General features: G+C 57.4%; 5 protein-coding genes and 1 non-coding gene across 9 annotated transcripts; 1 reads left to right on the plus strand and 5 right to left on the minus strand.

Annotated features, from left to right (window-relative positions):
- Positions 1-2,920: 2,920 nt before the first annotated feature.
- Positions 2,921-10,623, minus strand: RIN1 (Ras and Rab interactor 1). Its single transcript, XM_067544108.1, has 11 exons — positions 10,586-10,623; positions 9,638-9,736; positions 9,257-9,440; positions 8,769-8,883; positions 8,495-8,567; positions 8,163-8,254; positions 6,895-7,698; positions 6,240-6,545; positions 5,451-5,582; positions 4,488-4,639; positions 2,921-4,209 (listed from the first exon to the last, which is right to left on the minus strand). Exons 2-11 carry the CDS (start codon positions 9,682-9,684, stop codon positions 3,961-3,963), a joined length of 2,154 nt encoding a protein of 717 aa, XP_067400209.1. The 5' UTR covers positions 9,685-9,736; positions 10,586-10,623; the 3' UTR covers positions 2,921-3,960.
- Positions 10,624-12,389: 1,766 nt separating this feature from the next.
- BRMS1 (BRMS1 transcriptional repressor and anoikis regulator) lies at positions 12,390-22,567 on the minus strand. 2 transcript variants are annotated; one of them, XM_067544139.1, is made up of 11 exons: positions 20,644-22,567; positions 18,275-18,420; positions 17,451-17,541; positions 17,061-17,188; positions 16,220-16,299; positions 15,601-15,697; positions 14,911-15,003; positions 14,346-14,410; positions 13,710-13,749; positions 13,157-13,286; positions 12,390-12,907 (listed from the first exon to the last, which is right to left on the minus strand). In XM_067544139.1, exons 2-11 carry the CDS (start codon positions 18,411-18,413, stop codon positions 12,790-12,792), a joined length of 981 nt encoding a protein of 326 aa, XP_067400240.1. In that variant the 5' UTR covers positions 18,414-18,420; positions 20,644-22,567; the 3' UTR covers positions 12,390-12,789. The 2 variants fall into 2 exon arrangements, with proteins under 2 accessions (XP_067400240.1, XP_067400241.1); XM_067544140.1 differs by lacking the exon at positions 12,390-12,907 and having other exon boundaries at positions 13,189-13,286; positions 14,346-14,484; positions 14,897-15,003; positions 20,906-20,961.
- On the minus strand, positions 21,021-24,965 carry B4GAT1 (beta-1,4-glucuronyltransferase 1). Of its 2 annotated transcripts, XM_067544120.1 has the most exons (3): positions 23,752-24,965; positions 23,141-23,230; positions 21,021-22,790 (listed from the first exon to the last, which is right to left on the minus strand). In XM_067544120.1, exons 1-3 carry the CDS (start codon positions 24,832-24,834, stop codon positions 22,599-22,601), a joined length of 1,365 nt encoding a protein of 454 aa, XP_067400221.1. In that variant the 5' UTR covers positions 24,835-24,965; the 3' UTR covers positions 21,021-22,598. The 2 variants fall into 2 exon arrangements, with proteins under 2 accessions (XP_067400221.1, XP_067400222.1); XM_067544121.1 differs by lacking the exon at positions 23,141-23,230.
- A 369-nt stretch (positions 24,966-25,334) lies between these two features.
- Positions 25,335-25,416, plus strand: TRNAS-GCU (transfer RNA serine (anticodon GCU)). The gene has a single exon. It is a non-coding gene; the product is annotated as a tRNA-Ser (tRNA).
- A 7,857-nt stretch (positions 25,417-33,273) lies between these two features.
- On the minus strand, positions 33,274-43,755 carry SLC29A2 (solute carrier family 29 member 2). Of its 2 annotated transcripts, none has more exons than XM_067544116.1 (14): positions 43,471-43,755; positions 42,647-42,718; positions 38,937-39,044; positions 37,926-38,007; positions 37,402-37,577; positions 36,979-37,118; positions 36,322-36,456; positions 36,022-36,119; positions 35,578-35,662; positions 35,059-35,279; positions 34,727-34,832; positions 34,259-34,344; positions 33,829-34,028; positions 33,274-33,517 (listed from the first exon to the last, which is right to left on the minus strand). In XM_067544116.1, exons 3-14 carry the CDS (start codon positions 38,963-38,965, stop codon positions 33,406-33,408), a joined length of 1,470 nt encoding a protein of 489 aa, XP_067400217.1. In that variant the 5' UTR covers positions 38,966-39,044; positions 42,647-42,718; positions 43,471-43,755; the 3' UTR covers positions 33,274-33,405. The 2 variants fall into 2 exon arrangements, with proteins under 2 accessions (XP_067400217.1, XP_067400218.1); XM_067544117.1 differs by lacking the exon at positions 43,471-43,755 and adding an exon at positions 43,284-43,422 and having other exon boundaries at positions 42,649-42,718.
- A 5,800-nt stretch (positions 43,756-49,555) lies between these two features.
- NPAS4 (neuronal PAS domain protein 4) lies at positions 49,556-55,344 on the minus strand. The gene is made up of 8 exons (XM_067544109.1): positions 55,170-55,344; positions 54,633-54,781; positions 54,043-54,145; positions 53,357-53,606; positions 52,709-52,818; positions 52,461-52,599; positions 50,664-51,943; positions 49,556-49,584 (listed from the first exon to the last, which is right to left on the minus strand). The coding sequence occupies exons 1-8, from the start codon at positions 55,342-55,344 to the stop codon at positions 49,556-49,558; spliced, it is 2,235 nt and encodes a 744-aa protein (XP_067400210.1).
- Positions 55,345-63,116: the final 7,772 nt, after the last annotated feature.

A 63,116-nucleotide genomic window follows, 5' to 3' on the forward strand; every position in this document is an offset into this window, starting at 1 on the left:
GGTATGGTGGGGGAATACCCACGAAATGTCTACATGGGGTGGGAGGCATTGATGACTGCCCAGGGCACCCTGAGAGGGCAGGACAAGCGACCTGAGTTCTTCAGCAGTAGTATAGAGTCCAGGCTGTTAGCTAGTTGAGATGGCCACAGTACAAACTCCAGTTGGTCACGCCAATCACAAATCCTTTCCACTTGGAGCTGCACACTTTCCCCGTGGTGTTAACCTGTGGAATTTGTTGCCGGGGGATGTTGTGAAGGCCAAAAGAATACCTGGGTTAAAAAAAGAAATAGGTAAGTTCATGGAGGACAGGCCCATCAATGGCTATTAGCCAAGATGGTCAGGGATGCAACCCCATGACATGGGTGTCCCTGGCCTCTGACTGCCAGAAGCTGGGACTAGCAGACAGGGGATGGATCACTGCCCCATTCGCTTCATTCCCGCTGACACATCTGGCACTGGTCCCTATCAGAGACAGGATACTGGGCTAGATGGACCATTGGTCTGACCCCATGTGGTCTGTTCTTATGTAGTCCTTTCTACTGCTGAGTAAGAGAGTTTGTATCCCTGTTTGTGCACTGCCTAGTCTTTCTCGCTCCAACATCTGTTCAAGAACCAAGTGGTCAGGTGCAGGGAGGACAGCTTGGGGCAATGAGCCCTTCTTTTGGTCTGTGATAGGAGCCCGGGCAGCAGAGGGAATGGGATGGGAGGACAAACCAAGAAGATCTAGGAAGCATTATTGTCTTGGTCACGTGGGTGCCACTAGGAGAACTAGTGCATTGTCCTGTTTGCTGTGTGTAGTACTCTGGGAAGTTGGTGGATCAATGACTATCCTCAGATGTGACCAAGGAGACAGGAAGGAGAGGACCTCACGCCCCCTGCTCTTTTGAACTGTAGTCATATTGTCTGTCATGCTGGGAATGGACTGGTTGGAATGGTCGGTTGGAGAACGTGCCCGCGTTGTGCACCACTGTGAGTTCCAGCAGACTGATGTGTCAGAGCAGCATTTCTGGAGTCCATGTGCCCTGACCTACATGATGGCCAGGTGGGCTCCTCAACCCACCAAAGACACCTCCAGCAATACAGTTCCTGTCGGAAAGGCTGGGGCGAAGGGAGGCCCCTACCTAAACTGCATCCGGGTCCTTCCCCAGTTGGGAGCGGAGAGAACCCCTGCTGGGAGTGCTTCAGTCCAGCCCAGACTCTTTGGCTGGGCTGGTTGCTCTCCCCAGCTGAGCATGCATGCAGCGTCGATGCAGTTGGGCAGGTGGCGTCGCAAAAGTGCACGAGGCCACGTGGCCCAGCAGGCGGAGGCAGGACCTTACTGTCGTTTGTGGAGCATGGCTTGGAATTGGCCGGGAGCTAAGTCCACGCCGGCAGCCCTAGGATCCATCTGGTACGGCTTGACAGGGGCTGAGGCCTCCAGCCAGCCTCGTGTCCTGGCAGTAACCCTTTAGCGTGCCAGGCGCCAACAGCCTGCAGGAGCTCACGAGAGGCTCCTCATCTAGGCGGTAGAAGCTGCTCAAATGCAGCCCAGAGGGAAAGGATTTGTCTCCAAATATTTACTTATCCTAAGAAGGAGGCAGGGGGAGGCCTGGCCTAGCCCTCAGAAAGCTCAGCTCCCAAGGAGGTGTCCCCTATATGGGCCCCAGGGGTCCCAGCAGGCCACTGTGGGGCACTGTTGGATAAGAAGAAGGGCCCTGTGGGTGGTGAACCAGGGCACACAGGGAGCTTCCGTTCCAGGAAGGCTGGAAGCCCTGAGGGATCCTCTCTGAACTCATGTCTGGGGAGGAGCCCTAGGACAGCAGAGTGATGACTCAGGGCCATTCGGGGAGCAGTCAGCCGATGAATCATGACACCGCTGTCTCCAAAGGGGGGGGCAGTGTTCAAGCCAGGGGGACCCGGCTCGACAGCCTGTGCCAGCTCTCTACAGTCAGTGGGGCCCATCCCTTCAGTCCTGGCTGCTTCCCACACCCCGTTCTCCTCCTCGCCCCCCAAAAGCCCTTCCCCTAAAGCTCTCACACTGGGCTAGGCTCCAGGCTAGTTCCCCATTCAGGGTAGGCAGCTGCTGCCTATGATGGGTGTAAACAGCAGCTGGGGACACCGTGAGAGTCCTCTGCCTGCTCCACTAACGGGGCTTGATTTCCTCTGGAGGCCAGGTTTCCAGTTCTCCCCAGTCCACCGGATTGTGCTCCCAGGTGCCCGGCACGTCCCTGATGCTGTGGCAGCGCTGGAAGGCCATCACCCCACAGGCAGGCTGCGACACGCCAGGGAGCTCAGGCAGGCTGCGACACGCCAGGGAGCTGGGCGCGGAGCCTCGGTTTCCAGCTGCAGGCAGAGCCGGGCGAGGTGCCTTGGGGGAAACCACGGTGAAACCTGCCGGGGCACCTGCTTCACAGCTGGTGTCGGCCAAGTTCATTGCCCCCCCCAGGGCTCTTGGCATCCCCCATCCTCCTCCCCTCAGCTTCCTGGGTGCCCCCCTCTAGTTCAGGGGCTCCTTGCACCTCCTCCAATCTTCTCCCTGCCAGGGGCTGTGTGCCCCCCAGTCTCCCCTCTCCCCACAATAGGCTCTGTCAGATCCCCGTTCCCCCATACCACAGCCCCCCATTTTCTCCCTCTGCCATGGGCTCCATCAGGTCCCCCATCCTTCCATGCCAGTCCCATTCTCCCCACTGCCATGGGCTCCTTCAGCTCCCCCTTCCCCTCCTACCAGGGCCCCCCATTCTCCCCTGCCCCTGCAATGGGCTCTATCAGATCCCCTTTGCCCCCATACCAGGGCCCACATACCAGGGGCTCTGTCTGTCTCCCCTCCTCTCACACCATTCTCATTTCTTTTCTGTCTGTGTAGGTAGGAGATCAGTCACACAGGGAGTCAATGTTGCAAACTCCATCTGGACAACGGGCAGAGCTGAGATGATGGGGATGTTATGCTGGTGCTGTTACTCATTGCCATCCACAGAGGGGCTTGAGGCTGTGGCTCTGCTAATCAGATGCCCAGGCCACCGTGGGTCTCTCATTTGCCCCTTTTCGTTTCTCTGATTTTCACCAAAATCCATAGGTTGATGTGCCCACTGAGGTCTAGAACGTTCCTGGAAATTGTGGAATTGATTGTGTGCAGTGTTCAAAAGTTATCTTTTTGCAGGCAGAGATAGCAAACAGACCTCACTCTGTTTGGCCAATAAAGTAGACCCTACAATAATATCAACAGGAGAGAGTTGTGTTCCAGAACATTATATTTATCAAAACATATATTTAGAGCTTCAGGGGGAAAAAAAAAGACGAATTAAAAACAAAGAATGCCACCCTTTGAACAAAGTAGATTTTTTTTTTTATAAATAGTAAATAAAGTAGGCCCTACAATAATATCAACACAAGAGGATTTGGTTGCAGAAATCTTTTTTTTTCTTTTAATATATAAACAAATCCTAAATTTGAGGCCTCAGACAAAGCAGGTCATGTTGCTTTTGGGAGAAGAAAAAAGAAAATCCACTCTTCTTCCCCGCAAAAAATGTAACTGAGTAGGCATTACAGGAATAACATCAGCAGAAGAGGTTTTTGTGCCAGCAAATCCCCCGGTGTATGTACATTGTTCCTCTGTGTCACTAGAGAGTCTCTCAGCATTTAACTAACTATTATTCAAGTCAGAAGTCAGAGATTGTCACAAGCTGAAATACTCCCCTTACCATTCCCCGGAGAGGGGAAAAGGCTCCCTCAGCACAGACTACACCCCTCTCTCTCACCCTCCCCCCCTGAAAAATGGAACAGGGAGGGGCTACCTGGGACAGACACTCTGCCCGAACGCTGTGGGGCTTTTTCACTCTGTTTTACAGATGGGGGAAACTGAGGCATCGCCATTGCTGTCATAAAGCCAATCACAGCAAAACTGGGACTAGACCCCAGGAGTCCTCACTCCCAGCCCCCCCTCCACTTCCGTCCTAAGGCTGGGACAGAACCAGGCATCCTGGGTCAGAGGGATTCATCCAGGTCGACAGCCCCTTCGCGGAGTAGCCTGCGTGGGGGTCCCGGCCCGGGGCCTGTCTCCACGGGGTGGTGGCACTGGACTGGGTGCTCTGGGGGCTGGCACTGTCCGTCAGAGTGCAGGGGGAGGCTGTTTGTGGGGTGCCCCCCTAGCTGCTCCGTCTCCTGGGCTCCTAGCGCAGGTGTGGTGGAGTGGTGCCCGCTGCAGGGGGCCTGGGTTTTCTCCGGTGGTTGGTCCTGGAAGGCAGAGCAAGTCAGGGACTGAGCGGGCATGGAGGTGGGGGACTGAGCAGGCACCAAGAGGAGCAGGGACAGGGCAACCTGGGGGAGCAGAGACTGAGTGGGCACTGAGGGGATGGAGGGGCAAAGATGGGGTGACATAGGGGATACGGACTGAGCAGGCACCAGAGGTGATGTGGGGACTGTGTCGGCAGTGGGGAGGGGAGGAGGCAGGGACTGGTGGGCAGCAGGGAGGCCTCCTCAGTGACTTCCCCCCAAAGCGCGTCCCCATGTACCTGGCACAGGCTGTCAGGGCGCCATCCTGGGGGATGCTGGTGCCGCCAGCTCAGGGCTCTCCGGACATCGGGGCACAGGTCCCTCGGCTCCTCCTCATGGAAACGCCCCAGCAGGGCCAGGCTGGCCTGGAGAGTGGTCAGGTAATAGCCACCTGAGGGAGGGAAGGAGGGACGTAGATTGTCAGGCCAGAAGGGCCCACTTGGACCCTCTAGGCTGCCCTCCCGTCTGCACAGGCCCCAGGGCTGCCCTGAACTGATTCCCACAGGAACTAGAGTGGATCTCTCTGAAAAATATCCCACCCCGGTTTAAACATTGCCAGCGATGGCGAAGCCACCCCAGCCCTCGGCTCCCAGTTCCCATGGTTACTTCCCCTCAGTTACAAATGTGCACCAGTCTGAATTCGTCCAGCTTCAACTTCCAGCACTGGTTCCTGTTAGGCCTTTGGCTGCAGTGCTGAAGAGCTCTCTGCTGTCCCGTGAATGTTCCCCACCTAGGCACTTCTGGACTGGGCTCAATCCTAGCCTTTTCCCTGTTACACTAAATAGATCGAGCCCCTGGAGTCTCTCACGGAGCCTCTCAACGTTTTCCAGCCCTTTAATCGTTCCTGTGGCTCATCTCTGAGCCCTCTCCAATTCATCAACCTCCTTCTTGCCTTGTGGGCACCAGTCCCGGACGCAGGATCCCAGCAGCGGCAACACACACAGAGTAACGGAACCCCCTACTCCTTCTGGAGCTTCCCGTTTACACATCCCAGGATCGCCTTCACCCTTTTGGCCACAGCATTGCACTGGGAGCTCACGTTCAGCTAATTCCTTGGGTCCCCCCCATTCAGGGAAGCAAAGGTGCACAGGGATTCTCCCCTCTAGGAGGCGCCCTCTCTGATCTGGCCCCAGGGTGAGGGGACTGGCTGGCTTAGAGGGGCAAGGAAAAGGGGTGGTGGAGGGCATAGGGGTCTCCCTTACCTTCCCCCAGGAGCTGGCTGGGTTCCATCAGCTCCATCATGTACTCAGCCTCCATGAGCAGCTGAGGCAGGTCGCACTGAGCCAGGATGAAGCTCAGAACTGGCAGGAACTCATCCGCCCCATAGCTCCCATCTAGGGCGAGAGGGGACATGTGGGGGTGCTGGCAGGGACGTAGGGGGAACATGGGGGGATCAGGGCGGGATGCTGGCAGTAGGGGAGGGCAGGTAGCATTGGAAGCAGCGCTGGGGGAGGACAGGAGGGCTCCTGGCAGTGGAGGAGGTTGGGCAGGGATGTGGGAGGGATCCTGGAAGTGGGGGAGGCGTGAGTTGTGGGGTGCGCAGATGGGGGGAGGGGATTGGGGAAGGAGGTACAGGGGGGATGATTCAGGGGGGATGTGTAAGGTGGGGGAGAGGCATGGGGGTCAGTCAGAGGGGTGGGCAGGTATGGGGCTGGCGGGGAGGTCAGGAGGGTGTAGAGATTGGAGGGGAAGGGGGCCCAGGCTGGGTGATATGGGGGTGGGGCAAAGGCTGGTGCTGGGGAACCGGGGGCTGTATGGGTGCTGTCTGTACCTGGGGACAGACCTCCCAGGCCTGGGTACTGGGGGAGGAAGAGTGGGGGCTGGGAGTTGTGGGGGGGCCATGCAGGCTAGGGAGGTCGAGGGGCTGTACGGGGGGGTCCCAAAAGCTCTGCAGACACCTTTGCAGACCTGCAGGAGCAGCATCCTGTGGGCAGGGGGGCAGGGGGATGGGTGGGGGAAAGGGTGGGGGGTTGGGATGAAGGGATCCGTACCCAGGGCTGCCCCCATGGCTCTGTAGACGCCCTTGCATGCTTGCAGCAGCAGTTTCACCTGGGTGCCAGGTGAATAGGCCCGCAGCAGCTGCAGCAGTTTGCGCTGTGCCCGCTGGGCGTCAGGGGGGCCGGGCAGTGTCGCCCGAGCCGGGAAGGCACCGGGGCCCTGCTCCCGCACCAGCCGCAGGTTCTCCCGGAGCCGGCCCAGGGACCCATCCGCCACGTGTAGCCCGCGCAGCCGTGATACCAGCACCGGCTTGAGGGGCTTCAGCACACAACGATGCAGGGCCCGTTCCAGCACAGCATCTGCGGGGTAGGCGTGGGTTACATGGGCTAGCGACAGAGCCCAGCACTGCTCGAAGCCACTAGGACCCACTCGCCTCCCAGAGCTGGGGGCAGAGCCCAGGAGTCCTGGCTCCCCCCATCACTCTAACCCACTAGACCCCCACCTCTCTCTTAGAACCCAGAAACCAGCCAGGTAGCTCCTAGCCACTCCTGCTCTAACCACTAGACCCCACTTGACTCTGAGAGCTGGGGGCAGAACCCAGGAGTCCTGACTCCCAGCCCCGCTGCTCTAACCCAGTTGACCCCACATCCCCCCAGAGCTGGGAAGAGAACCCAGGCATCCTGGCTCCTTCTCTCAGGCCCCACTCACCCAGCCTGTGGTCAGGCAGCAGCGTGGGGCTGGGCAGCTCCAGGGCTGGGCTCTGCAGCAGTTGGGCCTTGGTGTGGGTCAGGAAGGCCCGGATGGGGCTCAGCAGCTCGTGGCTGGACTGCCCCTCTCCCCAGCCACCCCGCACAAGGGTCAGGAAATCCTGGACGCTGGCTCCCAGCCTGGTGCTCCGGTCCTGCGCCAGCCCCTGCACAGCCCGCACCAGCCGTTTTTCGGGGGCCAGCACTGCCAGGACGGCATCGCTCATGGAGCGCAGAGGAGTCCGGGGGCGGTGCTGGGCAGGAGGGGATGGAGCCCGCGGACCCCCACCCCCCTCACTCTCTGAGCCACTGGGGGACCCGCTGTCCAGTTCCTGCAGGGACGGGAGGCTGCCCCTGGTTGGCTCAGGATTAAGGAGCAACCCAGCCCGCTGGGGCACCCGATACCCTGACGTGCTGAGCAGTGAGCACAGGCCCGCTTCCCGGCGTGGGGTGGGGGGTGTCCCCGTCTGGCTGGCAGGGATGGGGGGTGGTGGCTTGGGAGGGGGCGAGAGGGGGCTGGAGGTCTCAGTGGACACCCGCACTTTAATGCTGCGCTTGAAGTCATCCCGCCGTGAGCCCCCGTCCCTGCCCTGGAAGAGGGGGTTGAGGAAACCCAGCGCCCCATTGCCCAGGCCGCAGTCCAGCTCCCTTGGGCTCCGCGTGGCGATCGCACCCAGCTGGCCGGCTGCAGGGGCAGCATCCTCACGGAGCGAGGGCTGAGGCGACTCTAGCGGGTCCTTGGCGTTGAGGGACGAGCTCCAGAACTCTGAGGGAGAGGAAAGGAGGGGTCAGCCCTGAGAAGAGGATGTGGGGCCTTTCCCCTCTAGGGGGTGCCAGCTCTGATCCCACCCTGAGGTGGGGCGTCTGGCTGGCCAAGGGGGTGGGAATGGGACATGGGCCTTTCCCCTCCAGGGAATCCAATTTGGTCCCAGGCTGGGGGAAGGGAAGGGAGGGATTTCCCAGGCTCCCTGGGGGGTGCAGGAGGAATGGCTGGGGGTGCGGGGAGGGTGCTGGGTGATGGGGGAAGGGGAAGGGTAGTGGCTATGGGGATGGAGGTGCAGGGGTGACGGGGAGGAAATAGGGCACAGAGAGAGGATGGGGAGGGCGGGACGAGGGGGATTGAAGGGAGAGGAAGGAACGGGAGTGTCAGGAGGATGGGGGGACTGGGGAGATGTGGGGAGGGGAGGGGGTCTGAGAGAAGGGTCCGGGGGGAAAAGCAGGATCACTCACCAAGCCCCAGGTGGGAAATGGCCTCCAGTTCCTTGTGCGACACCGCCTGCTGGATGGGCTGAGGCAGGCGCAGGGCGATCGGGAGAACCTCCCTAGGGGGACAGTGCATCAGGCTCCAACTGCAGCCTCAGGGCTCCCTCCTGCCCCAGGGGCTCTCCCCCAATCCCCTCCTGCCCATCCCTCCCTGCCCCAGGACTCCCCCCAATTCCCTCTCTCCTATAACCCCTTGCCCCATCCCCCCTAGGGCGCTACAGGATCTCAGGCCACTGGGAGGGGGAGGAGCTGGTGCTCGGGGGCTCAGATCTTGGGGTGCCCCCCATCCTCCCACTCACCGGCTCTGGCAATAGGAGGCCACCAGATGCAGCAGGTCTGGGAAGCTCTGGGATGAGCCCTCCAGGGAGACGCCTGAAAAGAGAAGGACCCTCAGCTCCTGTGGCGCTAGGAGGCGCTCTCCTCTGGCGGTCAGTACTTGCCGACTGGCCCAGTGCAGCACTAGGGGGCCCCGCGCTGCAGGGAGCTGGGGGGCTCAGTAAGGCCCCAGGCGCAGGGCCGTGTGGAGGCGTGGCGCTCCCTGAGGGGGGCATGGCAGTGCAGGCGCGTCCCTACCAGCTGGTCCCTCCTGCAAGCAGTAGCTGGCGATGAAGGTCGGGGCCAAGTCATCTAGGAGGCGCAAGCAGAGCACCCGGCGTCGGCGTGTGTTCGAGCGGCGCACCAGGAACGTCTGGGGCGAGAAGGGGGCACCTGTCAGCAGTGGCTACATGGGGGCTGGGGACTCAGAACATTGCCTGATAGCCACCCCCTTTCCTGTTCAGACCCATGGACCCATCTGGCATGGGTTCCCCCCCACCAATCAGACTCATGGATCCATCCAACGTGGGTTCCCCCCCCCGCACCAATCAGACCCATGGACCCATCCAGCGTGGGATCCCCCAACCCCCAATCAGGCAATGGACCCATCCAGCATGGGATTCCCCACACCCCCAATCAGACTCATGGACCCATCCAGTGTGGGATCCCCATCTCCCATCAGACCCACTGAACCCATCTACCCCAGCATCCAGCCTGGCAGAGTGGAGGTAATCCTGAGCCCTCACCCCGGGGGGCTCACGCTGCAGGATGTGCAGAGCCGTGGCAGAGTTGAGGCTCAGCTGCAGCCAGACGGATTGGGTGAGGAGCAGACGATCCAGGAGGCTGACGTTGTTCAGAGACCCCCGTGCTCTCCTGGGCTGGGGGAAGACATGTGGGTCTGGGACGTCGTACACAGGGTCACGCCCCAGCCTGAGGAGGGAGACAGAGCCGTGAGGAGGGCAGGATGTGGGGAGCTCCTAACGCTGCGGGACAGAGCCTGGAACCCAGGAGTCTTGGCTCCCAGCCCCAGCTGCTTTAACCCACTAGATCCTACTCCCCTCCCAGAGCTGGGACAGAGTCCAGGAGTCCTGCCCCACCTCCCAGTCCCCAAGCCCCGTATGCCATACCTGTCTGGCTGGGGCAGCGCCGTGCCAGGCTGGTCCAGGGGCTCCATGGCGAGATGACCACACTGTGGAGGCAGGGAGCACAGCTCAGCCAGGCTCCCTCTACAACCAGAAAGAGGAACTGCTGTTAACCCTTAGGGGCTGACCACCACCTTCCCCTGGTACCAACTCCTCTGGGACCCCCGAGGGGCAGCTGAGTCTGGGGCAGCGCAGCCCAGCTGACGCCAGCCCTGAAATGCTACAGAGAGGCAGCAGGAGCAGGAAGGGGCACGACTCATACCCACGTGGCTGCTGAGAATCTGCTCCTCCTCCCCAGGGCAGGGAGACTTCTCCGGGCGCTGAGATGCAGCCACCTCTGGAGTGGGGCATGGGGGCTGTTTACACAGGGATCTCAGAACCGAAAGAAGGACTGCTCTACAAAGAGCTCGGCCCCCCACCCCAGGGCAGGCTGTGTGTCCGTGGCTGCCCACTGTCATGGCTGCGCGTCGGGCCGGGGGAGCTGGCTGTGTTAGCCAAGCCTGGCCCAGAGCCATGGAATGTGTGCAAAGGCTGTGACTCACCCCGGCACACCCAGCCATGGCACAGGGCTGAGCCGAGCTGAGCCTGAGGCAGGGAGAGATGGGCTGCCCGCCCCTCCAGTGTGAGCAGTCACGTTCCCAAGGCAAAGCTCTCTGTGCTGGCACAGCCCGTGTGGGGGTGTAGAGCTAATCAACAACTCAGCCCCAGGGGCAGGGAGAGCGGGGGGGGTGGCAGCACCTCAGACACCAACCTCCCAGCTTGCCCATTTGGTAAGGGGGTAAACCGAGGCATCGAGTGGGGCTCCACCCAAGTGACTGTGAATTGAACCCAGGAGCACTGGTTGTCAGCCCATCTGCTCTAACCCACTAGACCCCAATCCCCGAGCTAAGAAGAGAACCCAGCCATCCTGGCTCCTAGCCCCCCTGCTCTTACCCACTAGGCCTCACTCCCCTCCCAGGGTTGGGATAGAACCCAGGAGTCCTAGTTCCCAGCAGCCCCGCTCTAATCACTAGACACCACTCTTCTCCCAGGTGGGAAAGCTCAAGCCTAGGGTTTCAGGCCAGGTGTGTAATTATGTGGGTATAATCATAGGGAAATGGACAGCCGGCAGGGGGGTGGGCAGGGCAGGGCAGTAGATGGAGGAGCGCACGGGGCAGAGATAATGAGCAAGAGATGGAAAATCTAGCAGATCCAAGACAGATCCCAGCTCCCTCCCTTATCTCAGCTCCCTCCCAGATCCCAGCCCCCCCATCCCAGCTCCCTCCCAGATCCCAGCCCCACCATTTCAGCTCCCTCCCCAAGTCCTGAGATATATATAGCTGCTCCCTCCCACTCAGTGAAGTCTTGATGTGAATGGAGCTGACATCGCAGCTCGTCCCTGGGGGAGTCCCATGCCCCCTTCCGCTCCCCCAGTGCCCCATGAAGCCTCATGCCACCCTCCTCCGGTGCAGGCCCTTACCTGGCAGTGCCCTCTTCCCATCAGCCCTTCGCTGCCTGCAGCGTTGTTATTAATTCATTATTCCCTTCACTCCTACGTTAGACTCAGATGTGTTGGGCTCTGAACATGTCTGGGCTGGCAGCCAAAACCCAGCAGCTGCCTGGCCACCCCCAGACACTGGGGGTCCTGGGCACCAGTCCCCAGGGCACTGCTTTATCCTGGGGTTTGTATCTGTCCCCAGCCCACACCCCAAAGCCCTGCCAAGATGCCTTGTCCTCTCACCCCCATCCTAGGGAGGCCTTAGTGGTCTCCAATATCTGGAAGGGAAACTGAGGCATAGATAGGGGAATGGACTCAGACAGTCCTGGGTCCCAGCCCTCCACCCCCCCCTCTACCCCAGTGGACCCCACAGACCTCCCAAAACTGAGATCAGGGCTCTGCCCAATTCATGGGGCACCAGACTAAAGCCCCAATGTGGGGAGGGGCCAGTGGAGAGCCCCTGTGGGCAGTTGGCGGGAGGGTTTGTAGGTCCAGCATGGGGCAGAAACAAGGAGATCAGGACAGGATTCCCAGTTCCATGCCAGATCCCCCCAGGAGCCACTGACTCTGTGACCCAGTCCCACCCACCCCAGGGCCCTGTAGCCTCTCCAGGGGTGCACCTCCGGCTGGGCTCATGCAGAGGGGCCTGGAAGGGGTCTCCCATTTGTGCTTGCCCTTGCTCTGCTGAGGAGCGGTGCAGGTAACTGTGCTTCTTGCAGTGCTGGGGGAGGTCCAGCTGAGAATGGGCATGGCACAGACACAAGGCCGTCAGCCATGTCGCCCACGCAGGTGGTCTCAGCGGGATGGTCTGGCCTGACATATTGGGGGGGCTCTGTCTTTCCCAAGGGGTAGGAAGGCTGGAGAAGGGGTGACAGTGTGGGCTGGGAGGGGGATCCCAGAGTGTCACCACTTGGGGGAAGGAAGCCAGGGTGTGTGTCCCTGAATCAGTACAAGGTGGAGTCAGGGGTTGCCCCTGATGCTGCAGTGAACCCCCCCAACCCCAAGGGGTTGTGGCCGGCTGGTCTGGGGGGGCTCATAGACAAGGGGTTGTGCACACAGCGGGGAGGCGGACAATGCTGGCTTGGAGCTGGGAATTCTTTGAGGCCCAGCAAGGGGACACAGGAGACACCCCACTCACCCCCATTCCCAGCCACAGCCCACCCTGGGGCCAGCTTGGAGCCAGCATCCCCCAGAGGAGGAAGGCCCCATGTCCCACTCCCCATCCCGCAGCATACACTGAAATGAATCAAAAGGCCAAGGTTTTGCATGGTTCACTTGGTTTTTAATGTGACCACTTCCAGGGGGCTGGCCAGGGCCCAAAAACTTTTCCTGCTGAAGCCCCTGGAACCAGCACCCCTATTTTCCTGGGGGGCCACAACAGCCCCAGACGCCAGGGCTTCCGTGCAGCCCCCCAAGATTTCTACAAACCCCAGAGTGCTAGTGAGGGAAGCAAGCGGTGAAGCCTCGTGCTGGGATCTGTGGCGGGAGCGCTGGCCAGAGGAACACCCCGCCAGGCGGCCCCAGAGTCCTCTCCATCTGAGTCCTAGTGCAAGGAGAGAGCAAGTCCAACCACTCGCTGCGCCGGGGAGGGTCCATGGGCCGTTGGTTTCCAGGAAGAGGCCTGTGCCGAGCCGCAGGGCTGAGCTACGAGAGAGCCCGCTCAGGCCTTGCGCACCAAGTACTTGCCCTTCTGCAGCTGCGAGATGTAGATTTTGGTCTTGGTGCCATCCTCCCGGCGCAGCCAGACTTCCCCAGTGCTGACAGCAGTGATCACCGCCCTGCGGTGGAGAGCAGGGGTCACACCAGCCCCACAAAGACAGTCAGGCCCCCGCCCTGGGGCTGGATAAGAGCTAGCACCCACCTAGAGAGAACAGTCCCTTATCCCATTCCCCCCTGAGACAGACAGACCCTCTGCCCCAGCCAGGCCCCCTATCCCGGGGCTGGATCAAAAGCTGGCGCCTCCTAGGGGGGAAAGACCCCATGCCCCAATCCTTCCCTCTCCAGCCAGCCATTCCCTGGCCACTCACTGCGCGGGGGCCTCTTCCCCGACCTCCAGGATGACGCTTTGCCCCTTGCTGTAGATCTCGCCCTCGTAATGCAGCCGCCCGTCCTCACAGCGGGCTGAGAAGTGCCCTGGTTTCTCCACCTTCACCAGCACTGGGGGGAGGGAGGGGGTCAGTGCTGGGGGGGTGGGCACATGCCTACATATGGGGAGGGCGCCTTGCCCTGAGGAAGGGCCCAGCTGGCAGCAGGGGACAGCTCCAGGGCCAGGTTAGCTCCTGTCCTGGCTGAGACACTGAAGGGGACCCAGAGGTGGCGGGGGTGGGAGGCGGGGTCCGTGCAGGGTGGTGGAGGGCAGCAAGATGGCAGGTGAGGAGCTTTGAAGGGGCAGTAGGGGCACGGCTGCTGGCTGGGATTGGGGGATGAGGGGCAGATTAGAGCCAGTGCCCCTAGCTGGAAAGGCCTCGTACCCCATTCTCCGAGCCCCTGAGCCAGCCAGTTCCCTGGCCTGGGGCCAGATTGGATCTGGCACCCCTAGAGAGGAAAGGCCCCATCTCTCATCCTTTCCCCAGCTCTTACCATCTGATTTTCTTTTCTGCGGGGAGACGGCTGCTTTAGCCTGTACGGAGAGAGAAGATGATTAAAGGGGCATACACAAGGAGCATGCACCAACCCTTGCCGCTGCTCAGAGCTATGCAGACCCAACCATGTTGGGCCCCCAGGATGGACAGCAGCATTAGCCTGTGTGACAGAGGGGGAAACTGAGGCACAAGGTAAGAGGCTCACTCAGTGCCAGTGAACAGACCCTTTTTAAAGGGCATATTAAGAATAAATATGAAAATAATCCTAAATGGCAGAGCCAGGAGGGTGGATTATAAAGGGACACCCCAGGGATTCTGCAGAACTAAAAGGGTGTGTGTGTGTGTGGTGGGGGGGGGGGGGGGGGAGTAATTAAGGGACCCAGGCATCCTGTGTGATAAACGGGTGACGAGTGTGTGTGGGGGGAGGGGTTAAGGGACCCAAGGATTGTGTGGGCTGGCTGGGGTGTGTGAGGGAGTGGGAGTTATTAAGGGACCCAGGTGTCCTGCAGGGTGGCTGGGGAACGAATATGTTGGGGAGTTAAGGGAGGGACCCAGGCATTGTGTGGGGTGGCTGGGGCTGCAAGAGGGAGTGGGGGTGATTAAAGGACCCAGGCGTCCTGCGGGTCAGCCTCACCTTTTTGATGGCCGTCCAGTCTTCCAGGATGTCGATGTCCCGCAGCATGTAGACAATGTAGGGGCGTGAGGGGCACGTTAAGGGCATGTAGCCAGACATAGCCACGGGGAATATTTAGCCCCGCTCCCTCCTGCATTGACTGTGGGGGGAAGGAGCAGCATCAGGACGCTAGGATGGGGAGACACCGGCGACAGCGGCAGTCAGCCAGGAGCCAGCAGGAACTCCCTGCCGCAGGGCACTGCGGAGATGGGAGCCCCTGGGCCAGGCATCCCAGTCTCCCCTTCTCCCAGACCAGACCACCACTGGGATTGGGAGGGTCGGGGCCATGAGGGATGGGACACCTGGTGGGATAGGCCCATGTCTGTTCTGGAGGAAGAGGCGTCAGCCTAGCCGTTGGGGGAGGGGAGCACCAACAGGGCCATTGCCCTGGCCCCAGCGGGGTATGGGGTTGGGGAGGAGATACCAGGATGGCCAGCAGGGGGGATACCAGCCCAGTGGAGGGGGGGACGGGGTCCCTGCCCCGAGCCCAGCAGGGGGAGGAAGGGCGATACCAGCGTAAGGATATCGGACACAAGCGGCGCTTTCTTCCTCTTGGCGGGCCGGAAGGGATCCCACTTCTTGAGGCTGTTCTTGGGACGCAGCTTGTCGTCCCACCACTCTAAGCCAGGAGGGGAGGACAAAGGTCAGAGCACAGCCCCCCCCACCGGGCTGTGGGAGGGGCCTGCTTGGCAACAACCCCCTCTCTCCCTCCCCCTGCCCCACAGAGACCCTCTGGGGGGCAAAGAGGACTTGGTCCCTGGGGCTGGTTCAGTTCCCTCCCCCCTGAGGCTAGTGTAGGAGGAAGTTAGCACCCACTTGGGACAGGGATGGGGGGTTGTGCCAGGAGTTGGGGGGACAGTGATCCTTCCCCTTGAGGGACTGGGCTGGGAATCACCAAACTCGCCTCACACATGCAGCAAAGAAACAGCTAGAAATTTGGAACACCACTAGGACAGTGGGCAGGATGGCCCCGTTGGTCTGCTCCATGGGGTGCAGGGACCCTGGACACAGCTGCCTTTGCATTGAGGATGCAGGGGAGGAGGGGGGTGACGCTGGGGGATGGTGGGAGGGGCCCCATGGGGGGGCTCAGGAGTGAGAGAAGGTTAGAGGCAGCCTGGATGATCAGGGGGCAGAGACACCAGGAGAATGGCAGTGGGGGCAGGGGCCCTGGGGTGGCAGTAGCGGGAGTCAGGGGGCGGCTCCGGGGCTCACTGACCTGAGGTGATATCGATGCTCTGCCGATCATCCTCCAGGCGCTGGATGCGCTCCAGCAGCTCGCTCTGCATGTTGTCGTAGAGCAGCAACTTCTCACTCTGTGGGGACAGGACGAGGTCAGGGGCAGCAGCCAGGAGGAACCCACATCCATGGCACAGGCCGTGGGCAGAGAGGACACTGGGGCGGTCCTGGGGACGCAGCCAGACCTGATCCCACTCCCAGGCTGTGGGCTCCCAGCCTCCCACCTGCTAGGGTCTCCCTGGCTCATTTGGTCCCATTCCTGGACCCCCCCGAATGGCTGATGTCACTCACAGGGGCTCCCCGGGAGTGCTAGGGGTGCAGAAGTCAGCCACAGGGTTCAAATAGGATGTGGCATATGGGGCTGGGGGACTGGGAACTCGGGCCTTGTGGGGCAGTATGCGTGGGTCCCCCAGGCTGCTGGGTGGAGGGCAGTATGTGGAGTACTGCAGGGGCAAGATCAGGGGTTTACACAGGAGGCCCCTCCTAGGTGAGGCTGGAAGGGATAGATGGGGCTTGTAGAGGATCTCAGCAATGGGATCGAGGATCCAGGGGGCCCCTATGGGGCTGGGAGGGGCAGAGGGGATCCACAGGGCCCTCACCTCCAGGTGCTGGCGTGCTCCCTGCAGCTCACACTCGTGCTTGTTCCTGACCACCTCCAGGCACAGCCCCTTGTAGATGCCTGCAGAAAGGGGGGACCAGTCACACCTGCTCGCCCACCAGTCCCTGCACCCCCCTGCCAACCACCGCCCAACCTCCCTGCCCAGAGTCTCTGTGAGATCCCCACCCTGGCTAACCCCAAACCTCCCATGAGGCCCCCAGTCCAGGTCCCTGCCCTCCTACCAGCCCCCCTCCACCATTCCCCCTGCCCTGCGAATCTCCTGCCCTCTGGGCCCCACCCCTTCCTTCCACAGAGCTGGACCTCCTCCTGGGCCCAGCCATCCACCCCCACCCACCTGAACCGCTCCACCTCTGCGCCCCCCACCCCCCAGAGCCTGCTAGCATCCTCCCCCTCTGAAGTCCCACCCCACCCCACAAGCCTGAGTCCCCCTATGCCTCTCCTGAACCCCCTTCCCCTGCTTCCTCTCCCACAGGCCCCCCACCCTGCTATCCAACCTCCCTTCTCCTGAACCTTTCCCTCCCCCCACCTCTGTGCCCACACTGGTTCTGGGCCCTGTCATTCCCCCCCACCTATCTCTCCACCCCTAAGCCCTACTGCCCCCAGCTCCTGAGCCTCCAAGCCCGGCTGCTCCCATAGAGCTGGTCACTGCGCCCTGAGGTGCGCCTGGACCCAGGGCAGCCCAGGGGGACACAGCCACTCTCCCCACACACCCTGGCATTGAGCCTGGGCACCCCAACTCCTCACGGTAGGCAGAGTGGTGGGACCAGTCCCCTGTGGGGAAGCAGGGGGTAGCTAACACATGGACAGGGCCATGAGCTCACCAGCCACCTCGATGCGGATCTTCATGTTGTTCTGCAGGACCCCCAGGGGGTCCAGGTACTCGACTGCCCGCCCCGACGCCACGTCCTCCAGCTTGGCCTTCACTTGGCTCAGCCGCTCCTTGAATAGCCTGCAGGGTGCACCAGCACGGCCTGAGCACAGCCTGCACCAGGACCCCTGCTCCCACCCCAACCAGTCCCACCCAGCACAGCACAGGCCTGCCCAGCCCACTCAGCACTGCCCAGATCCATCCAGCCCACCACGTCAGCCAGCACTGAGATGCAACCATCTCTGGAGGGGAGCGCAGGGGCAGTTTATACCAGGATCCCTCGCCTGGCACTGATACAGGCATCTCCGGGGTGGGGAGGCGAGGAAGCCGACAGGGGACTCACTTTTCCTTGAGCTCAGAGAACTGCTTCTCCAGATCACACATCTCATCCAAGCACTCGCTGCGGCGCCGCTCACAGTCCTCCTCGTCCATCTCTGTGGGGCACAGCACATGGTACCTTCCAGCCCAAGCTCACCCATGGGCACAGCGCCACTCACAGACCACCCAGGGAACTGAGGCACACAGAGCCAGGACATTCACCCAGGGGCTAGGGTGACATCAGAGAACAGAACCCAGGAGTCCTGGTTCACAGCCCCATCCCCCCAGTGGCGTACCAAGGGTCTCCGGTGCCCGGGGGCCAAGCCTACATTTGTGCCCCCACCCCAGGACTCACTCGCCCTCCCCTGTGCAGGGCAGGAGGGGTCCCGGCACCGCCCCCCAGCTGCCCCAAGGAGGAGGGGTCTGTACCTGTGTGAGGCTCGGGGGGGTGGGGGGGAGCGGTGCAAATGCAGACTTGGCTCCACCCCCCGCACTTACCCACCACGCAGCACCCACTTCTCCCGCTCCAGCCCCGCAGCCTGGTGCCGGCTCAGATGGGGCAGCCTCACCCTCCAGTCGGGGGGTGGGGCGCTGGCCTGGCCCTTCATGACGCGTAGAGGGCCCCTGCCTCCTGTGCCCTCTGCCTCATGAAGGGCTGGCCCGGTGCCTCCCCCTCAGGCCCCCCACCGTGGTACGCCACTGCATCCCCCGCTAACCCACTAGACCCCACTCTCCTCGCACAGCTGAGAACAGAACCTGGGACTCTGGGAAGAGACACTGGCCTAGCTGGGCCACGGCTCTTCCCCAGGAAGCAAGGCCATCCCCATGTTCCCTTCCACACCCCAATACCTGAGCTTTCTTCCTCCGACTCAGAAGGGCTGGCACTATGCTCCTCCTCGCTCTCCTCCTCTTTGCCATTCAGCTCAGGTGCCGAGTCCCCGTCCCCCTCCATCTCCTCGGCCTCCTTGGGCACCGGGTGCACCGGCATGGGCACGCTGGGTGATCAAAGGCAGGGGTTAGAGCCAGGTGATCCAGAAGGATCCTACTCCACTGCACCTCCCACGGCCCTACCCCAGCACACACAGAGCAGGGAGCCCTGGACAGGGACAGCTGTCCCCCAACTCATGGGATCCCTGTGTGCCCAGAGCGTGGGTTTGGGCAGAGGCAGCTCCACCCCCAAACACCATCCCCTACCAACGTGCATCCCCCTTGCCCCACGGCAACCTCATCTAGTGGGCCCCAATCTCCACAGCCCATTGAGCCCCCAAGGAAGTAGCTGCCTTCTCCACTGAGATGTAGCCAGTGACTTTAGATTTTATCATTCATTTATGGTGTGTTGGGATTATAGAAGTATAAGATTGATCAGTAGTTAGAAGGGATAAATATGTATTAGGTAGCTAAGTAAGTGGGGCTGAAACACAAAGCCTACAGGCTAAGGCCTGTAAGATTTTAGCTTGAGGCCTTAGAGTTAAGAAATGCTGACATAAGTAAGTAACCGAAGAATAACCCGTAAGATTACAGGAAACGATGTGGCAAGGGGTGGTCTTGCGAAAAATTAGCTGTAAGATTAATTTTAGATCACAAAATGTTCTAGAGGCTCATTTTTTTCTAGCACGTGCTTTAATCACAGGATACAGGCTGTTCATCAATGCTGAGAATAAAAGGAACTACACAACCTATGGAAAAGAGGGTACCCCAGTGTTCGTGGGGGACACAATACGAAGAAGGAAAAAGAGGGCTGACACTTTCACACACGTGTGGGGTCTAAGCTATGGTCAGAAGCACATTATAAAGGGAGGGTGCTCAGTCTGGGAAAACTGAGCTCCTTACAGGAACACTCCAGCAGGAACCATTCCTCTACTGATGATCACTCCATGAGAGACCCATCAGACCTAACCCTATCTAGGAGGATGGGAGTTTGACTGCAGCTATAATTTGTGCATGGACATATTTAGGATTTATCTAAAGTGGGCTATTCATAACTTTGTTGGTAACTTTAATAAAACTGATAAAAGAGATCAGACATTGTTCTTGTGACTGTATGTTTTACTTTCCTTGGTCTTCATGTGTTCCGAGATGCTCCAGATTTGAAACAGGTGGCAGAGGCAACTCTGTTGAGCTTGAGACTGTAGCTACCAGAGCCTTACCCACAGTGTTGTAATACAAGATCACTAAACTCACGTTAAAGAAAAATAAAAGGCTACAGGGAACAACACTGAGACAACAACTTGTTCCACATGCGGGCCCTGAACATGCATCACAAGGAGCTGGATTGGAGCCAGTACCTCCTAGAGGAGAAAGGCCCTGTGTATTATTCCCCTCCCCAGCCAGCCAGCCAGCCAGTCCTCCTGCCAGGGGCCTGGACCAGTGGCAGTGCCTCCTAAAGGAGAAAGGCTCTTTGCTGTTCTCACTGAATCATGATGTGCAGTCACACTGGGAGGAGCCCCACGAAGCCACCCAGTCGCTCTGTCTGGGAGCGAGGAGCTATCAGGCTGGTAGATGCTATTGCAAGGGTGTCGTGACGTGTGATGGGACTCTGCAGAGGTGTGTGCTGGCCTCAGCAGAGCTGGCACAGTGACCTCAGTGCTCTGCTGCCCTGAGCCCATCCTGGGGGCAGAAGCTGGAGGTCCTGCCTTGCCAACATAGCATACTTCCAACAGCAGGCCCCAATCCAGGCCCAGGGGGCACCTGAGCCCCACACAGAGGTAGCAGGGAGCAGGAATCTAAGGCTGGGGATGCAGGCAGAGACAGTAACAGAACCCAGGAGTCCTGGCCGACTCCCAGCCCCCTGCTCGCTCTCAGTCTAGAGCTATGGTCTGACCCCGTTCCTTGGTGGGTTTATTGGTGCATGTGCAATGGGGGAAACGTCGTCCCCCCACTCCATGGAAATGGTATATCCCATCCCCTGCTCTCTTGGGCACATTGAGGAACATACCAATGCTCTACAGAGGAATAACTTCCCCAGTTGACATAGGCTACTCCATTCTCGTGTTGGGGAAGGTACCACTGAACGCCCTCCCCACAGCAGGAGGACACAATTCACCTCCTCCCCATGAAATGTGTTGGTCTCTACCAGTTCCATTGAGTTTGCTTTGGAAGGTGCTATTCAGGGTCCCAGGATGGGGGGAGGGATTACGGCACTACAATGGTCTGCCCCTCCCGCCGGATACGTTTCACGGAATGGAACATCGAGCATTCAGAATACAGGGACCACCTACCCTTCCCCTGAGTTGCAATGGTCTGCGCCGGCCGCCACCGTAAGCAGTGCCCCTGGGTTTGCAATGGTCCAGCCTGCCCCCCCTTGATCTTAATGGGGATGGAACCAACAAGGTCCAGGAGCAGGGGAGGAAACGAATCCCCCCCTTGGGCTGCACTGCTCTGGCCCGGCTTCCATTGATCTCAGTGGGGAATGCACCACCCAGCACCCCATGAAGGGGGGCTAGGACGAGTCCATCTCCCGCTGCTCTGAGCCCCACATACCTCGGGGAGCCCAGGCCGGCGGCCTCCCTCCCGTAGCCGCTTCTCTTCTCCGTACCCGGAAGCCCCACACTTACTGGCCCCGCCCCAACCCCTTCCAGCCAATCAGGGAGACCAGTTAGCTAGAGCGCCGTCGCCTCTATGGTTCCCAGCTCCCACAGCGCTGGGTTTTATGGGATGCTGGAGGATGGGGCAAGTTCCCATGACAACAGGAGGCCCACCCCAGAGCCTAGGATGGGGTGGGCGACCTTCACACTAAGTTGGGCCAAGGAGGATCCCCTGAACAGGTGTTGCCATGGCACCAAGTCTTGTGGTTGTTATGGCCCCTGCTTGTGACACATCACCAGGGCACCAGTTGTGTTGTTGCCATGGTGCCAGGTCATGACATCACCAGGGGACCCAATCATAGCATTGTCTGTGGCTCCTGGGCAGTTTCATCACACCCTGGTGCAGCATCACTACAGCACTGCCATGGGCCTGGCACCCCGTCACAACACTGCCATGACACCTGGCACCCAGGCCCAGTGCTGTCTTAGCACAGTGCCTGTGCCTCCTTGCCCAACTGCGGTGCTGCCATGGCACCCAAGTGCAGTGTTGCCATGAGACCGCCCCCATCAGCCAGGAGCCTGCAGAGAGGCCAGGGCTGGGTGGCTCTCAGCTCCCCTCTCCCCATCATGAGCAGGACGGGGTTTCCTGCTTTGGCACACTGAGGAGTCATCACCACCCACCAGTGCCACATTCAGTGAGCAGGACAGGTAAGTTTCAGCCGCCTCCCCCTGCACCACAGAAAGGACCCACGGCAGGACGCAGCCATGAGGAGACAACAACCCTGGCCTCCATAGTACTTTATTGTTCTAACCCAAGACTTGAACTCAGAAGGACTGAATTCCAGGCCATTTACCACAGTGCTATGGGGCAAGAACACACTCTGCCAGCCCATCCAAGCAGCATTGAGCATCTTCATAAATTAAGCCTCATGCCCCCTGCCCTCAGGAGGTAGGTCAGTGCATTTATTCCCATTTTACAGAGAGGAAAAATGAGGTGCAGTAGGGGAAGGGGCCCCAGTGAAGAGCCAACAGAGAATCAGTGACAAAGCTGGGAACAGAACCCAGGAGTCCTGACTCCCAGTCCCTCATTCTTTAACCACTAGACCCTACTCTCCACTCAGAGCTAGGGAAAGACCCAGCAATCCTGACTCCCAACCCCCTTCTCTAATCCCTATATTAGGCTCCCACCTCACAGCCACCTACAGAAGGGATGAGGGGACTGCCAACTCCAGGACAGCCCCTTTCTCCCTACTCAAGGAGGGAAAGAATCGTAAGGGAGCTGCAGAGGCAGGAAACAGCTGACCTCTGCCCACACAGGGAGCTGGCCTTGGGGGGAGGTCCTCTGTTCTTACAGGCTGTTCAATGGGAAATTAGGGGAGAAAAATGCTGAAATATACCCAGGGGACTGGAATACAGGAATCCATGACCCCAGTAACAGGCAAGAGCAGGTGAGGAATCTGGGGTGATGTGGCTGGAAAGATTCCCCCCTACCTATAAACCTCTGTCCGATGTGGGGGTTAATGACTCGATGGAAAGAAGGGGGGTTACAGGCCCAAACTGAGCAGTGGGCCCCCCCAAAACACTTATGACACGAAAGCTAGAGACAAAGGGTCATGGGGAAAGCAGATCTGAGGAGCTGTGCCAAATCATCAGCACCGGCGGAGTGAGCCAGGATACTTCAGCTTCAGCTCCTGCTTGAACTGGCGGAAGAGCACCTTGTTGCGCTGGTTCTCAGCATCCTTCTGTGCATGAAACTCACTCGGCACCTTGAATCCCTTGTGTACCAGGAAAGCATTGTTCAGCACTGAGAAAATGTACCCAGCCATGTGGAGCTCACATGCCTGTGAAAGGAAACAGGAGATCTGTACAGAGACAGACCAGGGTAAACCCCACCCCCACAGACCCTGAAGTGTCCCCCATTCTGTTACATCGAGGGCTGAGATGCAGCCACCTCTAGAGTGGGGTGTGGGGGCTGTTCATACAGGAATTCCTAGCCAAATGTTAAAATGAAGTTGCCTCTGGGGTGGGGTACAGGGGCTGTGTACACAGGGATCCTTCATCCAGCACTGAGATGCAACCACCTCTGGGATGGGATGCAGGGGCTGTTTATACAGGGGTCCATCCCCTGGCATTGAGATGCAGCTGTCTCTGAGGTGGGGCACTGGAGCAGTTTTATACAGGGATCCCTCACCCAGTGCTCAGATGCAGCATGGGATGTAGAGGCTGTTTCACAGAACACTACTGTTAGCATAAGAAGTGGAAATTCTCCACTGGATAGAAGCTGTAGGAAAAGGGACAAATGGTCTTTAGTGAGCACAAGGGGCCAAGGCCCATTTTACATCTCATCCAACAGATGCCACTTCAGAGTGTACAGCACCCCCTAGTGCAGCCCTGAGCACTGAGGCCAGCACTGACTGCAAGGTGAGAGTACATCTTTCTGAGGCCCCACTCAGTTCCCTGCAGCACTGTGTCACCTCTCATTGTGCTGTCTCTCCCGCCCAGCCAACAAATCCCCTTGACCCAGGGCTGGATCAGAGCCAGAGACCCTTGAGGGGAAGAAAATATTCACTCCTCACACCCTGCCCATGTGTCTCACTGGGCCATGCTGGGGTGCCCTCTGAGGTGCAGTGATCATAGCCTGAGTCTGCTCAGTAATCAGGAGATCACCTGGGCTGAGACTACCCAGACTTGTTTCACCCACTGGTCAAGGACACCCTACTCCATCTCTTTGGGTGGCTGGGCGTGTTTCTGGGTGTGGTTCCCATGGCACAAATGCCTCCCCATGCCCAGTGAGGCAGGTACCTGGCTGATACGGTTGAACCCATACTGCTTGAATCTTTCATCATAGGGTGGCACAGAATTGGCACTGATGTAGAAGGGCTCCCAGGGGTCCCTCCACTCCACAGTGTAGGCGATGTTCAGGGCAGTGTCCGGAGGCAGGTTCAGCCAGCGTGAGTAGTTGGTGGGGGCCTGGCAGCGCGGGCAGAGCTCCTCGTAGAACGGCCGGATCTCCCCCACCTGATACAGCTGCAGCAACTCAGCCTTGGCACCCGGGAGGCGCCGGGTATGCCGGATCTCAAAGGCGGGCACCACGAAGATGCCCGATGGCCCCTCGGCATCCAAGGTCGCTACCAGTGCCAGGAAGGCCTCACGCAGCCCCTCGCTGGGCAGCATGTCCACATCCAGCATGAGGGTGTAGTGCCCGCTGGCCGCCCCCCGCGCCACATTGCGCAGCAGGTTGTTGGGGTACGAGGCGTTGGCACCCAGGGCGTAGTTACGCCGGCCCGATCCGGCCCGTGCCAACTTGGCGAAGACATCCCCGCAGGCCTTGAGCCTGGCAAACTCCGCCCGGTCCTCTAGCTCGGGGAAGGCGGCCAGGTCCCCCGAGTGGCACACCAGGTGGGCACTCACCAGCTGCCGCACCGGCCCGCACAGCGCCCCCAGGGCGTAGAGCATCAGCGTGGCCAGCCTCACCTCGGCGGGGCCCGGCGCAAAGAGCGCCACGGAGACCGGGCCTTGCCAGCGCCCCACCAGCTCCTGCAGCTGGTGCAGGTTGCTCAGGCTGGTGTGGGTGGCGAGCACCAAGTCGGGCGCCCGCCCGGCCCGCTCCGGGGGCCCCAGCATGTCCCTGTAGATCCGGTACTGGCCGCTGGCATCCAGCCGCCCGCCGCTAGCCAGGGCGCGCTTGAGCTGCTCCTTCTGCTGCTCGCTGGGCCGGCCGGGCGCATCGGCCCGGCGCCCCCCGAACAGCTCCGAGTAGCGGGAGCGCTGCTGGCGGCCGTGCAGCCCCGAGAGCAGGGACAGGTAGAGCAGCTGCAGCAGGGCCACCAGCGCCAGCGCCCACAGCAGCGCCTTAAAGAAGGAGCATCTGGTGGGGCCCTGCATGCCGGCCGCGGCCGGGGCACCCCGCTCAGGCCCGGCGCGCTACGCCCATGCTCGCCACGGGGGAGCGGCGCAGGCAGCAGGCGGCTCCGTCTGCAGCTTCCAGCCCTTCCATGCAGCCGGCCTGGGGGCGGGCCGGGAATAATGGAGGCTCCTGGCGCTGCGGCAGCGCGCCCCCTGCCCAGAGAGAGAAGCCACTGCAGCCCCCGTCACCCCCCCGCCAGCCGGGGACACGGAGGGGGGCGGTGCAGGGGGTGTGTCGGGGGGGTTCTGACGATTGCACGGGGTTGGCTCACGCGCCCCTGGCTGTGCCCGGGCCCCGGCTCGGATGGGGCAAGGTGGGGCAGGGAGGGGGGTGTCCGGGCAAGGGGGTGTGTGCAAAGGGCAGCGCAGGGAGAATCACATCCCGCTACACCTAGCCCCGTCCATGCACCTGCTCTAGCTCACACACACACACAGACTCAGAGGTATGGGTGGGATGGCAGGAAACACATCGTGTGCAAGACGAGGTGGCCGAGTGGTTAAGGCGATGGACTGCTAATCCATTGTGCTCTGCACGCGTGGGTTCGAATCCCACCCTCGTCGAGGATCCATTTTTGGGGAGCAGCAGTGGATTCTCAGGGCACTGTTTTCTGAACTGCTTCTGCTGGAAGAAAGGCTGGGGGGAGGATCACAACCTTAAGGCACAGAGGGCTGCATCTACTTTTTAACTTCAGTCTCATTCTTCCTCCAGCCTGCAATAAAGCCTCCTCTCAGCCCACCAGCTCCTGTTCCTGGGTTAACGCTGGGGTAAAATCCCCCCTCAGTATCAGGGGGCTCGACTAGTGGATTGGGGTGGGTGGGTGAAATGACAGATTGGAACCCCGATAACTCAAGATAGATCGAATGGGGGGGGGTGGACTGGATGGTGGACTGGAGCTATATTAGATTCCCCAATAAACTGCCCTAGGAGTATGGGGGCAAGCTAGGTATTCGTGGGGTGCAGGTAGGGCAGCCAACAACAAACCCTGCTTTGATGAATGCAGATGGCAAGGGAGCAGAATGGGAGACCCCTGGATGGAATGGGTGTGCCTGCTGATTCTGGGGGTAGGAGGTAGAATCTTGTGAGGGGGACCCTAAAAATTCCCACCCACCCCCCAATCAGGACTGGTTTCCCAGAGGGGGCTGCATGGATGAAAGGATCAGTCTGGGGGATGCCCCCAGGAGCCAGAGGAGCTCAAGAGGGGATGGCACTAGTTTGGGAAAGGAAAAGTGGTGTTTGGGGTTGTCATTAATCTGGACTGAATGACTAGTGTCCAAGCCCCCAAACTCAGCTCGTACACCCCAGCACAGCAGAGCACTCACACATCCGCTGTGCTTCAGGCCCCTTGAAGTGGAGGCAATTTAAATACAAGTGGGGCCTCAGTGTACCCTCCAGTTGCAGAGTGCTTCACAACGTGTCCCCTCTTGACACATGGGGAAACTGAGGCAGAGAGCTGGGGCGGGACTCACCCAGGTAATCAGTAGCTGAACAGGGACTGAAAACCACGAGTCCTGGCATCCAGCCCCTCTGCTGTAACCACTAGCCCCCACTCCCCTCCCACATCTGGGAATAGAACTCAGGAGTCTGTTTGCCATATCAGTTTGAGGTTATGTTGAGTACTGCATGCTGGGGACCTCCCCCCCCCACTGACTGGCGTGGCACTTTGCTTCAGGCCATGCCATCATGGTACCACACCGTTCCCCATCACCCACCACCAGTCCCCTCTCAATTCATCACAGATCCTGGGGAGGGGCAAGACCAGCAGCGCCAGTGTTGGGTATCCCCTCTTCCCTGCAGGAACCTTGTCTGGGGGAGAAAGGTGGGGGCTCGGGCTCTGCTAGGGGATGGGGCAGGTGTGGGGGGGTGGTGTGAGCACCTGTGCTGCTAGGAACAGGGCTGAGACCCAACAGACTCACACTCCCAACAGGGTGAGATGAATGAAGCTCTCAGATTAGCCCTTTCTTGGTTAGGGAGCTGATGCAGGGGGTTGAGTCCAGCAAACACCAGGAGTCTGGCAAAGAATTAGACTGTACAGAATAGGAGCCCCTGGGCAGTATCCGCTAAGAAGAGTCCAAGGTACAGCTGGAATCCAGGCAGCCCGACCTGCGAATATTTGTGACTTCATTCACAAATTCATAGAGTTTAAAGCCAAAAGGGGCCAGCAGCTTGTCTAATCTGACCTCCTGTATAACACAGGCCAGAGAGGGTCACTGTTAGCCCTCTGCTGAGCCCTGTCGCTTGGGTTTGCCTAAAGCATCTTCCTGAAAGGCAGCCAGTCCAGATTTAAAGACATGGAGAGAATCCATCACTTCTCTTGGCAGTTTATCCCAATGGTTAACCAGCTCTGTTAAAAACTGGTGCCTTATTTCTCCTTTGAACGTGTGTGGCTTCAGTTTAAGAATATAACTTAAGAACAGCCATACTGGGTCAGACCTCTGGTCCATCTAGCCCAGTATCTTGTCTTCTGACACTGGCCAATGCCAGGTGCTTCAGAGGGAATGAACAGAACATGTAATCATCAAGTGATCCATCCCGTCGGCCATTCCCAGCCTCTGGCAAACAGAGGCTAGGGACACGTCAAAGCATGGTTTTGCATCCCTGTCCATCTTGCTAATAGCCATTGATGGACCTATCCTCCATGAACTGATCTAGTTCTTTTTTGAACCCTATTATAGTCTTGGCCTTCACAACATCCTCTGGCAAGGAGTTCCACAGGTTGACTGTGTATTGTGTGAAGAAATACTTCCTTTTGTTCGTTTTAAACCTGCTGCCTATTGATTTCATTTGGTGACCCCTAGTTCTTGTGTTATCAGGAGTAAATAACACTTCCTTATTTACTTTCTCCACACATCATGGATTTATAGACCTTTATCATATTCCCCCTTAATCATCTCTCTTCCAAGCTGAAAAGTCCCAATCTTATTAATCTCTTTTCATATGGAAGCTGTTCCATACCACTAATCATTTTGTTGACCTTTTCTGTACCTTTTCCAATTGCTATGTATCTTTTTTAAGATGGGGGTGACCAGATCTGCACGCAATATTCACCATGTGGGCGTACCATGGATTTATAAAGAGGCAATATGATATTTTCTATCTTATTATCTATCCACTCTTTGCTTCTTGTTCTGCCTTTCCCCACTAGATTAAAGAGCCCCTTAGTATCCAGTGTCTTCTCCCCATGAAAATACTTAAACACCAAGACCAAGTCACCTCTCACTCGCCTCTTCGAGAAGCTAAATGGACTGAGCTCTAAGTCTCTCGCTAAGGCATTTTTTTCAGCCCTCAAATCACTTTTGTGGCATTTCTCTGCACCCTCTCCAGTTTTCAACATCTCTTTTCTAATGTGGCCCCCAGAACTGTGCTAGGTCAAAGAGCCAGTTAGTGCTTTGCGTTTGGTCCTCACACAAGTACTCACACACTGTAATCAGGTCACCGCTCCATCTTCTTTTTGGTAAGCTACACAGATGGAGCTTTTTAAGTCTCCCCCTCTAAGGCATTTTCTCCAGCCCTTGAATAATTTTCATGGCTCTTCTCTGCGTGTTCTCCCGTTTTCCTTTTGCAAACGCTGACACCAGAACTGGACACGCCAGCCCAGCAGCATGGGTCTCTCCAGTATCATACAAAGCAGAGGTAAAAGCCCCTCCCTACTCCCCTGTTCATACACCCAGGGGTCATCGTAGTCCTTTTTGCCAAGCATGGCACTGGGAGCTCATGGTCAGTTATTCATCCACTACGGCCCCAAATCCTGTCCAGAGTCACTGCTTTCCGGGATACAGTCCCTGTTCTGGCGGCACAGCCTGACCCCCTTGGTCCTAGATGGATGACCTTGCGTTGGCTGTATTAACACACATCTACAGCCCGGTCTACCCGCAGGCTGCGTCTCTTCCAGCAGAAACTTCCCTTCTGGCTCAGTGGGCATAGCAGCCAATGAGCTGCAATCCCTTACATGGGGCTAGTGGGGTAGAGCTGGGGCTGAATGCTAAAGCATGGAATAGGAAGGGGCACATTGGTCCAGTCTCAAAGCAGCGGTGAGAGGGCAGACCAGTTAAACTGTGCCAACAGGCCGCTTTTAGCCTTTTCAAGGACCAGGTGCACTCACCTTAACCTTACATAACTTGGATTGACAAGATAGTCCCTGCCCCACAGCGCCTACCTAGGTCCTAGGGGTGGAAGGGGCCTCCTGGGTAAAGTCCAGACCCTGCCATCACAGCTCACCCCTCACAGAATCCTGGGCCAAAACTTACCCAGCTCCATTGGGCTGTTTGCTCCCACTCCATTTATGGGGAAGCCGTTCCAGAACCTCTCTCCCTCCCTCCAGAAGGGCACAAACCTTCTTCTCATTGCTAGTCTCAGCTGATTCCTGGCCAGTTTATCCCCATTTGTTCTTGGGCCAACATTGTCCTTTAGCTTCAGTAGCTCTTCTCCCTCCCTGGGGTTCCCCTGCTGTAGAGAGCAACCAGACCCCCTCTGAGCCTTCGCCTGGCCAGGCTAAACAAGTCCAGCTCTGTAAGTCACCTAAGATTGGTTCACCATTCCTATGATCAGCCTAGGAGCCCTTCTCTGCACCTGGGTTGGATTCCTCTTTCCTGAACACGGGTGATCAGTATACATACAGTATTCCCGCTGAGGAATTTCCAGAGCCTTGGCCAATGGCATTAATACTTCCCTATCTCCACATATAATCTGCAGCTGTTAATTCTTCAGCAGCCTGAGCAGGCCCTTAGAAATGCTGGCTGGGGAATTTCTTCATTTTTCAGAAACAAGGAAGTTAGAAGGTAAAATGGAGCCTACATGAAATATTTTCTGCCCAGGGCCCAGTCTCTGAGAGCCTGGGTATGTCCTCTCATACACATGCAGTATTGTTAGGGCAGGTGCGGTTAATTCCACAGTCTTCCACGTTCTTTTTCTTTGTACGCAAGCAAGTTTGAAGTCCTGGGGAGAAATGTTGTGATGATGTTGGCTCAGGGTCATCACATTGTGTTCATAGTGTTTAAGTCAGAAGGGACCATTAGATCATCCAGTCTGACCTTCACAGGCCAGAGAATGTCACCCAGTTACCGCTGTATTATAAGCAACAAATTCATCAAATCATTACAGCTTCCAGGGGAGAGCGAGAGGCCACCACTACCTTTGCACCAGCAGGGAATTGATGCCATGCCCAGGTGATCCCAGCAGGCGACTCGCACCCCATGCTGCACAGGAGGGCAAAAACCTCCAAGGTCCCTGCCACTCTGTGCTGGGGGAAATTTCTTCCTGCCCTCAGCTGGATCCTGTGCACAGGAGCAAGGTTATAGCAACACAACACGGCATATGCTGGCATAGTCCCCTAGCATAGCGTGCACCTAGCATGGAACACCACCTCCCTGCCCGCTGATAACTATGCCCACAGAAGCATTCATCTGCAGGCTCAGGAGCATATGCTCTGGGGGCCTTGCTGACACAGTTATGTCACTAGGGGTGTGGTTTTTTCACACACCCGACAGGCACAGCTGTGCTAGTACAAGTTTTAAGACACCATCCAGGCATCTACAAAAGGGATTCTCTGAACCACCTCCAAGCACTGACCGAGCCTACCCAGCCTCCCATCTCCAGTTGTGGCTGATCGTCACTGATGCTTCAGAAGAAGGGGGGAAAATTAGGTATGGAGGAAAAAATGTCCTTCCCGACACCTGCAGCAGATGATCAGCCAAAGCCGTGAAGGATGAGATTTGATTAGTCAATGTCAGGGCGGCTGGTCTAGGGAGCTGTGTAGGTTGCTGAACTTAGGGTTCCCGTTGGAGTTGACTCTGGAGGCAAAACTGCTCCGTGGGGACTGGCTGCTGGTACTCCTGGGAGGAGGAATTGCCCCAAGCGCTGGCTGATCCCTCCACTAGACAGCATGTGTGTATAATGTCAATAACTCACACGACACAGCCCCAGATCTGCATGGCCCAGACACTTGCTCCTACTCAGTGGGGGGGCGGCAGTGGTACTGGGAGAAGGGGGAGATTTTTACATATATAATATGACACACGCACCCCTCCACCACCTAAAGTAGCTTAGGTAAAACCCGTAGCTCTAATTCCAGGATTGCACATATCCACACCCAGCCCCCCGTTGCTATGAGATGCAGCAGGGGGCGGGATGGAGGGCTGTGCCCCTAAGAATACATGCACACTTAGACTTTGTTTCCCAGTTCTGCCACCCCATAATGGGGAGTTAACACAAAGAGCTGAGACAAATCCTTATAAAAAAAAAATAAAAAAACATTTTTATTGGAAAAATAAAAAAAGTCAAGCTCATTAAAAAGACACCCAGTAAACAAAATAAAAATAAAATAAACTAGCCACTCTAGCTCCACTCACATAATAAAGCTAGAGAAAAACTAAATGCCACCATATCCTTCTCTCCCAAGGGATGTCTATGGCACACATCACTAGGTAGCTGGGCACTTCACAACACCTAATGAATATGTCCTCATGCCCTGTAGAGGGCAGTGCAGTGCTAATGTCGCCAATATAGATGGGGAAATTGAGGCACAGAGAGGCTAAGGGACATTCTCAAGGTTACACAGGGAATCTGGGGCACAGAAGAGAAGGCCATCCTTGCTCTCTTCCAGTAGCACAACACCGTCTGCTAGCGGCTGGGCCATGGCTACTGATGCCTGCAAAAGGAGTCGCTCCTCTGGCTCTGAAGGTCCAAGGTTCATACTCAGAAGGGGGCATATCTAACCAGAATTACAGCATCAAGTCCTAAAGGGGAGAGAAGAATCTGGGGGAGACACAAAGGGGAGGTTCCAGTGACAGTGGCGTACTGACGGGGGGGCGGGGCATGGCCCAGGGTGCTGGCCTGGGGGGCAGGGGTGCTGGCTGGTCCCTTGGAGGAGGAGGAGCTACACCCCACTGTTGCAGGGGGTCAGGGACCACCGGGCTTTGACATCTCCAGCGGCTGCACCGACCCCAGCTCAGGCCTGCTGGCGGCCGAGGGCTCCCGCTGCAGGGGCAGCAAGCGTCCTTCCAGCTCCTCTGCCCGTGCTGGGCACAACAAGGGAGCCACGGGATCCCGGCTGCACAGGGGCCAGGCAGCCAACCTAACGGTGAGGCTCCAGGGCACAGCTCGTCATCCCCACCCCCCCTACCGGTGGGCAGCCCGGGGTCATCTGCTCCTGTCACTCCCGCTCTCCGCCGCACCCACAGCAGTGGGGTGGGGCGAGTGGGAAACAGGCCCGCAGACCACAAATGTAAGTATTGGTCCACGGCCCTGGTGACCCACAGTACACCACTGTCCAGTCAAGTGGAGAAATTAACCCTTCACGCACCAGAGAGTAAACAACAAAAGAGGTTTCTTTCCCTCTTTTGTGCGCTGCAGCAGGCTGTGCCCCAGGGAGGGGATGTGCCAGCCTTGGGGATGTTGATGGGACCTGGCTGGCAGGCTGAGGAGGGACCGGGGCCAGCAGGGGTTGGGGGAGTGAAGCCCTTTATCCAGGCCATGAGATTATTGCCTTTCAGCACCTCCCACTCAGGGATTCCACAGTGCTTTACAAACGAGGATTCGCTCCACAAGGAAACTGAGGCACAGTGATGTGACTGGCTCTCAGCCCCTCCCCGAGCCCAGAATAGAACCCAGGAGTCCTAGCTCTCAGCCACACCGTCTCTAACTTATTATTCATAGAGCACCTCACACATACTAGGCACTTCATAGAACAGACAAGAGCCTGCCCCAGAGAGTTTACAATCAGCTGGCCAGCACTCCCCTCCCAGCGCTAGGGTCACAACCCAGGTGTCCTTGCTCCCACCTCCTGTCCTACCCCTCAGACAATAGTCCAGCAAAGGGGCATTCGCCATCAAGGAGCTAGAACCCTTATGGGGTGGGGAGAGAGGGGATGTTTAACCCTTTAGAGCCCAGCCAGCAGCCTGGCTTGGATGTGCGTTTCTGCAGCAGAGGCACAGCCCCAGCAACCCTTGGGGTCCCCCCCTTCCTCAGCCCCAGGGTGTAGGGGCAAGAACTGGGGATGGAACTCAGGAGTCCTGGGCTCTCTCTGGATCTCCAGGCAAAGTGGCATGCTCTGGTATCCCTTTGTGCAGCCCATGATCCCCTATGGGGCTCAGCCCCCCAGCTGGGCTCAGGAGCCAGCCAGAATCACCCAGGAGCCCCTTAAATAAATACATTAAAAATCCAGACACTGCTTTACATTAACCCTTTCCTCCCCTCCTCACTCTGGCCCATTCTATAGGGATTCCCTTTGCTGGAACTCCTACAGAACGGTAGTGGGGAGCAGAACGGGGCTGGGGGCGGCCCCCGATGAGGTATCTGCCACGCAACAGGAGCCTGGGGCAGGGAGCAGGGCACTAATCTTTACACCGCCAGGGCTGAGATGATGCCCATGTAAAGAAAGGGGGAAGTCAGGGACTGTGGGAGGTACCAGCCCCCCTCCTGTGCAGAGCCCTCCCATCCTATGCGGAGATCCCCCCAATCCACCATCCTCTTCCACGCCCCCCAGTTCGATGGGGTGCACTCAGCCGAGCCCCTGGCGATGGTGGATGTGTCTGAAGGGGGCCTGTAGCACAGCCTCACAGCATGGCCTTGAAGAGGAAGGAGAGCCCCGCCCCACACGACAGCCCTAGCGCCAGGAAGAAGGTCATGATGGCTCCGGCCAGCTCGCTCTCCTGCGGCAGCACCTGCCTGTGGGGTGAGAGAGGAGAGTGAGTGGCGGGGGGCAGGAGGGCACAGCTGAGCACCACACACACCCCGACTGTGCAGAGAAACCCAGCACTGAGATGCGGCCACTTCTCAGGTGGGCTGAGAGAGCCGTGTATACCAGGATCCCTCTCCTGGCGCGGAAATGCCACTCTGACCACATGGGGAGAGCGCCCTCTAGAGACCTCCCTGCAGGGCAGCACAGCGCCCCCTGGCACCACACTGGGGCATTGGGCTCAGCCCCGGCTGCAAGGGGAGAGCGCCCCCTACTGAGCCCGACCCTGCCCAGCACTCACTTGGGGGCGAGGCACATGGTGAGCGAGACGAAGTAACCATTGGAGAGGGAGAAAAGCAGCATGAAGATGATGAACCAGGCGTCCTGGTGGAAGAGCACGGGCAGGTGGGCACGGGGCTGGGCCTGGCACAGCATCAGCAGGGGCACAAACAGGAAGCGTAGGCCCACCAGCAGGGGGAGCAGCCGTAGCCTCTTCTTTGGCTGGAGAGCAGCAAGGCGGAGGGGGACGGTCAGAGTTGGGGGAAACCCGGCAATGATGGGCCACTCCCTCCACCCAGCCCCCCAGGGCAGGATCACACCCGGTGCGTCACCCGCTTCGTAAACTCCTCCCTTCACCCCAGGGGTGCACCGCCCGCCCGCCTCACCCCTGCCAGTGAGTGCTGAGCTTGCCCAGGGGGCTGGGATCCAGGCCTGGTGTCCCCCCCACTCACCCAGAGGCAGTACGAGGTGGCGCTGCGGCCCAGCCAGTCCATGATGTTGAACACCAGGAAGCAGCAAACAGGGGTGAAGAACTCACCTGCGGGGGAAGAATTTGGGAACAGGACATGAGGCATTCACCTGTAGGGGCGCCTGCTCCAAGCCAGCCCCAGGGCATCCGTGATCACAGCACCACTCACAGCCAGGGATTCAGGCCAGGAGTCCTGGCTCCCAGTCCCCCATGTTCTAACCACTGGACCCCACTCCCTATACCAGCAGTTCCCAAACTGTGGGTCATAAAGCAAAATGGCATCCTCCTTGTGGCGTGACCTTGCACGTACGGTGCGCGTGTGAGGTCACACTGCAGGGAGGACGCCATTTTTAAACGGCAACTTCCATGCTCTCTGGGGTAGTGGGGAACAACACATCTGAAAACAGGGTCATGCAGGGAAAACGTTTGGGAAGCTCTGCCCTATACTCACTCCACTGCCTGCTCTCCGAGGTGCTGGTGACGGTGGCAGTGATGGCAGGGAACACAGACAGGGTGACAGTGAAAACCATGACAATGCAGAGTGCCAGCAGCCAGATCTGTGGGGGCGTGGGAAGACAGTCAGTCATCAGAGCCCCACCCCACCTCCAAGAGCTCCAGAGCCCCTTACTGAAATGCTGCTGCCTCCCGAGGGTAAGAGGGTCAGGCAGGGGCTGTCATACAGGGACCCCTCGCCGGGTGATGAGATGCAGCCGCCTCTGGGATGCAGCGTGGGGGCTGTTTATAGCACACCGCAGTGACTCGTCTGCCCCACCGCCCCTTTACCTTTCGGAGCACACGGAACACCGATGGTCTCTCTGGTCCTGGCCCCCCGTTCTGGGCACTGGGGGCTGTCCCGTTGTGCAGGGCGAAGACTCCCTTCCCCGAGCTCTCCAGGCTGATATCCTCCAAGGTCCTGACCTTCCCATTGGCCACTCCCAGCATCGGCTGCTCTGGGTCCTGCAGCCCCTCCTCAGAGCTCTCCGACTGGGCCCCACTCCTCTTCTCTGGGCGGACAGGGAAGAGAAGCAGTGAACAGGATCTCAGAGGCCTTCAGGCAGCCTGGGCATAGCAGGGGGTTTGGTCGCCGCCCACGGTAGTGCAAGGGTGCACGATAAAGTGCCTGGGTGTGCCAGGGCTGACACCCCACACGGCGGGTGAGGAGCCGTGAGCCAGAAGGGCGAGCACAGCTCACATGGATGTGAGCTGCCTCACCTGCCCAGCACTGACCCCTTCCCCGGTGGGGGGCAATGAGGTGCCCCCTGCACCATCAAGAGCCCCACAGCTCCCTGAGGCCTCATGTACCGGGGCACAGCAGCCCAGCCTTGGTCTCCGGCTCAACACCTGCAGCACGCTGGCAACTCCGCTCCAGGTAGTGACGGAAGAAGGCCTGCAGGGGGCGACAGGACAGGAGGGGGTCTGTGGAAGGGGCACACCTCTGACCCCAGGGCATCACACCCATGCCCCTTCAAAGCTCCCGTGGCTAATACACAATCCCCCTGGCTGTTACACACTGCCCCCCCCAAACAGCCCCATCGCATCGCACCTCCCACCCTAACCTCCCCCTATGGGTCCAGTCAACCCCGCAGCTGGGGGCACCACTTCTGTACGACCCTGACCCACGGGCGCCAGGCAAAGACCCGCCCCACACACACACTGCTTGCATCCCCAGCCAGCTTGGAGCCGGCGCCCACCAGAGGGGAAAGACCCTATGCCCCATTCCCCGCCCCTGCTGGTGCAGCAGCTCACCATATGGGGCAGCACCAGGTAACAGACGATGGAGATCAGGGTCCCGACACAGGGAGTGATGAAGTAACTCAGGGCTGACGTCTGGGCATCCACGCCACCTGAAACAGCCAGCACAGCACACGGAGCAACGGCGCGCAGACAGCAGCGCGGGGTGCCGAGTGCAATGCCCCCGTGCAGCACCAGGGTGCGCCATGCTGCGGGGAGAGGGGGCTCTCACCTCACAGTCAGCGCTGACCCCAGTGCGGTGCTCGGGGCGCAGCTCAGCGGGGGGCAGGGTAGGGGACGCCCCGTCATACTCACTAGCCATGGAAAGCAGCATGGCACAGGCGGCGAAGGTCCCGGCCATGCCCTGGCCGCTCAGGAAGAGAGTGCTGTAGCGCTGGGGCAGGGTGCCCAGTTGCCCGAACAGGCTGCCTTGCAGGACGGCGCAGAACGCTGGGGAGAGACACGGTGGGTCAGGACTGCCCGCCGCCACCCCGGGACCCCTGGCAGTGCCTTAGGAGGAGGGAGGAAACGCTGAGCCCAGCACAGGGGTCTCGGCAGGACAATCAGGGCAGCTTCCGTGGGGTGCCAGGCCCAGCAGCACCCTCCCACCAATTCCCCGGGAGGCAACCCTTAGCTGCCCTCCCCTGCAAAAAAAATGCACCGTGCCCTCGCTGCCCCCTCCTCCACATCGTCATCAGTTGCGCTTCCTGCAGTCACTCACGGGGAAGCGGAAGCACTGGGTGTACGACCTCGCCATGGATCCCCTCTCCCTGGCCCAGTCCCATCCCCCTGCCTTCACAGATGGGGCTGGATTGTGAGTCGCTGATTGTAGCCACTTGGGGGGCACAATAGAGGGGGGATCTTTGCAGGCCTGTTCCCCACCCTCTGAAGCCAACCAGCCCCCCTCGAGGGGAGAGACCCCCTGTCCCACTCCCTCCCCCCCCGTTGAGGTGAGGGGCCTGAGTTACTCACAGTTAATGAACCACACAGAGGCCATGGTGACAGAGAAGAAGCTTGCAGGGGGCATTTCCACCCTGACCAGCGTGGCGGTGAGAACGAAGAGCAGGAGGATGCCCCCCATGCTGCCGAGGATCCGCACCTTGTCTGGGATGCTGCAGGGGCGAAGCGCAGTTCAGAGCCCGGCTGTCTCTAGGCCTCCCCCATCGCTCCATGGTGGGCCACTGGCGCCTTGCCCCTCCCACCAACCCCGACTACAGGGAGGCCAGGCCAGCTCAGTGGGCCCAGAGGGGGGAGAGGATTCGAAGCCCCTGGCATCGCAGGGGGCTGCAGGTCAGGACTGAGAGGCATCAGCTGAGCTGGTGGGAGAGTCGGGGGCTGGGATCGCAGGCGGCTGGGGCTCAGGACTGAGGGGCCCCAGCAGGGGAGAGGTCTCACCACTGGTAGAGGAAGGAGTTGAGCAGGGTGAAGAGCAGCAGCGGGAGCTGCGACAGCAGGGTCAGCCAGTTGTTGAAGCTGAAGTCATCCTGGGCCAGGTCCAGCCGGGTCCCGGAGCTGTTCCCCTCCAGGCCCACGGATGAGCCGATCCCCACGATGAGCCGGGCCTGGAAATACTGTGGGAGAGAGAGATGGGGTGAGGAGAGGCTGCAAGTCCACACAGCCCCGGGGCACCTCCCCACAGACCCACCCTCCCCTGGGCCCTGGCCAGACCCCCACATGCCGGGCTGCATCCTTGTCCTGAGTGCTGCAGAACTATGAACCCCACTGATGCCCCAGCTCCCCCTCCCTTAGCCCAGCACTCCACATCTCCTCCCCCTCCTATCCCCTAGTACAGTACCTGCCCCTGGCCTACCCCAGCCCTTGTCCCCCTCGCCTCCCCTCCTTCATTCCCCATCCCATCACCTTCCCTGGCCCTGCCGCCCCCCAAGATCCCCAGGATGGGTCATGGGGCTGGGACGCACTGGGATGGCTGTGATGAAGAAGTTCCAGGGCAGGAGGGTGCCCAGACCCAGGATGAAGATGAGGATTCCCACAGCATGAAACCTGGGAGGGGAGAGAGAGACACTATCACCACGGGAACAAGGCCTTCCCCATCGAGGGGGCGCTGGCTCGGATCTGGCCCCAGGTTGTGGGGGAACTGGCATCTGGGGCGTTTCTCCTCCACAGGGACAGATGGGGGCTCAGGCTTGGTGGCACATTCAGCCCCCGGTCAACCAGCTGGGGCTCCCTCACTAGGAACTGGGCTGAGACCCAGCAAACTTGCCGCAGATGGGGCCCTGAATGTCTTATGTCAGAGAGCTGGGGATAGAGTCCTGGCTCCCAGCTCTGCCCCCCTAGCCACTAGACCTCACTGCCCTCTCAGAACTGGGGATAGAACTCCCGAGTCCTGGCTCCCAGCCCCCCTCTGCTCGAACCACTGATTCACACCGCTTGCTGCACAGTCACTTCTCATTAGCGCCGGGGAGCGCTGACTGCATAGCTGGTGGAGGTCCCTTCCCTGGGAGCCTATGGGGATGGGTCAGGGTGGTGATGTTAGGCTCCCATGGGCTAGGGGAAGGGCATGGTCTGGGGCACGACCCCTCATCCTGCCCCCACTGTGGGCGGCTTCAGGGAGTGCGAGTGTCTTGGTTTGGCCAAGGATTATCGAGCGGGCAGGGTGCCCAGCAGAACACCCCTCACCCCAAGATCCCAGCCTGCTCCTGTACTCCCAAGGGGCAGCCCCTCTCCAACACCCAGCCCTCGCACAAACCTGGCACAGAACCCAGGAGTCCTGACCCCCAGTCTGTCCCCCCCAAAACGCCCTGCCCTAACCACAGGCTCTGACTCGCCTGAGCCCCACAGGACACTGTCCCTGGGGGACGGTGGCCCCAGAGTATTTCCCCTGCCTGGGCAGAGTCCCACCCCACACAGAAGGTGCCCAGAGTCCGTGGCGCTATCTCCGCTGTCGCTGGCAAAGAGAAGCTGCCACTCACTGGTCCTTGGGCGTATTCTGCGGAGCCATCTGGAGCTGGGGGGATATCTTGGTGTCTCGTGGGGAGGGAGGGGGGCAGTCGACAGCCCTGGCTGGTTCCCTGCAGCACCTAGAACAAAACACTCTTGAGATCAGGGAGGGAGTGGCCCTCACTCACCAAGGAGCCCTGGGGCATGGAAAATCCCAACTCATGAAGAAACTTGCTCATGCAGGGCCCTGACAGGGAGGCTCCCAGCTCTGCTGTGGAAGGCAGGTGAAGACAGAGGCCAGATCAGCCCAGGAACAGAAAGCACAGCCTTTGGGTGCCTATGTTCCCTCTCAATGCCAGGAGAGAACCCAGGAGTCCAGGCTCCTGCCCCTAAACTCTCTAGACCTCACTCTGCTCCTCGAGCTGGGAATAAAACCCAGGAGCCCTGGCTCCAGAGAACCCCCTACTGAGCTCCCCCGTGCTGCACAGCACCTCCCAGCTCCACACTGGGGCACTGAGAGCAGCAGACTGGGATGGGAGAGCACGCCTTAGCGAGCCCCCGCCCACTGGGGGAGCACGTGCAGCACCGAACACCTCGGGGACAGCACCCCTACTGAGAGCCGGCCCTACTCTCTGCAGTGCAGTGTCCTCTAGTGCCAAACTGGGGCACTGGGCCAGAAGCGACTGAGGGGAGGTCGGCTCATGCAGCAGGCCTGCCTGTGAAGTCCTCCATGGCATCTCAGTGCCAGGCGAGCATGCTAGGAGTTAACGGCGAGAGGGGACTGTGGGTGCCTCCCAGTGCTGACACAGACCCGGCCAAGGCTTTATTCTACACTGAGCTCCCATGCCTACCGGGAATCGGCAGGGCAGTCCACTGGCTACCAGCCACAAGCCCCCTACCCTGAGTGCCCTGGGGCCCTGCCTTTGCCTGACACATCTTAAGCACAAAAGGAAGCATCACAGCCTTGCCCCCGGATGGTGCTTATGGCGTGGTGGTGGGGATGAGGCCACAGGCAGCTTACACAGCTGTCACTGGGTTGGGAGTACCCTGGGTTCCCCTAAAACAAGGCATCACTCCAGCTTGCACCATCTAGACTGAGGAGACTTGTCTGTACTTTGAAATTTACCAAGATCTCTTCTGGACTCTTACCCAATGGCCGAATTAGAGACATGAGACCTGATTGTAGACTATAGAATTCCATAGGCAGGGTTGGTTGCCTGACACTTCCCATTATGGGATTTTATTGTCACGTGCTTAAAACTTTGTTTGACTTTAACCAGTCAGGCTGAAATTTTGCATGTAGTGTGTCTGCCTCAGGTTGATATTTTGGGGGAAATTTCAGCTAAAACAGCTCTGCCATTTCCAAGAATGAGGTTAAGGAAAAATACATGGTTTTGCTCACGTTAAAAAAAAATATATATTCTGGAGACCTTTTCTTTGGCTCTAGCATCCCCATGCTTTGCAGCAGGGACTTGACATTTGGCAGGGAGTGGCCTGTGTGCCAGGGCTGTGCCTTTTGCCATCCCCATGAAAATCCATCCAAATCCAGTGGCGTACCAAAGTGAGATGGGGGGGCAGGCCCCTGGGGGCCGACCTGTGAGGGGGCACCAGGGCAGCCCTTCATGACACGCAGGGGACAGGGGACGCTGGCCCCTCCAGTGCCCCCTGCGCATCGTAAGGCCCGGCCTGGGCCCCCCCCAGGCTGAGGCTGCTCCATCCGAGCTGGTGCTGGGCTGGAGTGGGAGAGGTGGGCACCACATGGTGGGTAAGTGCAGGGGGGCAGACAAGCCTGCATTTGCGCTTCCCTCCCCCCACCACAGGTACAGACTCTCCCCTCCCTGGGGCAGCTGGGAGTGGTGCCAGGACCCCTCCTGCCCTCCATGGGGGGGGGGAGGTGCGTGAAGGGGGCAAAAATGTAGGCTTGGCTCCCGGGCGCCGAAGACCCATGGTATGCCACTGTCCAAATTTGGCCAAGTAACAAGTCTTTGAAAATATTGCAGTTCACACATGCGCGGTAAAGACTCACTAGAGCTTAACTAAAATTTCTAATAGTCCATCCTCACTGAGCATGCTCCATCCCCACAGAGTGATGGAGCATTCTCCCTCCATCCTAGGTCTATGGGGCAAAGCCAGACTTTTCCCTGTAAGCTGGGCTGTCCTGAGCCAGGCACTGGATCTGAGAAATGGGAGGCTCTCTCTCCGCTGCTGTCAATGGCACCCCTGTGGTGTCCAGGCAGGGTGGAGGAGGGAATCATCCAATTCAAATACAGAGGGGACAAGATCCAGACCAGGGGAGGGAGATGAGTAGACTGGGACAAGGAGCTAGAGACTGGGATCAGAAGTCTGAGGTGTGGAGACTGGGACTGACAAGGTGAGGCGAATGGGAGAGAGACAGATTTGAGGGGAAGGGGCAGAAGGGGTCAAGCTTGAGGAAAAGTGGCAAGAGTCTGAGCCCACTAGAGCACACTCCTCACTAAAGCTTGGAGTAGAACCCGAGATCCCTGGGTCTGCTGACAGCTGAGGAATGGTGAGACAGCTGTGAAACACACTGCCAAAGTACCCCATCCTCCTGGCCACATAGCAGTAGTAGGTTGTTATCTTCTATCAATTACTCCATTAGCTCAAGTGGCAAAGACTCCCTACTGATGACCCATGTGGGTGTCAGTATGATGCGTTAAAGTGACATGACACCTTATGTGGACACAGCTGACCTGGTAGAGAGGTGCTTTACACCAAACATCTAGCCCCGTTAATATGAGATGCCATGAGCATGGATAACTGCCTGCCCAAGGGCCCCCCCAGCTTTATTCCACTTATCAAGCTTTGCCGGCACAGCTCTGTCAGTTACCGGAGGGATTTTCACCCATCTAGCTATGGCGGTTAAAGCTGCTTGTACCAGAATGACATATGTCACTTTGCTGAATCAGAACAAGTTATACCAACAGAAGCAGCTCTCTCCTGGTATAACCATGTCCCCATTATAGCATTAGATCTGTGCCATTAACTAAACCAGCAAAGCTAAAGCAGAAAAGATGTTAAGTGTAGACAAGGACCTGTTAAATGTCTTATTAGGCAGCGTGGCCTAGATAAGAAAGTGCTAGGCTGGGCCTCAGGAGACCTGAGCTCTACTCCCAACCTGGCCGCTGGCCTGCTGGGTGATCTGGGGCAAGTCACTTCACCTCCTGGTGCCTCAGTTTCTCCATCTATAAAACAGAATGATTGTGACCCTCCTTTGTAAACTGCTTTGAGATCTAGGGATGAAGAGCACTAGGAGAGCTAGGGGTTGTTATTATTTTGGTGTAATTTAAAGCTCTTCCCAACCAAACTCCGCTAAACCAAAATATGCCAAGTCCAGAGTTTAAACTGAATTGGTTTTAATTCACCCTTTAAGTCCTGTCTACATGGGAAAGTGCTGCCAGCTATACCAGTACTAGCATCATGTGGACATCCTGATTCCAGTATAAGACTGAAACCTAATAAAAACACTACCTTCTCAAGCCACATAAAAGGCTTTTTTATAGTGGAAAGTGAGTATCTACACACTAGTAAAAATAGTATGACTAGATGGGTTTGAATTCACCCCTTAGGTTATACCAGAAAATGTTCTCCTCTAGACAAGGCCTTAGTGATTCTGTCAAACTCTGAACCAAGAGATGCTCTGTCCCTTTTGGAACTTGCATCATTGCTTGCCAGTTAACATAAAATAGTAAACCCCTTGTAAAAATAAGCCCCGCAAACTCACACACAACCAGTCTGCAGAGCACTGGACAATCACAGAACCCAGGACTCCTGGCTCTCGGGCTGCCCCCTTCTCCTGCAATTTAAAAAAAAAAATCACACTCTTAGCCCCATTTCATCCACACGTTGCCCTGTTTTTAAATAATGACAGTGATTGAAATGAAAGGTAGGTAGCATTTTCCTCAGTTTCTCTCCAGGAAGAAGAAAATAGCAGAACTTCACTCCCTAACCTCCACCCCCAAACCATCATGCACAGGCTCCCTAACCATCACCCCTCCGAAATTCACCCTGTACACCCATGACACTCCTCAATCCCTCCCAACCTCCCCAAGGGAGACACCACCCCCAGTCCAGCCACACAGTCACCCCCACTCCAGAGACACCCCAATTCCCCCCTTTAGCACACCACTCAGGCACCCCCATCAATCCAGACCCCGCTACACACAGGCCAGTGAGCCCAGCGGAGCGGCTGAGATGTCCCTGCACCCCGGCAAGGGCAAAGGGGGGGCTGTCCCCTTGCAGAGCCCCCCACGGTCCCGCGGGGAATGGCCCCGGCCCGGGCTCCCCCGCAGGACTGCTCCTCGCTGCATCCACGTGCGAACCGACATTGCTACGTCGCAGGGGCGCAGCGACATTGCTACCGTGCCCGGGGCGGATCGGAACCCGGCTTGTTTCCTCTGGACCAGAGCCGCCCGCGGCCCGGTTCTGGAAGGTCCCGCAGAGCGGGCCGCACCCCAGAGCACGGGGCGGGGAGAGGGCGGCCCGTGGGAGAGGAAGCCATCAGCCGGCCGGAGGCGACGTGGCCCGGCGGGGCCGATCGGGTTTCACCTGCTAGCGCGGCGCGGGCCCCGAACTCTCCATGCGGCAGCTGCGCGCGTCTCTGCGCCTCCCGAGCCGGCTCCCGCGCGCGCCCAGCCGCAGCAAGCGCCCTCCTTCCCGCGCGCGCGTCGCCCCGCCCCGCCCCCTAGAGCAGCCCCGCGGGCCACGCAGCCCCCGACGAGGGGCTTCGGAGGCGGGGCCCGGGCAGGGCTCGTGGCGCTTCCATGCAGCCGGATCTTCCGCCCCACACACAACCTCCCCCTCCACGCCCCGCCCCAGGAACGCGCGCGCCTTTCAAGGATCGCGCTGCCCGCTTCGCAGCACCTCGCTCTGCCCCAGCCCGTCCCCACGCTCCTGGGGTGGGGAGTGGGGCGCTCTGGGGTGTCCGCTCCCCGGCGGGCGGAGAGAGAGCGCGGATCCGGAAGGAAATCGGGTTTAGTAACCTGCTCCTCGGCCTGCAGGGGGGCATCGCTGCTCTGGGGCATTAACCCCTCCCCCCCCGTGTCCGGCTGGCTGGGGACATCGCTGCACTAGGGGCATTGACCCCAACTCATGCCCATTTTGTGGGGGGGCGTCCCTCCTACGGGGCATTCGCCCCATGCCCGGATTGCCGCGAACCTGGCTCTGGGCATTTCCTTCCCCTTAGCTGTGCTGGGCAGAGAGGCCCTGTTCCTGGGAGGTGACAGCCTGTCACGGTGACTGGTCAGTGTCAGGTGCTCAACTGCGCTGCAAACCCCTGAGGCCCCCCCCCCCCCACACACTCTGCTCTCCCTATGGCCAAGGCACCCGCTGGGACTCTGGGAAATTGGGTCCCTGCCCTGCTCAACCCCTCTGTCCCTGATTAGTGACCTCAGGCAATTTCCTTTCCCCTTCAGTTACTCAGTTTCCCCTCCCACCTGACTGTATCTATCCAGACTGTGAGCTTTTTGGGCGAGGACTGTCTCTCTGTGTGTCTGGGCAGTGCCCATGGGGCTGCCCCCGGTTCAGGTGGGGTTCGGTCTCTGTGGCACCTAGCACAATCTTAGAAATGTAGGGCTGGAAGGGACCTTGAGAGGTCGTCTCGTCCAGCCACTGCACTGCAGCAGGACCAAGAACCTAGACCATTCCTGACAGGCGTCCGTCCAACCTGGTCTTAAAAGCCTCCAGGGATGGGGAGTCCACAAGCCAGGGCTGAACTAGCATTAGGGTTAGAAAGTTTTCCCTAATGTCAAACCTAAATCTTCCTTTCTGCAAATGAAGCTGATGACTTGTACTGCCCTCGGTGGCCATGGAGAACAACCGATCACCATCCCCTTCAGAGCTGCCCTGAACATACGTGAACGCCGTTAGCGGGTCCCCCTTCAGCCATCTTTTCTCAAGACTAAACATCCAATTTTTAAAAACTTCCCTCGTAGGTCAGGTTTTCTAGACCTTTTATCATTTTCGCTGCTCTCCTCTGGACTCTCCAGTTCGGCTACATGTTTCCTATAGTGTGGCAAACCGAATGGGACCCAGTTCTCCAGCTGAGGCCTCTCCAGCACTGAGCAGAGCAGAACAATTATCTCCCACATTTTACACACAACACTCCTGTTAATACCTCAGTGATGGGGCAACACCCTCAAGCACACACCTCTGTGGCATAGCGTGGCGTTGCAAAGGCACCGTATTCTATTGCCCCCATCCTCAGAGACACTTTCCAGCTAGAGTGCTTTAAACAGGAGGACCCTTGTGAGGGGTCTCATTTCTTACAGTAAGTCAAATGAATCCTTAGCCCCGCAGGTCCCACCCTGGTTTCTGGGTTCCCACAGCCTACCTTCTATGGATCTGACTGATCATTCAGGCCAGCTGCAGCCTTCAGCCCCTTTGCCTGGCCCCTTTCAATCCTGTCTTTTCACCCAGGGCTGGGAGAGGTCAGCAAGCACACCAATATCTCCTCCAAGGTAGACCTCTTTCCTGCTGCCCATCACTGCACTCACACACAGCCCCTAGGCTCTCTAGCAATTTCTCAAGTCCTTGCCATGTAAATATCAGAAACTAAGCAATCATTACAACAGTTAGCTTTTGTTTAAAGAGACAGTTTATAGGACTGTGCTCATCAGGTCTTTCTATTTAACAGTGTTACCATATTATAGAGTAAGCATCATTACGATACCTATAATATGCAATTTCTAGAGACTATTAAATTAAATGAAATCTCTATATACACCTATTTAACAGACCAAGCATGTTTATCAAATGTTAATAGTCACAAAATTTGGACAAGGTGCTGGGGTTTTGTTACAGGTGAATCTACTTTGTCTGAGCATTGGATAAAAAGTAATCAAATATCTATGTGTCCTCTATCTATTTTGCTAGGTACATCATTGATGTATTCATTTTCCCCTTACCTTAGCCTCCCCTATGTTTTAGATAAGTCCCTGGAGGACAGGTCCATCAATGAATATTAGCCAAGATGGTCAGGGATGCAACCCCATATTCCAGGTGTCCCTAAGTCTCCAACTACCAGAAGCTGGGACTGGACAAAAGGGGGTGGATCCCAAGATAATTGCCCTGTTCTAGTTATTCCCTCTGAAGCACCTGGCACCAGCCACTGTCGGAACGCAAGACACTGGGTTAGATGGCCCATTGGTCTGACCCAGTCTGGCTGTTCTTATGTTCTTAACCATTCCTCTATGACTGGGCTATTTTGCTTTTTCCAATGAGAGGCTAGCAATAGCCAAGCAGCTCCTAGCAGATGAGAGATTAATTCTTCATTCCCCCTCGTGTGACCATTTCCACTAGTAGGAGGATTGCCAAAAGAAGACTTGATAATAAATACAGGCCTGGACTGATTTTAACCCCACTACCTATCTGTCAGGTATCTACACTAATTTTCCCCCCTGGGGAGGAGGGCTGAATGAATCACAGGTGTGTCTGGACCCATTACCTCTTAAAGGGGCCAGTCAGCCTGTGACAACATCCCAGCGCAAGATTTGCCTTTGTCAAAACAGCATCATGCTGCCGGCTCATATTTAATTTGTGACCCACTATAACCCACAGATTCTTTTCAGTAGTACCACTGCCTAGCCAGTGATTCCCCATTTTGTACCTGTGCATTTGCTTTTTCCTTCCTATTTCGTATTTGTCTTCACTGAATTTCATCTCGTTGATTTCAGACCAATTCTCCAATGTCTCAAGATCACTCTAAATTCCAAGCCTGTTCTTGCAGGGCTCCCAGCTTGGTGTCCTCTGTGTCTTTTACAAGCATACTCTCCACTTCTCCAGCCAAGTCGTAAATACAAGTATTGAACAGAACCAAACCCAAGACAGGCCCCTGTGGGACCCTACTTGATACGGCTTCCCAGTTTGACAGTGAGCCATCAAGAGCTACCCTTTGAGTACGGTCTTTCAACCAGTTGTGCATCCACCTTATAGGAATCTCACCTAGACCATATCTCCCTACTATGCTTATGAGAATATCATGGGGACTGTGTCTAAATCTACTAACGTTCAGATATATCACATCTACCGTTTCTCCCACATCCACAAGGCGAGTTATACAGCCCCTGCACCGTGCTCCAGGGGCAGCTGCATCTGAGTGCTGTGTGAGAGGTCCCTATAGAAACAGCCCCCACATCCCACCCTAGAGGCAGCTGCATTTCAGTGCCAGGCAAGGAATTCCTGTATAATCAGCCACCCCCCCTCATCCCAGAAGCAGCTACATTTCAGTGCCGGGCAAGGGAATCCCCATATAAACAGCTCCCGTGCCTCACTCCAGAGGCAGCTGCATCAACACAGCCACTGGTTAGCAATCCCCCCCCACCCAATCCGTGCGCTGAGGGCGGGGGCCCTAAGTCACCAGCCTGGGACTAGGACACCCTGCCCTGAATGCTGCTGATCTGGGTGCACATCGGACCTGGTCCGGTTTCACCCTGCAGAGAGCACTGCTGGATGGGGAAGGGGTAGGGACGTTTTTGTCACCATCATAGAATATTAGAGTTGGAAGGGACCTCAGGACGTTGGGAGGGGGGGCGTTAGAGGGCATGGGGCACCCCAGGCATCTCCCACCATGCCATGCCCTATAGCAGAGACCGGGTGTATCCTTGCTCAGGAGAATATGGGGATACCTGGCACAGTGGGGTCCTCAATCTCAGTCAGGGTCTGTGCAATGTCAGCACAATGGGGGCTCTGGTCTCAGTTGGGGTTTGTGCAATGTCTGGCCCAATGGGGCCCTGATCTCAGTCAGGGTCTGTCCAGAGCCTGGCACAATGGGATCCCCAATCTTGGAGGGCATCTGTGCAGCCCCTGCCACAATGGAGGCCCCAATCTCAAATGCAGCTTCACAATACAATTAATAACCATCTCCCTAGGCGGTAGCTTAAGAAATGCCCAACACGATTTTTGTTCATTTCAGTTTTATTACGAAGGTTTTGGCATTACAAATGCACGCACAGTGACACACACCAAATAACGACTCCACGTTGTCCATGACCTGATGCACAATGATCCATATATATAATATAGAGATATATGTACAGCGATGGACACAATGATCTTTTTTGTTTTAAAAAAAGAAATCTCGTCGTTTTTCTTTACAAATGTACATGTGTCTTACAATACTCCACATTTCGGCAATGTGCGAATTGGTAAAGAGTTAGAGGATTCAATCCTGATACTTGAGCGTAGACAACTCTACGGTTAGCGACAATGGCGCCTCTCTGGGCGTCACATCTTAACATTTGTTTATTTGTTTTTTAACAACACCGCAAAAAAGAAAGGAAAAGGGGGAAAAACCCCCCTGGTTCCTGATGTCTCACAGCGTATCCCTGTTGTGGCACAGAGACTGCGCCCCACGCCAGGATCCCACTCTGAAGAAGTTAGAAAATCATTCTTGTGTTTAAAAAAAAATTTATATATATATTTGTATTTATATATATAAACATTTCTGTTCTACATTGGTATATTTCACCCCCCTGCCCACCCCAGGTGGGGGAGAGGGGTGTTTTTGGTGCCAGGACTCATTCCAAGTAGCTCACTCTGGTGACAATGTTAAGCTCAGATCTGGATGGTGCTTGCAGGGAATTATTCCAGACAGGATGAGTTCATGTTAACGGGTGACATTTCAAAATGAAACAAAAAATTTAAATGACTTCTGCTGAACAAAAATCTCACTCAAAGCTGAGTCTCACAGTTGGACCAGGAGTTTGAATGTCAGTCCCTTAGGGTAATGAATTCTTAGGATCAGACCCAGTCTGACCTGGCTAACACAGGCTGAAGAATTTCACCGCATTACTCCTGCACTGAGCCCAGTTACTTGTGGTCAGGCTAGAGTGAGGACCTTTCGGAAAGAGTCACCCAATCTGGGTTTACAGCCCACATGATGGAGAGTCCATCACATCCCCTGGCCATTTGTTACTCACACTCCCCACTTAAACATTTGCCTTTTATAAATTGTCCAGCTGCCCCTGTGCAAGAGACTGTGATCAAGCCAGCTTTGACAGTCCCCGCCTAGAATCCTGGCAGAAGATTCATGGTGAAATGGCTGTAGCAACAAAGGCTGTATTTTGCCCAGGGCAGCTCTGAGAAAAATCAGAGCTGGGCCAGTTGAAAATATTGTTTTACATTTTTTGAGTCAGGAACAGAAATGCACTTGCCAAAAAAACACCTGAACAGCCATGGGCGCTTACTGCTGTAGGTTAGATACCACCTATGCCCACCATTCTCTAGGGAGTTCAGAGGGGTGGGAAGTCCAAAGCCAGGCACCCCCATGCCTTGTTCCAACACTGGGTTGAATGCATGTGGGGGCGCAGGCCTTGGGGAGGGTGACCATAGTATTTCTTATTAAATTACATACATATACTCACTACGAGTGAATACAGTTCTATGTGTAAAGCCACGTACAATGGTCCTTTCAAGAGCTCTGGTTGGCAACTCTAGCTTCGACGGCGCAACAGTGGTCTTTTTTGGGGGGGGTTATAAAAACACTAGTTCTTCGCCCAAAGCTAACCCCAGGGACGCCCGCCTGGCGCCCCCTGCGGATGTGCACGGAGTCAGGTCTCAGCTCGAGTATGGGTGGAAGAAGCTCCTCAAAATATGACAATATGCCATACTTGGTGAAGTAAGTCACAGACTTATTTCAGAACGAAGGGTCACTTTCGCTTCCATCTGTAGGGAGACACAAAGTAAAATGGCGGGGGGGGCGTTAGAGGGCATGGGGCACCCCAGGCATCTCCCACCACAAACACAGAGCATGCCCTCCCCAGTAGCTCTCAGGTCTGTCTGATCTAGGGCCAGCCTCTTCATGGATCTCCACTAGAGGGCGGCCTGCTCCACAACTTTCCTCCCAGGATAGCTCCCTGGGAGGGGTTATTCTCCTCTACTTTCCGAAAGGGGGAAACCGACACATGCAGCGTGATAGAGGTGGGAGGAGAACCCAAGAGTCCTGATCCTATATTCTAACCACCGGTCCCTGTTGTTCACTCAGTGCTGGGAACAGAGCCCAGGAGTCCTGGCTCCCAGCTCCCACCCACGAGACCCCACTCCCCTCCCAGAGCTGGGCGACAACGTGGGAGTCCTCACACACAGCCTCTGGCTCTAACTGCTAATCCCCTCCTGCTGGGATAGAACCCAGGAGTCCTGGCTCCCTGCCCCTCTGCGGTAACCAACTAGAGTCAGGCCCTCACTCGCTCAATCCCTTGCCAGCTGCTCTTGCTGTTTCCAAGGGGAAGCATTGTGTTGCAATGCTGGCCTTGAGATTAGTCCCCCAGGCTGGTGCTCAGGACCCCTGGATTCAGTTCCCAGCTCCACCACTGCCTCCACCCTGGGCAAGTCACTGACACTGACTCCTCCTGGGCTTCATATTCCATCCGTAAAATGGGGAGGATAATTCTGCCCGTGTCTGGTTAGATTGCAATCTCGGTGGGACAGAGATGGCGTCTGTGCAGGGCCCAGGCTGACAGGGCCCCCGATCGCAATCTGGCTGCCTTTCCACAGCTCCCTGGCAGCACACTTGGAAATGGCCACACAGCTGAACTTAAGCCATGGCACGTGTGCCCGGGGAGGGGCATAAACTGCTGGCAGATGTGCTGTAGTGCAGGGGCTGCCCTCCTGGACGAGTGATGGGCCCCAGGATGGGGGCAAATGGGTGGGCAACAGGGGATCACTAGAGTCCATAGCCATGCAGCCTGAGTTCCTCCGCAGACCCAGCCCCCCACACCCCAGCTGGCACAGCCTTTGCTCCTTACCTTCATGGAAGCTGTCTTGCAGGTGGCTCTGGAGTTGATACAACTCATCTAACCCATCACAGGGCGACCTTGAGGCACATGTCTCAAAGACTGTTTCATAAGAGGCCAGTTCTTCCAGAAAGCACTGCTCTTCTGGAGACAGGTCCGTGGAGGGCGAGGGAGCCAAGGCCCCGCTGCCGCTCTCTTCGGCGTCCAAGCTTAGTGGACTACTGACGTTCCCACCACAGAAGTGGTGGTGGAGGGGGCACCGGACAGCTGCGCCACTCTTCTCGAACAGAGAGGTGGACAGGTCCTGGAGAAGGTGCTCCACAGTGTCCTCTTCCAGGAGGCTCTCCTCTGGGCAGGAGAGGAAGGAGAAGTCAATGCTCCTCCAGCTCTTCAGAGGCTGGAAGTCCAGGCAGGGGTTGGACACGCCGGCCGGCAGGGAGGAGCTGCGGCTGACCGGGCTTTGCTTTGCCTGGAGGGACAGCTCCGGGGAGTGGATGGAGCTGAAGTCTTCAGCCAAGCTGCTGATGTGCCTGGCCAGCAGGTCAATCTCAGTCTTTTCTTTTTCAGAATATCTGAAGAAGGTCTGTTTGATGGGTGAGGCCTCCGGGGTGAGCACCCCCTCAGGCACCATGGGCACATCAATAAAGAGGGGGGCTCGGACCTCCGGCAGCGTCATGACGGTGCAATCCCCATTACCGGGGCTGTCAGGAGTGGGTGGTAACTTCTCATAGAGAGCACTGCAGTTCTCCGGAGGGTAGAGGAGCTCGGAGGAAGTGGTGGCGGTGGAAGTGGTGGTGGGAGGGGAGGTGGAAGTGGTGGTGGGAGGATAGGACTCCTGGGTCCCAAACATGAAGGTGCAGCCCTGGTGGGGCGTGTAGGGAGGAGTGCAGACAAAGTCCTTGGAGGAGCCGCCTGGGTTCTCCCTCGGGAAGGCCGGCTCGTAGGCGGTGGGGAAGAACACGTAGCTGAATTCGGTGGCTTTATCCGGTTGTCCCAGGGCAGAGCTGGGTGTCTCCTCCATGGAGGAGAGATTGCCCAGCTCCATGGCCATCGACGCCCCCTCCTGGCTCAGGCTGGTGCCCTCTGCATACTCCAGGCTGGCGAAATCGAAGGAAGGTGCCGGGGCGGCGCCAGTGGGCGTGCCGGACAGGGGCGTGAAGACCTGGTCGGGGCTGGAGAGCTGCGCCGGGGACAGCAGTCCCTCAGGACATGGCGGTGCGGCACTTAGCACGTAGGCCACCTGCGGCTCCTCGGAGGCCAGCTGCTGACGCAGGCACCAGGCTTCCGAATCACTGGGGACCAAAGGCAGACAGGGTCAGTGCTGGAGCTGGCAAGAGTGATCCCCCCCAACCACATGGGTGTTCCTTGTGCCTCCAACACCCCTAGCCCAGGGCTCTCAAATACACCTCACCTATTGCAGCACAGACACACAGACCAGGCACTGGACGGGGAGTCAGGACTCCTGGGTTCTATTCCTGACCCCTGACCTTGGGCAGGTCCCTTCCCCCTCTCTGGACCTTATTTTCCCCTCCCTTCCTCTATTTAGACTGTGAGCTCTTTGGGGGCAGGGACCATCTCTCATGCTGGGTCTGTGCAGTGTGTGGCACAAGGCGGGCCCTGATCTCAGTCAGGAGCTACGCAATGCCTGGCCTGACAGGGTCCCCGACCCTGCCTGGGCTCCTGGATTCTAACCCAAACCCAATCAGGGCCTGATCCCAGAAGCTGCTGAGTGCCCAGGACTCTGAGTGAGGGGATCCCTGGCCGGATTGGGGCCTGTAACCCAGGAAGAGGCCAGGTGTGTGCAGCTACCTGATGATGTAGTTGTGGCAGGTGACGGGGATCTCGGTGCTCTCCAAGTGTGCCAGGGAGTAGATCCAAACCCAGCCAACCCCTTCCTTGGTCTGGAGCCGGATGACCATTTCCACCTGTGGCTCGCCAGCATCGCCCACTGCAGGGGGAGAAAAGAGGAGGAGGGGGTTAGTGTCAGGGATCCACTGGGGCGTGATCAGCCCAGCCAAGCTCCCAGTTGCTCGGGGTGGAGAGCAGGGGATACTCACACAGGCGGCAGTGCTGGGCCGAGGCATGGCTCAGATCCTCCGGGTGCATCAGGCTGTACCATGACCTGCACAAGAGCTCGCTCTTCTCAAAGCCCAGATGAAAGATCACGCTGCCGGGGAGCAAAGCAGAGGAGCCCATTAAGCACCCATGATCAGCAGAGAATGACTCAAGGGCAATGCAAAGCTGTGCCTCAGAAACCTGGGTTCTAATTCTGGCCCCAGGAAGGGAGTGGGGTCTAGTGGATCCGAGGTGGTGGCTGGGAGCTGGGACTCTAGCGTTCTACTCCCAGCTCTGCCACTCACCCTGGGCCAGTCCTTTCCCCTCTTGCTGCCTCTGTTTCCCCTCCTGACCTTTGAATAGTTAGACAGAGAGCTCTTTGGAGCAGGAACTGTCTCTTCTCTGGGTCTGTGGAGCTCCTGGCATGATAGGGGCTCCTGATCTTGATCAGGGTTTGGTTTTTAGACTCAGCCCAGGGCCCATCTAGCCTGGTATCCCATCTTTTACAGCTGCCCAGAGTTGGGTTCAAGGCACCCCGCAGATATAGGGTAACCACCCCCTATCCCCTTCACACAACCCTTTATACCCTAAAGCAGGACACGACAAAAAGTCCCTTCTCCCCCTGTGATGAAGGCTGAGCCCCTCCTCACCTCTCAGAGATGTCCAGGATGGCCAGGTCCTTGGTATGCCGGCTCTCAAAGGAGGCCAGGAAGAGAGAATTGTGGCTGAGGCATGGTTTGGGCTCCAGCGGGGTGCAGAAGGCCATGAAGACAGGGTTGGTGGACCAGTAGGAGCCGGGCGGTGGCGGGTGGAAGCGACCCCTGATTAGCACCAGCTTGTTCCCTGCACTCTGGCGCCGCACAGTCTTGGAGGTGTTGAAGTGGCACCGGAACAAGTGATCTGGAAATCAGCAAGGGTGGAAGATGATGAGTGTATGGGGCAAAGGTAGGGAGTCTGGGCATGAGGGGAGAAAGCTCACAAAAGAATTTAATGCACTGGGGAGTGTCAACTCCAGGAATATCATTAGATTAGTAAAGGAATGAATCCATCCTAACATGACCATTCACCTACATATCTGTCTAGCCACCTAGCCGTGTATAAGCCCCTCCATCCATCCATCTCCCCCTCTCATATCTCCACAGTGTCTGAGCTCGCGCTCATTCCCACGTCCATTGCCATACTCTGCATATATGTCTGTATCCTCTGCCAGTCCTTCATCTGCTGCTCAGACCCTCGACTCTGCTCTTCCTCTGGTTCATGCTCTGCCCGAGGGCACTCCAAGTGCCGTCACATGCAGATTTATTTCAAGGCAAGCTCCAATCACACAGGGACCCACCTGTATCACTCAGGGAGGGCAGCGCCAGCTGATTCCTCATCACAAAGTGGTCACTGGGGTCAATGATGTCGTAAATGCTGTCTCCTTGGGCTACCAGGTCCACCTGGGGAATAGGTAATGGTGAGAGGTCGGTTCACATTGCCATGCAACACACTAACAGGCTGCTAGTAGCGGAAGCTGAAGGGCTGGCAACAGGCATCCGTGTGCCAGGGTTTCTATGTGGCCACATAAAACAGATCAGCGTTAGCAGGTAGCCGTGTATTTCTGCCATGCAGAGCCACAGACCAACAGTGTCTGTGTTACAGATTCTGCTTAACAACAAGCACAGGGGAAATATACAGTGAGCTCTTCACTGATTAACTCTATCCCTCCCTCCCCATACACAACTATCTGTCTGTCTGTCTATTTACCTATCCCCACATCCATCCATCCCACCCACCCATCATCTCAAGGGATAGCCAGCGACCACCCACCCGTCTCTCTCTCTGTCCCCATACACCCCCCTTCACCCCCAGCTCTGTAGTATGCAGGGGAGCGGTAATGTGGGTGCCTGGTTAACCCAGCCACCAGCTCACCAACTGAGCCCTTACCATGGAATGCCCCAGGTGCTCTGCTACGTTCTCCGAGATGTAGATCAGCTTCCCTTCACCAGTGAACGCCAGAAGGAAGCCTGGGAGTGTCTGCATGAAATCCTCCAGGTCCTGGGGTGACAGTAGGCTCTCCAGCCCTCCCAGGGCACCTGTTGTGGAGGAGAAGGGGGCATCAAGATACAAAGCCCTTTCCATGCGTTGCAGCCCGGCCGTACCATGGACAGAGAGCCGTCGCAGCCCTTGACTCAGAAGCGGGCAGCTTCAGAGCCATGGATAGCGACCCACCTCCACTTGGGCAGCACCACGGACAGCGCCCGGAGCCGGTACTTCAGCACCACGGACAGCGCCCGGGACCGTCTATCCCCACCCCAGCCCCCTTGGCTAGAGGTGGCCCATAGCCAGACACCCACCAGGCACCGGTGTCCAACAGGTGTCTGTCCGGGCATGCTGGTGCCTAGCGTCTCCGTGCCCAGTCTCAGCCAGGCAACGTGTCGCTCTCTTTCTCTCTCACACACACACACACTCAGTGCTGGTTACCTTTGGCGAAGAAGATGGACTTGCGGGTGTGGATGCACGCCAGCGACATGATGTGCAGGTAGGAGAGCCGGACTTTGTCCGCTTCTGCGATGGGCAGCAGCTCCTTGAGATTGCGGATCTCGGCGTTGATCTGGTCCCGCCGCGCCTTGGAGGCGCCCTTGGTGGAGCGGTACATCGGGGCTTCTCCACGCTCGGCGGCGGTCAGTCTGTTCCTCTGACTGGCTCCCAGATTCCTGCCGGCAGATCTGGTTGAGAGCTTCAGCCTGCATCCTGGCTTTTATAGGCTGCTGGGAGTGTGGGCACTGGCATGGTAAGGAAAGTGGGGCGGGAAGATTTGCTCAGATCAATGGAGGGACATGGCTGGGAAGTGCTCCCCCCTCCCCTTTCCCCCCCTCCTTCTATGTGCTGGGGGAGCCACACGTCACCCTTTCCTCAGTGACGTGCTCAAGTGAGGGAGGGGGAGTGGAGGAGGCAGTCACAGAAACACACTGCACCGAATTAGGAGAAAAGCAGACAGGGAGAGACTTGACTCTTGGAATCACATCTAGCTCCAGGCTGAGCCTGCTGCTTCTCCTTCCCAGAGTCAAACATTAACTTCATCTTAGTGAAGTATTTTGTAGGGGAATCTGATCTTATCCATCCCCACTGTATCTACCTACCCCTCTATCCAGCCATCCATCCCCATTCCATCTACCTACCCCTCTATCCATCCATCTGCCCCCACTGCATCTATCTGTCCCTCTATCCATCCATCCATTCCCATTGCATCTATCTATCTATCTATCCCCTCTATATCCATCCCCATTGCATCTATCTACCCTTCTATCCATCCATCCCCATTGCATCTATCTACCCCCTATATATCCATCCCCATTCCATCTACCTACCCCTCTATCCATCCATCCCCATTGCATCTATCTACCCCCTATATATCCATCCCCATTCCATTTACCTACCCCTCTATCCATCCATCCCCATTGCATTTATCTACCCCTCTATCCATCCATCCATCCATCCATCCACCCCCATTCCATCTATCTACCCCTTTATCCAGCCATCTATTCCCATTGCATCTATCTACCCCTCTATCCATCCATCCCCACTGCATCTATGTACCCCTATATATCCATCCCCAGTCCATCTACCTACTCCTCTGTCCATCCATCCCCAGTCCATAGATCTACCCCTCTATATCCAGCCCCAGTCCATCTATCTACCTCTCTATCCATCCGTCCCCAGTCCATTTAGCCAGCGATCTATAGATCCCCATTCCGTTTACCCCCTGGGCTATCCATCCCTATACCCTATCCACCCCAGCTATCTATCCATCCCCATACCATCCACCCATCTGTCTGTCCATCTATCTCTACCATCTATCTGGCTAGCTAGCTAATTTAAAATATGCAAACATTGTCTCATTTAGATGGCTTGAGAAATATATTTGATACAGTCTTTAAAAGTATCTCTTTGATCTCTGGACAATTAACTCCTTTTGCCTTTTGACGGTTGCAGTTGTTTTCTTTTCCTTTTCCTTTTCATACAGCGGCCTTGTATTAAGCACCCCACCTTCTCCAGGTATCACTTCTCTCCAGGAGCTGAGCATTTCCATAGAGCAATGCTGGGTGAGCTGGGGGGGGGTTGCTTTTGCTAATCTTAGTGCCATTCAGATAATCTTTTTTGTAACTGGGATAAAAATAAAGCCAACTTCTGAAAAGCCCAAAGAAGTCCCACGCCACTGTTTTTTTGTGGCACGCTGTTAGGCGAGCAATTGTGTCGAATGCAAAGCGACAGCGCTGAAGTGCCACGCTCGGTGGAGTAACCTAAATTGGGCAGCTCGGTTTTTGCATAATCTCGTCTTCCATATTAGGCAAGAAAGTACAGAGCCAAATAACCCTTCACTGCCCAGAAAGCCTTGGCACCTGTTTTGGAAAGCCCTCACAGCTAATAGCACAGCAGCTTGATTTCTAACGATGCAGGAAACTTGGGCAAGGAGCATAGCCTTAGCCCCCCTATGAGGGCTGTTGTATACGGCTCATTTTAAACTGCTTGCCTTATTTAGCCACTTTAAGGAACAATAAGACATTCCAACATCATTTTTTTAAGGGATAGGCCCTGTCTCTAGTTCCTCAAATGTTCTGTTCACTGCCATTGTGCAATGTACAACAGACTCGGATAATTCCCTGTGCAGGGACGGGGCCCACTGGGGATTCGAGCATATTGCAGAATTTCTCCATTCTTCTGTTTTGCAAGATGGCAGTTTCGTTAAAGCTGGCATTTCCAGAGCTGGCAACAGAACCCAGGAGTCCTGGCTCCCAGCCCACCCTGCTCTAATCCACTACAGCAAGGGAAGGGTGTCTGCTGGGATGGGGGGAGGGGGGGGGCAGGCTGAGGAGCCAAGATTCCTGGGTTTATCTCTAGGTCTGGGAGAAGTGTGGGGTCTAGTGGGGGCAGGACTGGGAGCCAGGACTCCTGGGTTCTATCCCTGGTTCTGGGAGCAGTATGGGAGCTAGTGGTCAGAGCTGGGAGTCAGTTTCATTGGTTGTATTATAGGATGCCATCGATCCGAGTTGTGGGAAGATAGCCACCAGCTTGCTACCCTTTAGGAATGTGCCGCTATAAATAGACACAATGGGAGCTTTTCTTCTCTTTTGGGCTTGCAGCACCGACGTCAGCCTGTTATCTAGGGCTGTGCCCTCGCAGCGTCCCCAGCTCAGCTCGGAGCTGAGTGGGCGCATCATGAATTAGAAAAGCGTCTTTGGAGTGTGGGGGTGGACCCAAAGCCTTCACTCCTATAAAAGGAAAGAGCAGAGCACTGGGAGAGGCAGCCAGCGACCTGCCAATGCCGCATGGCTGCTTCCATCCTAGGCTGAGGAAAGCTATTTTCGGGAGCCTCTGACTTTAGGAGAAGGCACAACAAGGATGTGTGGCAAGTAAACAGTACCTTTCACCCACTGCCTTTGTGAAGGGAATGGCCCAGGGATAGAACCCAGGAGTCCTGATCCCACACCCCAGCCTTACTCTAACCCACTAGACCCCATTCCCTTCACAGCGCTGGCGATAGAACCCAGGAGTCCTGATCCCACACCCCAGCCTTACTCTAACCCACTAGACCCCATTCCCTTCACAGCGCTGGGGATAGAACCCAGGAGTCCTGATCCCACACCCCAGCCTTACTCTAACCCACTAGACCCCATTCCCTTCACAGCGCTGGGGATAGAACCCAGGAGTCCTGATCCCACACCCCAGCCTTACTCTAACCCACTAGACCCCATTCCCTTCACAGCGCTGGCGATAGAACCCAGGAGTCCTGATCCCACACCCCAGCCTTACTCTAACCCACTAGACCCCATTCCCTTCACAGCGCTGGCGATAGAACCCAGGAGTCCTGATCCCACACCCCAGCCTTACTCTAACCCACTAGACCCCATTCCCTTCACAGCGCTGGCGATAGAACCCAGGAGTCCTGATCCCACACCCCAGCCTTACTCTAACCCACTAGACCCCATTCCCTTCACAGCGCTGGCGATAGAACCCAGGAGTCCTGACCCACCCAACCCCCTGCTCTACATATCCGACACCACCCAGACATCCACTGCACTGGAGTTGAAGCATAGGGCCTAGCGATTAACCTCTTCTCTTCTTCCTATACAGGGTGCAGGTAAAGGCTAGAGGAGCACGTGACAGCTGATCCCAGCCCAGTCCCTGCAGAGGATGAGTGGCTCAGGGCACTGGCTGGGAGCTCTGGGTGATGCTGCGCTGTGGGGCAGGTGACAGGATGTCACCCACCGCACGGTGCAGCGAGGGAGGGCAGGGCCAGCTGTGGCGCTGATATGGCCCCATGGCTCTGGGTCAAGCTGCAGGATCAGACCTTGAGCTGGGGGAATCCGTGTGGTTCCCTGGGGGTCATTGCTTTGCCCCAGCAGGGCATGGGCCTGGGCTGGCCAGCCAGCTATTGAATGGGGGCTGGCCAAGGGGACCACAAAGCCTTGCTGACACCAGAGCAGCATTCAGCATCCCAGGGGAGGGCTTCAGCCAGGGACCGTGCCAAAGCCAGACCCCATGACCACCTGCCCAGAGCTTGGGCTCTGGGGCCTGTTCAGCCCCCATCTCTCATATCCCATGTACCCTGAGCCAGCCAGTCCCCCCTGCCCTGAGACTGGATCACAGCTGGTGTCCCCTAGAAGAGAAAGGCCCCATGTCCCATTTCCTGAACCTTACACCCAGTCCCCGTAGTCTGGAGCCAGCGCTCCCTAGTGGGGAAAGGCCCCGGACCTCATCCCCTCTCTTCTTTCTTTGTGCTATGGAAAGGGAAGGCTCCACCCACCGTTGCAACTCTGGCTGGCTGGCCCTGGGGGCCCATGGCCAGGAATTCCAGGCATCAGTTTACCCTGAGAGAAAGAGCCCTCCCAACTTCCCTTTTACCCCCGTGCCCTCCAAGTCCAAACCCAGGTTCCCTCCTCCAGCCCTTCCCTCTCTGCTGCCTCCCACTGGATGGGTGCTGTGCTATTTCCCTGCAGCCTTTCCCTCAAGAGCCCCCCCTGGAATTTCATGACCCCCTCCCCAATGAGTTGAAAACCATAGCCGATCTTCTATCTGTGCCCAGCGCTCATGGCCCAGCCCCTCTGTGTGTGTGTGGGGGGGAGTTGGCACAGCCTAGCTCTGCTCCTCAGCTGTGCCTGGGATCTGGGAGCCAAATGACTCCGAGTGCATCACTGCTGAGTCACCCCCTTATGGACAAAGAGGTCCAGGGGCAGGGTTGCTGTTCTTGAACCCCTCAGCTCTGGAAGCCTGCCAGGCCCTTTCATCCCCCCACCTGATGTTTCATTCAGGATCTGAATCAAGCTACTAAAAACAGAAACCTGGAGGCTAAAAATAGTCCCTAAGTCTGTGTGATTTACTGAGTGGCTCAGCACCGTAACAGCCAGTCCCTGCCAGAGCCGGGGGGGGGGGCAGTGCCAGCCAGCTGGCTATAGGGCAGGGGGACACTGCCTTCTACCCCACTCAGACACCAGGGCTCACAATGCGATGGGTCGGGGAGGGGGTTCCATGGAGATGCATGGACCTCATGCTCTGACAAGCAGTGACACACGCCAACACCCCCTGCCCCCCCCCCCCCACGAACTGACACACACCAACAGGCAGTGAAATGCACCAACTTGTAGTGAGACACTGACACACAAGCTGTCGTGTACTGACATACAACATGCGCTGAGAGTGAGTCATCGCACAGAGACGAACCAGCATGCCTGCCACCACAGGCTGCCAACCATGCTCAGGCAGGACACTCTCCACTCTCACACACACAGACACACTGACAGCCGCATAGAACCCTAACACGCACACACGCTTGTGGTACCCTAGAAATGACAGGCCCTGTATCCCACCACCACCCAGAGCCAGCCAGACCCCTGCCCTGGGACTGGATCAGAGCTAGTGCCCCCTAGTGGGGAAAGGCTCTGTGGCCCATTGCCTTCCCCAGAGCTAGCCAGTTGCTGGCCAGATTGGGGCTGGCACCCCTAAAGGAGAAAGGTCCCATGCCCTGGCTAGCTCCTCTACCTGGGAGCTGCCCTCCTTTCCTGACTCATTTCACCAGGTTCTAGAGGATGCTCCAGCACTGAGGACAATTTTCCAGGTAACTGTTTCTAAATGCAGCTGCAAGCGTCCCATCTGCGTCAGAGCCCAGGGAGGGGACAGGCTGGCAGGAGCGCATGGTCACTGAGCACTGAGCAAGGACAGTGAGCAGAGGGGGTGAAGGATGCATGTGGAAGGGGACATCAGCAGGGTCAGGGAATGGAGAGGAACCAATGTCTTAACCTGCTTAAATAAAAGCCCCTCTGGCCACTTTCAACCTGTTGCTTTTGCTAACACGAAGTGAGCTATGTCTACTTCTCCATTCAGCCTGCCAATCCTCTGCCTCCCTCAACCTCTGCGTTTATGGGGGGCTGGCTCGCTCAGCAGGACAGAAAATATCTCTGCCCCAGGGCTTTTCCCCTCTAGGGGGCACCAGATCCAGTCTGGCCCCCAGGGGAGACTGGCTGGTTCAGGGGGGCAGAGAATGGGACACGAAGCCTTTCGCCTCTAGTGGGCATTGGCACCAGTCTGGCCTCAGGGCAAGGGGACCGGCTGGCTCAGGGGGGCTAGAAATGGGCTATAGGGCCTGTCATTTCTAGGGCACCATGAGTGTGTGTTTCTATTAGTGTTTTCAGTGCGTTCTCCTCCCATGGCAGGGGCAGGGGGCTAGGAGCCTGGACTCCTGGGTTCTATCCCCAACTGCAGCATGGGGGCTGCACCCCTCTGCATCTGCCTTAGTCTGAGTGCTGTCGCTCTGTGCCTGCCAGAAGGGCTGAGCCACCCCCCTCCTGCAATTGGCATCTTTACCCCACCAAAAAAGGCTCCTTGGTCCTATTTTTAGACCCACTCCTAGGTTTTATATAGCTCTGAATGTTCACGTCGTCCCGTTCCCCCCCCCCCCGTACCCCACTGGCGCGGGAGGGGAGAGCGAGAAAAATATCTATCAAGGTCCCTTCTTCATCAAAAATATCTCAGCAGTTGCCATGGTGACCCGCCCACAGCTTCACCTCCCAGCACAAGAGGCTTTGCAATACAGGGAGGCTGGAGGCTTTTTATAGACCCAATGTGCGAAAGGAGAGAGGGGCAGGGGGGGCCTGAGCCAGCAGGATTGGCTAGCATCCCCCCCCCCAGCGTGGGAAGTTCAGACCTAGCCCCCCTGAATATCCATCCTTCAATACAAATGGCAGAACAGGGGATCAGGATTTTAATGGGCTGGTTCTTCATCCCCACAAAGCCTATGCCGATGCCCAGCCCCTGCTCTAACCCACTAGCATCACTCCCCTCTCAACCCTGGAATAGGACCCAGGGGACCTGCCTCCCAGCCCCCATCAACCAACTAGACCGCCACTTCGCTCCCACCCCTAGGAACACAATACGGACTTGACACCTTCCCAGGGATGATCTAACCTTAGAGCCTGCTTGAGGGGGGAGGGCAATACAGGTGAGGTGGGTCCCACGTAGTTGACTCAGGGAAGTGAATAATGACTCCACTGCCGTATTGGTTTAACGTATTGCCTTTCCTGTCTGAAACTCCTTCATCACTGCTGTGAGCAATTAAATGTCTGCCAGCCTCACCCCAGAGGTAGCAGCATCGGGCCAGGGGTTCCTGTATAAACAGCCCCCACACTCCAGAGGTGGCTGCATCTTAGTGCTGGGAGAAACAACACATATTCATATGGTCAGTTGCCTTGAGACCAGAACTGGGAGGAATTCTGATTAAAAGCCAGCAGATCACAGAGCTATTTTTGAAAACACAAGGAGTAAATAAAGGCAAAATAGCAGAGGCTGAATTAATCTATTGTAAAGCCCTCACGCCCAAGTTCCTGCGAGTCCTGGGATGAGGACATCGTGCTGGACCCAACCTGCATTTTTATAGACATAATCAGTTCAGAATGCAACCTACAGACCTTCTAAATGTGTCTGACAAACACTCCAATACAGCAGTGAGGAGAGCCACGCAGCGCCAAGCCATTATATAACAGGCTCCCAGCACCTGCCAGTCCCAAAACACTATGCTGATCCATGTACTTGGAGATCCCCCTCAACACTGAGATGCAGCTACCTCTGGGGTGGGGTCCAGAGGCTGTTTATACAGGGAGCCCTCACGTGGAGCTGAGACGTGGCTGCTGCTGGGATGGGATACGGGGCTGTTTGTACAGGGAGCCTTGCAGGTGTCTCACTGGTGGGACAAAGCATTTGAACGACTGCTGCATAAAAATGCTCTGTAATGATTTATAAAAAGAGAAGAATTGTGGGGTGTTGGGGCCAGGTCTGACTGTGAGGAGAGAGAATCCCCTGTGGAGCACCCCCATCCCACTCCCTGCAGCACAGTACAGCACCCCCTGGGGCCAGACTGGGGCACTGAGGTCAGCCCTG

Source organism: Emydura macquarii, unplaced genomic scaffold (genome assembly GCF_026122565.2).
Source record: "Emydura macquarii macquarii isolate MOO-44397 ecotype Brisbane River unplaced genomic scaffold, CSIRO-AGI_Emac_v2 contig_968, whole genome shotgun sequence".
NCBI lineage: Eukaryota > Metazoa > Chordata > Testudines > Chelidae > Emydura > Emydura macquarii.

What these genes read in the sequence shown, in the direction of transcription:
- RIN1 (XM_067544108.1), bottom strand. Translation starts at nt 9,684, where the DNA reads ATGGAGCCCCTGGACCAGCCTGGCACGGCGCTGCCCCAGCCAGACAG. An exon ending in GCTGCCTGACCACAGGCTGG is followed by an intron (nt 6,546 to 6,894) that starts GTGAGTGGGGCC and finishes CCTACCCCGCAG; the next exon opens with ATGCTGTGCTGGAACGGGCC. An exon ending in GCCCTGACAGCCTGTGCCAG is followed by an intron (nt 4,210 to 4,487) that starts GTACATGGGGAC and finishes TCTGCCTTCCAG; the next exon opens with GACCAACCACCGGAGAAAAC.
- BRMS1 (XM_067544139.1), bottom strand. Translation starts at nt 18,413, where the DNA reads ATGCCGGTGCACCCGGTGCCCAAGGAGGCCGAGGAGATGGAGGGGGAC. An exon ending in GTCGGAGGAAGAAAGCTCAG is followed by an intron (nt 17,542 to 18,274) that starts GTATTGGGGTGT and finishes TGTGCCCCACAG; the next exon opens with AGATGGACGAGGAGGACTGT. An exon ending in GAAAGCGCCGCTTGTGTCCG is followed by an intron (nt 14,411 to 14,910) that starts ATATCCTTACGC and finishes CGTGCCCCTCAC; the next exon opens with GCCCCTACATTGTCTACATG.
- B4GAT1 (XM_067544120.1), bottom strand. Translation starts at nt 24,834, where the DNA reads ATGCAGGGCCCCACCAGATGCTCCTTCTTTAAGGCGCTGCTGTGGGCG. An exon ending in GGTTCAACCGTATCAGCCAG is followed by an intron (nt 23,231 to 23,751) that starts GTACCTGCCTCA and finishes CTTTTCCTACAG; the next exon opens with CTTCTATCCAGTGGAGAATT. An exon ending in ATGCTGCATCTGAGCACTGG is followed by an intron (nt 22,791 to 23,140) that starts GTGAGGGATCCC and finishes TTCCTTTCACAG; the next exon opens with GCATGTGAGCTCCACATGGC.
- SLC29A2 (XM_067544116.1), bottom strand. Translation starts at nt 38,965, where the DNA reads ATGGCTCCGCAGAATACGCCCAAGGACCA. An exon ending in CAGAATACGCCCAAGGACCA is followed by an intron (nt 38,008 to 38,936) that starts GTGAGTGGCAGC and finishes CTCCCCTCCCAG; the next exon opens with GTTTCATGCTGTGGGAATCC. An exon ending in GGCTGGGCTGCTGTGCCCCG is followed by an intron (nt 35,280 to 35,577) that starts GTACATGAGGCC and finishes CTGTCCGCCCAG; the next exon opens with AGAAGAGGAGTGGGGCCCAG.
- NPAS4 (XM_067544109.1), bottom strand. Translation starts at nt 55,344, where the DNA reads ATGTACCGCTCCACCAAGGGCGCCTCCAAGGCGCGGCGGGACCAGATC. An exon ending in AGCACCTGGGGCATTCCATG is followed by an intron (nt 54,146 to 54,632) that starts GTAAGGGCTCAG and finishes CCTATTCCCCAG; the next exon opens with GTGGACCTGGTAGCCCAAGG. An exon ending in TGCCACAACTACATCATCAG is followed by an intron (nt 51,944 to 52,460) that starts GTAGCTGCACAC and finishes TTTGGTCCCCAG; the next exon opens with TGATTCGGAAGCCTGGTGCC.